The sequence below is a fragment of the Gossypium hirsutum genome, chromosome A01 (genome assembly GCF_007990345.1).
Source record: "Gossypium hirsutum isolate 1008001.06 chromosome A01, Gossypium_hirsutum_v2.1, whole genome shotgun sequence".
Classification (NCBI taxonomy): Eukaryota; Viridiplantae; Streptophyta; class Magnoliopsida; order Malvales; family Malvaceae; genus Gossypium; species Gossypium hirsutum.
The window spans coordinates 20,905,934-20,978,022 of NC_053424.1; the positions used below are offsets into that span (position 1 = coordinate 20,905,934).

The 72,089-nt window shown below is 37.7% G+C and overlaps 2 non-coding genes across 2 annotated transcripts; both read right to left on the bottom strand.

Annotated features, from left to right (window-relative positions):
• Window positions 1–40,102: 40,102 nt before the first annotated feature.
• LOC121208403 (small nucleolar RNA R71) lies at window positions 40,103–40,209 on the bottom strand. Its single transcript, XR_005903423.1, has one exon. It is a non-coding gene; the product is annotated as a small nucleolar RNA R71 (small nucleolar RNA).
• An 11,228-nt stretch (window positions 40,210–51,437) lies between these two features.
• Window positions 51,438–51,544, bottom strand: LOC121207543 (small nucleolar RNA R71). The gene has a single exon (XR_005902618.1). It is a non-coding gene; the product is annotated as a small nucleolar RNA R71 (small nucleolar RNA).
• Between the last annotated feature and the right edge of the window lie 20,545 nt (window positions 51,545–72,089).

Here is a 72,089-nt window from a genome sequence, read left to right on the forward strand (position 1 = left end):
ATAGCTTACCTCTCTAGTGAATGGTCAGGATGGTTCGAGGAGTTTATACTCCTCATTCCTGGTATCAATCTCATCAAAATAGGGTTTTAATTGGGTGTTGTTTACCTTAAAAGTGCCGAACTTGGAGTGACTCACCTCCACCGTACCGAATGGAAAAATACTGAGTACTGTAAGAGGGATTTCCTCATTCGGTATGGTAGTGACAATGTGAGGATATATCGCCAACCTTAAGTTGATTTGGAGAGGTATTGGCCTTGTTTTGGCGTAGTTTCGATTTATCATGTGTTCTCAGTTTATGTGCTCACCATTCGTCTAGCTCCTCTATCCATAGCCTTCGTTCTTCATGAATGCGTCCTCTATCATTTATAGAACATGGCTCGTAACTTCTTTGAAGCTCAATTTCTGCAAAGTCATATTGTCAGTTTTAGTAGATTGGTGTGGACTATTACCTTCAATGTTTGATGTGATGCCAGAATTATGAGCTTGAAGGGTGATCGTGTTGTCTCCTACGTGAAGTATGAGCTCACCTGTGCCAACATCAATAATTGTTTTAGCAGTTGCTAAAAAGGGCCTCCCTAAAATCAAAGGGGTGTTATTATCCTCCTTTATGTCTAGAACAATGAAATCAACGGGGAATATGAACTTATCTACTTTTATTAGTACATCTTCAATAATACCCCTAGGAAATTTTATAGTTTTATCTGCCAATTGAATGCTCATCTTAGTTTGTTTAGGTTTCCCAAGACCTAGTTGCTTAAACATTTTGTAAGGCATGACATTAATACTAGCCCCTAAATCAGCTAATGCATGACTTATATCTAAACTACCAATTAAGTAAGGAATTGTAAAACTCCCTGGATCTTTCAATTTGTGGGGTAGCTTATTCTGTAGAATAGCTGAGCAGACTGCGTTTAGCTCCACATGCGACGCTTCGTCCAACTTCCTCTTATTTACTAAAAGCTCTTTTAAAAATTTCATTGCATTCGGCATTTGCGACAAAGCTTCAATAAACTGTAAGTTAATATGTAATTTTTTCAAAACTTTAAGGAATTTACCGAATTGTTCGTCTGAACGGTCTTTCCTTGTCGCGTTAGGATATGGGATACGAGGTTTATATTCTTCATTCACTGTTTTGTTATGACTTACCTCACTTTTACCTTTGCTCACCACAGTTTCTTGCGTCAATTCTGGCTCAAGCACAATGAATCCTTCCTTATCTTGAGTACTAATTCCGTTAAGGTGTTCCGTTGGGTTAGGTTCCGTATTACTTGGTAAGCTACCTTGTGGTCATTCGGAGATTAGTTTGGATAGTTGGCCTATCTGAGTTTCGAGCCCTTGGATTGATGTTTGTTGATTTTTAAGTGCTATCTCGGTATTTTGGAAATGGGTTTCTAACATTGATATAAATTTTGAGAGCATCTCCTCAAGGTTCGGTTTCTTTTCTTGTTGATATGGTGACTGTTGAAAACCCTGAGGATTTTGTGGCTTTTGATTCCCTTGACCACCCCAGGAGAAATTTGGGTGGTTCCTCCAACCTGCATTATAAGTATTACTGTATGGGTTATTTTGAAATCTAAAGTTATTGTTACCCATATAGTTGACTTGTTCCTCTTCGATTGTAGGATTGAAGGATTGATATTCTATATGCACACCTCCTCCACTTGAGTCACACCTCATTATTGGATGTACCTATGTAGAAACAAGTAAACCATCAATATTTTTATTGAGAAGTTCTACCTGATTTGACAGTATAGTAACTGAGTCGACGTTATAAACGCCGATCGTTTTTGTTGGCTTAGTCCTCATGACTTGCCACTGATAATTACTCAGTGACATTTCTTCAATGAATTCATAAGCCTCTTCAGGTGTTTTGTTGTTGATGGTTCCTCTAGCAGCTGCGTCAACCATTTGCCGAGTCGAGGGATTCAGACCATTGTGGAATGTTTGTACTTGAAGCCAAAGCGGTAACCCATGGTAAGGGCACCTTCGCAATAGATCCTTGTATCTCTCTCATGCATCGTAAAGTGTTTCTAAGTCCATCTACACAAAAGAAGAGATATCATTACGTAATTTAGCCTGCAAAAAATATTTTAGTAAGAATTTTTCGGTCATTTGTTCCCAAGTAGTGATAGACCCTAGTGGTAACGAGTTCAACCACTGTTTAGCTTTGTTTCTCAGTGAAAAAGGAAATAACCGAGACGAATGGCATCATCAGAAACGCCATTGATTTTAAATGTATCGCAAAATTCTAGAAAGTTTCCTAAGTGAGCGTTGGGATCTTCATCCTGCAAACCATCAAACTAAACACTTTAAGTAGTGTAAACTAAAAACTGTAGTGAGCTTGTTACTCGGGATAACTGACTCTGAAACTTTGATACTATTATACATAAAATATCTGTTAATAATTATCGAAACTGTAAAATGATGTGCATAAAACTTCTAAATACAGATTAATTTGATAGTTATGATGAACACACGTGGTACTCGTGGACGGGGTACTAGAGGCTGAGGTAGGTGCTGTAGAGGGATTCGAGCTGAGTCCTTCGCATCTGATACGATCCCTAATCTGGACACTAACGAGACGCTGGTGTCACCTATTACGAAAGCTAGTGCTGAGTCTCAGGACCATGCAACTGGGGATGACGCACTATCCTAGGCTATACTGCAGATTCTAGAGAGGGTCGCTAGGGCTAATACTGGATCTGGAGGCCGTGGGTCTATTTTGGAACGACTCTGGTCCAATGGGGCTAAGGTATTTAGGGGCATCGCTGGAGTTGCTTCTAATGTGGCCGAGTACTGGATGGAGGCCACGGAGCATATTATGGATGATCTGGATTTCACTGCCGAGCAGAAGCTCAATGGGGCTGTTTTATTGCTTCATGATGAAGCATATCAGTTGTGGCTGACGGTTAGGGATGACACGCAGCATGACAGTCTGACGTGAGATTTGTTTAAGATGGCTTTCCAGGGCAAGTATGTGAGAGCCAACTAAATCAACGCTAGGAGGCATGAGTTCCTAAATCTTACTTAGGGAGATCGTTGAGTGGCCAAGTATGAGGCCGAATTTCTGAGACTAAGCCGTTATGCGCGATGCATGGTGGCGACTGAGTATGAGCGCTGTGTCTGTTTTGAAGACGATTTTAGGGAGAACTTGAGGGTCCTGATAGCTCCGAAAGGGAGTGTAAGTTTGCTGTGTTGGTCGAGAAAGCCAAGATTACAGAGAAGGTTAAACGCGTTGAGCACCAGAACCATGATAGAGGGAAGACCAAGAGGCACACAGAGCCTTCGAATGCTGGGATAAGGCCTAGAAAAATGGCCAGATCTGATAGGGCCGTGAGAGTTGGACCTACTGTTGCACCTGCTGGGGTGGCGATGTGCCAGCTTTGGAATAGACGCCATCCGGGTGAGTGTCGGAGGTCTACTGGAGCTTGTTTTAGATATTGGTCTTCTGAGCATCGTGTTAAGGACTGTCTATTAAGGACTAACCAGATGCAAGCTCTAGCTACTGAGACTACACAGCCGCTGAGGGTTGTTTAGTAGCCACTTAGGGGTCGAGGTCAGGCTAGGGGTGGTAACGGCATGGGCCGAGGACAGAGAGCACTAGGCAAAGGTGCTGGACTGACTAAGGTGAGGCAGCCTGTACTTGTCTATGCTATACATCATCGTGAGGATGGAGATGCTCTAGACGTCATCGCGGGTACGTTTTTAGTTCATGATGTACCTTATGTTGCACTATAGACATAGGCTCTACGCATTCCTATGTTGCATGTTCAGTGTTAGAGACCTTGAGAATTCCGCATGAGAGCACTTTTAGTGAGATCTCAGTAGTGAGTCCATTGGGGCAGTGCATTAGGGTTAATAAATTGTTCCAAGACGTTCCATTGGAGGTCCAAAGGACGGTATTTCTAGTTGATCTGATGGAATTTTCATTTGGCGAGTTTGACTTATTCTGGGTATTAATCGCGTGATTCGTAACAAGTAATAAATATTTATAATGAAGATCAAACCTAGACTAACAATTATCACGACGAAAGGCAAGCGCACCTATCGAACAATAGTATAGTAATGGCAAGACTGGGATATCGTACCCAAGGGAACCAAAAGTACTAGTAATAACTATCTTTTTATTATCTAGCTTAAGAATAAAAGGGTTTGTTTTAATTAACTAATTATTTAAACTAAGAACGCACAGAGAAAAGAATTGGGGAATTGCTTTTGGGAGAATCGATTGACTTGAGATAATACCTAAGGAAAAATCCACCTAGACTTTACTTGTTATTCTGGCTCTGAATCGGACGATTTATTCATTCAACTTGTTCCGTAGAGATCCCTAAGTTATGTTATTATCCCTATTCAAGACTAATAACGTCTAATTCCTAGATTGAATAATCGAGACTTTTCTCTAATTAACACTCTAGGGTTGCATTCTCGATCTATGAATCCCCTTATTAGGTTTCACCCTAATCCGGTAAAATCTTGTCACCCTATTTCTAGGCACGCAATCAACTCCGCTTAATTATGACAAATGTACTCTTAGACAGGGTCTATTCCTCTCTGATTAATAGCGTGTCTTGAATCAGTATCCTGGGATATCAAAACAAGAATTAAGAATACGTAATTAAGAACAAGTTAAATATTTATCATACGATTCAGAAAATAATAACAAGATTCGTCTTAGGTTTCATTCCCCTTAGGTATTTACTGGTTTAGTTCATAACTAAATAAGAAAACATCTCTGAAGAATAAAGAATACAAAACATAAAGAAAACCCAAAACTCCTGAAGGGAAATTGAGGAGAAATCTTCAGTCTTGATTATGAATCCGGCTTCTGAGATGGATCAATCGGCTTCCTTGGGGTAATTCCTTACCCCCTTCTCTGTCTCTCTTTTTCTCCTCTTCTAGGGTGTATTTATAGGCTTTGGAATGCCTAAAAACCCTCAAAATTGGCCTTTTCTGAATTGGACTCAACTTGGGCTCAGTAGGGACACGCCCGTGGCACATGCCCGTGTTCGATTACTTTAGGCTGTGTTTGAGCCTGCCAAATTGACACGGTCGTGTGGTCTGCCCGTGTGAGGAGGTCCAGGCTGCGTTGATTTCGTACTTTGGCCTATTTTCTCCGTTTTTGGCCCGTTTCTCGTTCCTTTTGCTCTCCTATGCTCTCCTAAGTATAAAACATGAAATTAAAGCATTAAGAGTATCGAATTCACTAATTCTAATGAGAAATCATCCATAAAATGCATTAAACATGGGGTAAAAATATGTATAATTTACGATTTATCAAATACCCCCACACTTAAGCATTTGCTTGTCCTCAAGCAAAATCCTCAACTCATAATCAAAATAAATTCTCCTCAACTTATAATTCTTATCGATAATATCTCAAAATAATCCATAGGTAATCATACATTGAGAATTCAACTAAAAGAACATAAAAGTTTCAAACATTCCAAGTTGAGTATTTAATCAAGCAAAATAGGTGTCTTTTCAAACATTCCAAGTTGAGTATTTAATCATGCAAACATAGGTGTCTCTCCGCATCTAAGTAATTACCTTTGATTCAGAATATCACAGAGTTTTACATCCTCACTAAAGATTCACTCAAATCACTCAAGGTGTCTAAGGACAATAAATTAAGCACTCAATAGTCAATAATGAAAAGTCATTACCATAGGCTTGCATGAAAATCAAATCTCCACCACTATAATTTAAGATGATACATCAATCAAAAGGTCTTTAGAGGGTTGTAATGAGGCTTGGTTAGGGGGTGTGGTCACAAACTGAAAGAAAAGGTTAAAATCGAGATTGAATTGAAAAGTTGCCTAACTAGAAAAAGAGTTAATCTTCACTTGCGTACAATAGAGCTTCTTCTCAGAATATGGAATTACTAATAAATATACATAGTTTTTTTTAAGAACAAGTTAAATAAAATAGACTAACTATTAAGAACAAAACATAGCTAAGCAATCCGTTCAACTCAAATCTCGACAAAAATAGGGATTAATTTAGGGGATTTCAATAATAATGGGTTAAGGGTTAATATTGAGGTTAATACAAGGAATGGCTTGTTAGGCTCAATGGGGTTTACTAGGGATTAATCATGGAGGTAGGCTTTTCATGGCATGAGTGGGTTAATCCTACGTGCCTTAATCATTTTGATATATCAAATCAAATGGTGTGGTCTCGACATGCATAATCAAGCAAGTTCTAGAATAATAGTTCAATACTGACGCACTCAAAGCAATAATAAAAGTGAGAATGAAAGGATGAATAGATGCTCAAAAGGCACAAAAATCTCACAAAAATTATGGCTTTTTGATGTTTAGGCTCGTGAATTCCAATTCGAAGTAATACCTAGACTTGGGGAAAGCAACCTATAATTTTAAATTCTTAAAAATCAACTTATCATGCTTGATTCTCTAATGTCTTAAAGTTTAAACAATCAATGCATAAATCCTTATGTTTTAATTCAAGATATATCAATCAAAATCATAAATCAATTAAAATTTATCCTAAATATGATATGAGAGCTTTTCAAGAGAACAAGGCAATCATTAATAAATACCCCCCACACTTAAGATGTACATTGCCCTCAATGTACAAAGATAGATTTTAAAGTATAAAAATAAGATAGGGGGAGGAGTGAAACTTCCTGTATTGAGAACGGATGATATCCTTGGATTGGTGAGCTCGAGTATTGGAGATAACTTTGGATGGCAAGCTTGACTCTGAAGGTAAGCCATTTTTTTTAAGAAGGAAAACAAATGAATCTTAAAAACTTAATAAAAGAAAAATAAAATAAGATAATTATTCTAATTCTTTAAGTGGCACAGCTGTAGCACACACCCGTGTGGGCCGTGGCTCGGCCGTGTTTGTCTCGAATTAAGATGTCACCACACAGTCTTATCGCACGCCCGTGTGTTTAGGCCGTGTTGCTGCGTGATCGTATCGCACGGCCATTTGTTATGGTACCACGCCCGTGTATTGTTGTCCACGGCTTAACGGCATGAGCATGTATCACGCCCGTGTCGAAGAAACAGAATCGAGCCTTGCCCCTAACACACCCGTGTTTTTCTATTCCCACGCTCGTGTTCACCTATCAAATTCACCCATGGCGATGTCGCACGGCCATGAGGATTTATCGCATCCTGTGTTTTGGGGAAATCATGTCCTGTTTCCACATGGCCATATTACACGGCTGTGTCTCTTCCCCTGTTTGGCCACGGCTTTAAGCACGCCCGTGTGCCTGGTCGTGTGTGCTGAAAAGCTTTGTAATTCAAAGATAAAGTTAAATATTTAACGTGTTAGAAATTAAAAATAAAGAAATCAAAATATGTTAGTGCTCGGGTTGCCTCCTGAGAAGTGCTTATTAATAGCTTACCTCTCTAGTGAATGGTCAGGATGGTTTGAGGAGTTTATACTCCTCATTCCTGGTATCAATCTCATCAAAATAGGGTTTTAATTGGGTGTTGTTTACCTTAAAAGTGCCGAACTTGGAGTGACTCACCTCCACCGTACCGAATGGAAAAATACTGAGTACTGTAAGAGGGATTTCCTCATTCGGTATGGTAGTGACAATGTGAGGATATATCGCCAACCTTAAGTTGATTTGGAGAGGTATTGGCCTTGTTTTGGCGTAGTTTCGATTTATCATGTGTTCTCAGTTTATGTGCTCACCATTCGTCTAGCTCCTCTATCCATAGCCTTCGTTCTTCATGAATGCGTCCTCTATCATTTATAGAACATGGCTCGTAACTTCTTTGAAGCTCAATTTCTGCAAAGTCATATTGTCAGTTTTAGTAGATTGGTGTGGACTATTACCTTCAATGTTTGATGTGATGCCAGAATTATGAGCTTGAAGGGTGATCGTGTTGTCTCCTACGTGAAGTATGAGCTCACCTGTGCCAACATCAATAATTGTTTTAGCAGTTGCTAAAAAGGGCCTCCCTAAAATCAAAGGGGTGTTATTATCCTCCTTTATGTCTAGAACAATGAAATCAATGGGGAATATGAACTTATCTACTTTTATTAGTACATCTTCAATAATACCCCTAGGAAATTTTATAGTTTTATCTGCCAATTGAATGCTCATCTTAGTTTGTTTAGGTTTCCCAAGACCTAGTTGCTTAAACATTTTGTAAGGCATGACATTAATACTAGCCCCTAAATCAGCTAATGCATGACTTATATCTAAACTACCAATTAAGTAAGGAATTGTAAAACTCCCTGGATCTTTCAATTTGTGGGGTAGCTTATTCTGTAGAATAGCTGAGCAGACTGCGTTTAGCTCCACATGCGACGCTTCGTCCAACTTCCTCTTATTTACTAAAAGCTCTTTTAAAAATTTCATTGCATTCGGCATTTGCGACAAAGCTTCAATAAACTGTAAGTTAATATGTAATTTTTTCAAAACTTTAAGGAATTTACCGAATTGTTCGTCTGAACGGTCTTTCCTTGTCGCGTTAGGATATGGGATACGAGGTTTATATTCTTCATTCACTGTTTTGTTATGACTTACCTCACTTTTACCTTTGCTCACCACAGTTTCTTGCGTCAATTCTGGCTCAAGCACAATGAATCCTTCCTTATCTTGAGTACTAATTCCGTTAAGGTGTTCCGTTGGGTTAGGTTCCGTATTACTTGGTAAGCTACCTTGTGGTCATTCGGAGATTAGTTTGGATAGTTGGCCTATCTGAGTTTCGAGCCCTTGGATTGATGTTTGTTGATTTTTAAGTGCTATCTCGGTATTTTGGAAATGGGTTTCTAACATTGATATAAATTTTGAGAGCATCTCCTCAAGGTTCGGTTTCTTTTCTTGTTGATATGGTGACTGTTGAAAACCCTGAGGATTTTGTGGCTTTTGATTCCCTTGACCACCCCAGGAGAAATTTGGGTGGTTCCTCCAACCTGCATTATAAGTATTACTGTATGGGTTATTTTGAAATCTAAAGTTATTGTTACCCATATAGTTGACTTGTTCCTCTTCGATTGTAGGATTGAAGGATTGATATTCTATATGCACACCTCCTCCACTTGAGTCACACCTCATTATTGGATGTACCTATGTAGAAACAAGTAAACCATCAATATTTTTATTGAGAAGTTCTACCTGATTTGACAGTATAGTAACTGAGTCGACGTTATAAACGCCGATCGTTTTTGTTGGCTTAGTCCTCATGACTTGCCACTGATAATTACTCAGTGACATTTCTTCAATGAATTCATAAGCCTCTTCAGGTGTTTTGTTGTTGATGGTTCCTCTAGCAGCTGCGTCAACCATTTGCCGAGTCGAGGGATTCAGACCATTGTGGAATGTTTGTACTTGAAGCCAAAGCGGTAACCCATGGTAAGGGCACCTTCGCAATAGATCCTTGTATCTCTCTCATGCATCGTAAAGTGTTTCTAAGTCCATCTACACAAAAGAAGAGATATCATTACGTAATTTAGCCTGCAAAAAATATTTTAGTAAGAATTTTTCGGTCATTTGTTCCCAAGTAGTGATAGACCCTAGTGGTAACGAGTTCAACCACTGTTTAGCTTTGTTTCTCAGTGAAAAAGGAAATAACCGAGACGAATGGCATCATCAGAAACGCCATTGATTTTAAATGTATCGCAAAATTCCAGAAAGTTTCCTAAGTGAGCGTTGGGATCTTCATCCTGCAAACCATCAAACTAAACAAACTGCTGTATCATTTCAATTGTGTTAGGTTTCAGTTCAAAAGTATTTGCAGCTACATTCGGTCTAATTATGCTAGATTCAGTTCCTGTTAGAGAAGGTTTAGCATAATCATACATAGTACATGGAGCAGGATTTTGATTAGCCGCAATTGCAGGAGGTAGCTGATTGCCTTGGTTTTCAACCATCTCATCGGTTGGATGTTGAGTATCGTCTTTTTGCTCGTTCTCTGTGTATTTTAAGCTGCGCCTTATTTCTCTTTGGTTTCTACGAGCTGTGCGATCGATTTCTTCGTCAAAAAGTAATGGTCCCGACGGGTTTCTTCTAGTCATAAACTATAAAAACCTACCAAGAGAAGGAAAAAGTAAATTAATAAATAATAATAAAATTAAATTAAATTGCAAGAAAAATAAATGGCTAAAGTAATAAAAATTGAGCGTTCCTAATATCTTTGTTCCCCGGCAATGGCGCCAAAAACTTGATCGCGTGATTCGTAACAAGTAATAAATATTTATAATGAAGATCAAACCTAGACTAACTATTATCACGATGAAAAGGCAAGCACATCTATCGAAAATAGTATAGTAATGGCAAGATCGGGATATCGTACCCAAGGGAACCAAAAGTACTAGTAATAACTATCTTTTTATTATCTAGCCTAAGAATAAAAGGGTTTATTTTAATTAACTAATTATTCAAACTAAGAACGCACAAAGAAAAGAATTGGGGAATTGCTTTTGGGAGAACCGATTGACTTGAGACAATATTTAAGGAAAAATCCATCTAGACTTTACTTGTTATTCTGGCTCCGAATCGGACGATTTATTCATTCAACTTGTTTCGTAGAGATCCCTAAGTTATGTTATTATCCCTATTCAAGACTAATAACGTCTAACCCTAGATTGAATAACCGAGACTTTTCTCTAATTAACACTCTAGGGTTGCATTAACTCGATCTATGGATCCCCTTATTAGGTTTCACCCTAATCTGGCAAAATCTTGTTACCCTATTTCTAGGCGCGCAATCAACTTCGCTTAATTATGACAAATGTACTCTTAGACAGGGTCTATTCCTCCTCTGAATAAGAGCGTGTCTTGAATTAGTATCCTGGGTTATTAAAATAAGAATTAAGAATACGTAATTAAGAACAAGTTAAATATTTATCATACGATTTAGAAAATAATAACAAGATTCCTCTTAGGTTTCATTCCCTTTAGGTATTTAGGGGTTTAGTTCATAACTAAATAAGAAAACATCTCCGAAGAATAAATAATACAAAACATAAAGAAAACCCAAAACTCCTGAAGGGATATTGAGGAGAGATCATTAGTTTTGATGATGAATCCGGCTTCTGAGATGGATCAATCGGCTTCCTTGGGGTAATTCTTAACCCCCCTTCTCCGTCTCCCTTTTTCTCCTCCTCTAGGGTGTATTTAGAGGCTTTGGAATGCCTAAAAACCCTAAAAATTAGCCTTTTTCGAATTGGACTCAACTTGGGCTCAGTAGGGACACGCCCGTGGCACATGCCCGTGTTCAATTACTTTAGGCCGTGTTCGAGCCTGCCAAATTGACACGGCCGTGTGGTCTGCTCGTGTGAGGAGGTCCAGGCCGTGTTGATTTCGTACTTTGGCCTATTTTCTCCGTTTTTGGCCTGTTTCTCGTTCCTTTCTCTCTCTTATGCTCTCTTAAGTATAAAACATGAAATTAAAGCATTAGGGGCATCGAATTCACTAATTCTAATGAGAAATCATCCATAAAATGCATTAAATGTGGGGTAAAAATATGTATAATTTATGTTTTATCAGGTATGGATTGGTTGGTGAAGCATCGTGTAAGTCTAGATTGTGCTAAAAAGAGGGTTGTTCTGAGGACCGATGAGGATAACGAGATAGTCGTGTTTGGTGAACAACAAAATTATTTGTCTAATGTGATATCTGCGTTAGTGGTAGAAAAGCTGGTGAGGAAAGGATGTGAGGCATTTATGGCCTACATCAGTATGTCTGATTCTGTGGACTCCTCAATTAAAGACATCCGTACTGTGAGGGACTTTCCAGACATTTTTTCAAAGGAACTACCAGGATTGCCTCCGAGTCGTGAGGTAGAATTTGGGATTGAGTTGATTCCTGATACAGCTCCGGTGTCTATCGCTCCTTATCGAATGGAACCGAATGAGCTGGTTGAACTTAAGACTCAAATTCAGGAGCTGTTAGATCGTGGGTTTATTCGTCCTAGTGTGTTATGGGGAGCGCCGGTTCTATTCGTAAAGAAGAAAAACGGTACGATAAGGATGTGTATCGATTATCGTCAGTTGAATAAGTTGACGATTAAGAATAAATACTCATTCCTGAGAATTGACGACTTGTTCAACCAGTTTAGAGGGGCGTCAATGTTCTCAAAGATCAATCTACGATATGGTTATCATCAGTTAAGGGTCAAGGAGGCTGATGTGCATAAGACGGCATTTAGGACTCGTTATGAACATTACGAGTTCCTAGTTATGCCCATTGGGTTGACAAATACACCAGTAGTGTTCATGGACTTGATGAACTGTGTATTCTAGCCCTACTTGGATCAGTTCGTAGTGGTATTCATTGACGACATCTTGGTGTATTCTAAGGCAGAGGATCAGCACGACGAGCATTTAAGAATGGTTTTACAGATTCTTCGGGAGAAACAGTTGTATGCGAAGTCCAGCAAGTGTGAGTTTTGGCTTCAAGAAGTGACATTTTTGGGACGTGTAGTTTCTGCTGAAGGGATTCGTGTGGATCCTTGTAACATTGAGGCTGTGTTGGATTGGAAGCAGCCGAAGAATATGTCTGAGATCTGTAGTTTTCTAGAACTAGCAAGATATTATCGTCGATTCGTAGAGGGGTTCTCTTTGATTGCTGCTCCAATGACTAAGTTACTATGTAAGGGAGTCTCTTTCGTGTGGATTGATGCACAGCAGGAGAGCTTTGAGAAGCTCAAGATTGTACTAACTGAGGCACTTGTCCTGATTTAGCCTGAATTGGGTACGGACTTCGTGGTTTACAATGATGCGTCCCATGTGGGTCTAGGTTGTGTGCTGATACAGGACGGTAGGTAGTTACTTGTACATCGCGTCAGTTCAAGACTCACGAGGCGAATTATCCGACGTGCAATTTGGAACTGGCTGCAGTGGTCTTTGCTCTTAAGATCTGGAGGCATTATCTGTATGGAGAGAAGTTTACCATCTACACTGATCACAAGAGCCTTAAGTATCTCCTCACTTAGAAGGAGTTAAATCTTAGGCAGCGTCAATGGGTTGAGCTGCTTAAGGATTACGACTGTAGTATAGAGTATCACCCTAGAAAGGCCAATGTGGTGGCCGATGCATTAAGCCATAGGGCTGTGGCTAATTTAAGAGCGTTGTTCGCTCGACTGAGTCTTTATGATGATGGGATTCTTCTGGTGGAGCTTCAAGTGAAGCCGACATGGATTGAGCAGATTAGAGCTAAGCAGTTAGAGGATACGACTCTCGAGTTGCGATTTCATCAGGTTGAGATTGGGATTACTACAGATTTTGGGCTGAATAGTGATAGGGTTTTGTGCTTCCGAGGTAGGATTTATGTACCTAATGATAAGGATTTGAGGCTGTCGATATTGAGGGAAGCGCATAGTAGTCTGTGCGCTATGTATCCCAGTGGAAAAAAGATGTATAAGGATTTATGAGAATTGTACTGGTGGCCAGGGTTGAAATGTGAGGTGACAGATTATGTTGCTCGTTGTTTGACTTGTCAGCAGGTTAAGGCTGAGCACCAGTTACCTTCGGGTTGGCTACAGCCAGTAAAGATACCGATGTTGGAAATGGGAACGAGTAACGATGGATTTCGTTAGTGGGTCGCCTTTGACACCCACTAAGAATGATTCTGCTTGGGTTGTCCTGGATCGATTGACCAAGTCGGCACATTTCATCCCGGTTAGGATGGACTTCTCTCTGTAAAAACTAGCTAAGTTGTACATTTCCAAGATAGTGAGGTTGCATGGGGTTCTTGTTTCGATCATCTCTGATAGGGATCCTCGTTTTACGTCTCGATTTTGGTAGAAACTTCATGAGGCTTTGGGTTCTCGTCTGGATTTCAGTACTGCATTTCATCCTCAGATAGATGGTCAGTCGGAGAGGGTAATTCAGATACTGGAAGATATGTTAAGGGGATGTGTTATGGATTTCTGAGGTAGTTGGGAGGAGTACTTGCCCTTGGTAGAGTTCGCTTACAACAACAGTTATCAGTCTAGTATACAGATGGCACCGTGTGAGGCACTTTATGGTCATAAGTGTTGCACTCCTTTGTGCTGAACTGCGTTGGGTGAGCGACGTGTTCTGGGTTCAGAGTTGATTTCAGATACTGAGGATGAGGTCCATTTGATTCGTGAGCGACTGAAAGCGACTTCTGATAGACAGAAATCTTATGCTGATTTGAAGAGAAAAGATATTGAGTTTTCAGTGGGGGATTTGGTCTTTCTTAAAGTTTCGCCATGGAAAAAGGTTCTGAGGTTCGTGCGCAAGGGTAGGCTGAGTCCTCGATTCATTGAGCCGTACCGGATTCTAAAATAAGTGGGGCTAGTCGTATACCAGTTAGAGCAACCTCCAGAGTTGGATCGTGTACATGACGTGTTCCACGTCTCGATGTTGAGATGTTATCGCTCTGATCCCACACACATTGTGCTGGTGAAGGAGATTGAGGTTAGACCAGATCTGACGTTCGAGGAGGAGCCATTTCAGATTTTAGATCGCGACATCAAGGTTCTGCGTAGGAAAACTATACCTTTGGTAAAGGTGCTATGGAGGAATCATATCACTAAGGAGGCCATGTGGGAGCCAGAGGATTCAATGCGACAGTAATATCCTCACCTTTTCTGATCAGGTAAAAATTCGAAGACAAATTTTCTTTAAGGGGGTAGAGTTGTAACGCCCCAAATTTCTGTAAATTCAGCTTTTGTGATTGTTGAGTATGAAAATATCAGGACATTTGTTTTGTGTACTCTGGAGTGTGTGTGGGAAGTCCCAAGTTCAAGCTTTAACTTGGGCCAAATTTTGGTTTTATTTGAATAAAGCCTGACTTTTTGTTAGTGGGCTTATAAGAATTTATTGGTAGGAACTTAATAAAATGGGTCTGCTGGTTTAGTGGTTAAGTTGCGAGGTATTATGCCTAAGATTCTGAGTTCGAGTTCGAGTCGTAGGTGTGGCATTAATTTTATTGACAAGCCGTGTGGACGTTTGAGTTGGATTAAAGTACTAAAGTAGGGGTAGGGTTTATCAAGTGTTGCCTAACCTATTTCTTTTCTTTTTGCTCTCTGCCGTCTTTTTTTTCCCAAATCCCCTGCTGTCGAGATTTACTTTTTTTACCTTCTCCTCCATTTTTCTTTCTTTCAATTAGCTTGGCGTACTGCTAGTAGGTTCCATCAGCTTGGTAAGTATGGTTTTGATAAATTATGGGGTTTCTTTGTGGAGATTGTTTAAGAAGGATTTGATTTTCTGTTTAGGGGAGAATCAAGGTTCTGTGGATCATTAATCGACTTTCTAAACAGCAAGGAATCGCCGTTTATCATATAAGGTAACGTTGTCGATAACTTTTGGGATTTGCCTGTTTTTTAGTAACTCAGATTAAGTGATTAAAAAGGTGAAATACTATTCAATAATAGGTTCTGAAGTGTTCAGGATTGCGTTAGGCTTCAACCGGAACCAGGTGTGTACTCCAATCGATCTGAAATCGCATTTCGGTGAAAGCCGAAAACGTTATTGTTGACACCACATGGGCGTGTGGACTGCCCGTGTGGAGGCCGTGTAAGACACGATCGTGTGGTCGACGAAGTAGGCCGTGTGCGTACCACACGGGCACGATGAACACGGGTGTGTGGGGCTGGCTAGCCCGTGTGTGAGGTACAGCCTAGACCAATTAGGCCGTGTGGGCCACAAGGGCGTGTGGTACCACACAGGTGAACCACACGGGCGTGTGAAAATCAGGGCCAGGCCTGTGAACTACATGGGCAAGGCCAATTTGGGATGAGTAAACCACACGGACGTGTGGGACCACACGAGCAAGGCATTCGGGTGTGTGAGCCTCTTTAATCTGAAGTGTTCTGTAAGGTTGCACGAGTCGCCCAAGTCGATTGTGACCGGTTGTAGGGTCGGTAAGCCGTATCTGGACTCTTAATTTTATGATGTATGAGTTAGCATGTTATACCTGGCATGATTATCTGATCTGTTCTGAAAATATATGTATGTATCGCTTGTCTGCATTGTAGCATGCCATATTTATATGATGCATTGCATCGGGGTCGATTTGATGAAGTGAAGGAAGTATTGAAGGGCTTTAAAAGCCCGTTATCTGGCAGCTAAGCTGCATACTTATGATAGGTGCTGCTATGCCGTACCTTATGGTGTGTAGGGATGGATTGGTCAATTTTATTCCCCATATTCGGTGTGTAGGGATGGGTAGGTCGATTTTATCCCCACATGGTGTGATGGGTTGGACGGAGTTGGTGTGCAGAGCTGGTGGGCTTATTCTGTTAATCTGATCTACTATGCATGCTATATCTGATAATTATTCTGTAAGGGCCCAGGCCCAAATTATGATTGTATTCTATTGTCCGTTTGTATGCATGCCACTCTGTGGGGGATGTACACACTGAGTTGCGAAAACTCGCCCCTTTATTTATTTGTCTGTTCAGGTAATTCCCAGCAGTAGATGGATCGGTGCGACGGAGAGCTCGACGGTGACCACTGCTTCATATATATGGTTTTATGGTTTAATGCTTTTATTATTTTAACTGCGACAGTAGGGGGTATTTATGTAATTTCTGGCTCAGATTGCTTGGTTTAAATTCGGGATTAGAACTACCGTTTATGGATTTTGAAACCGCAACATATCACGATATCTCTAGCTGTTTTCTTTTACCTTCCGCGTATAAAGAATTGTTTTCAAGGAACAATTTGAATAGTGATTTTCCAACTTAAGTAAAGACAATGAACAGAATGATTTAAAACTTGTTAAGGTTTTCTAAAAGCACTCTCATGTGACGCCGCTAGATTCGGCCATCACGTCTAGGCCGAGTCTGGGGTGTTACAACTTCTATCGCACCTTGTGTACCACCAGCTGACAACAGCAGCAGTCCTTCGTAGCATCATTTAGCGACCCGCGACTAATTCTCTCAACGTTTGACAGTCCTTATTTGCCGCCCCTTTCTTTTTGCTTGAGTAAGTGCCATTTTCTTTCATTTTTCTTGATGGATCTTTCAATTAAATACCTAATTTTTCATATCTTGAATTGGTTTTTTTTAAAGATTTAATTGGTATTTTTCCAGTCCGAAATCTGAAATTTTGGACCTCCAAGAATGATTCCTTTTGTTTCCAAGAAGAGCCATTGCCGCCCCTTTCACCTAGCTTGTTTAAGTTCTTTTTTTTTTAATTTCTTGATGGATCTTGTTGGTTGAGTATCAAAATTTCCAGATTTTGAATGACGGTGATTTTTAAGGATTTAAAGATTATTTTTTCCAACCTTCCAAGTGATTTTAAATGTGATTTCAAATTAGCCTTAAATTGGCCACCGTTGGTGGTGGTGTGTACGCCTAAAGGCTAGGAAAGAGGGCTGTTATTTCTTTAATTTTTCCCATCCTTTTTTAGCAATATATTGAGTTCTTGGACCCTTCCTAATCAACCTTTGATCATGTGTAACTTAGGAAAAGTCAATCTTGATCAATCGGCGACTCAGATCTGACAATTCGGGAAGCATAAGTGTGGTTGATTATGGGCTAGTGTGTGGTTTCGATTTTGATGTGAGTGAAATTGTTAATTGATTAAATTAAGGATTTTAAATATGGAATAGCTACTAATATTCCAGTATTTAAATTTGTTAGGTGACGAATTAAACGCTGTAATGACCCAAAATTCACGAGCATCAGAAAAGTACATTATCGGGCCTCTTTCTTAGTGAAACGAGTTCGTAAATAATTATTAGGAATAATTATAAGTCTAGTAGTGTGTTTAATTGGGTCTTAATTAAGTGAATTTGGTTTAATTTAGAGTAATTAAAAAAAAAGACTAGATTGAATAAAGGGTAAAAGTTTAATTATAGATTGATAGAAAATAAAAAGGACCAAAAGGGCAATTAAGCCAAATTTGGAATTTGAGGCGGCATAAAGGAAATAAAATCTAAGATTTTTGTTTTAATTATATATATTATATTATGAAATAAGTAAATAAACCAAAACAAGCCAATTGTATGGTTATAATTAAATACATGTGTAAAATACAAGAAAATACACTTGTAATATATTTTTATATTTTCTTAAATAATAAGTAAAATATATTTATTGATTATTATTTAATTGATATTATATTAGTGAATAAATTAATAAGTTGACAAATGTAGGATAATGAGATGATACATGTGTAATAATATGTATAATACAATTGTAAGACAAGTATTATTTATCAAGTAGATATTTATTATTTATTATTAATAAGTAAAAGATATTTATTAGATAAATAATTAAAATTATAAGATTTTTAGTATGAAAAATAAATTAGATAATGACATTTGTAATAATATGAATATATACATTTGTATTATAATTATGTATTTACTTAAATATTACGTTAAAGATATTTATTAATTATAAGATTTTTATTTGTTAAATAAATAAAAGAAAGACAAATGGATGATAATGATAGTGTACAAATATACAAAAATACATGTATACAAATGTATTAATTATATTGTTATTAAATAGATATTTTATAATTATTAAATTAACTTAAATATAAAATAAAGTAAACAAAATAAAAAGGCACGAAAACATAAAATAAATAAAGAAACAAAATAAAAGAAACAGAAAAGAAACAGAGAGCAATTCGAATAGGGAGAAAGAAAGAAGGAAAGAAAAATAAAAGGAAAAAGTAAGGTTTAGGAGCTTTAAGCTTTAATAAGTAAGTCAATCAAGTCATTTTTCTTTTAATTTTGATGTTTTAGAAGTCTTAAAACAAGATTTTGATAGAATTAAGTTGATAGTTTGGAAGTTCATAAATATTTAAGTATAGTTTATGTTGAACAAAAAGATGAATTAGAGATTTAATTGAATGAATTCTAAGTTAGAATTAGTAAAAGGATTAAATTGTAAAGTAAGCTATAAGTTTTGTGTTAGAAGGACTAAATTGAAAGAAATTTTAAATTAGGGTTTTGTTATGAATATTAGATAATTAAGTTGAATATGGAAGGAATTTGAATAGAAACAGAGTATGAATTGAGTTAAGAAAATAAGTAAGTTTAGTTAGAATTAAATTGAAAATAGGATATAAATTGAATAGAATTTAATTATTTATTTTAAACTAGTGTTGTAATTAATAGTGTAAATTATTTTAATTTTTGGTAGCTAATAAAGAATTCGAGACGTCAACGTAAAAGGGGAAGGAAAAGATAGTCGAGGAGTAGCTCGAGAAAATTTACTGTTTGTATTACTATAACTGAAACTATTATTTATTAAATGTTATATTTAAATTTATATGTAAGGTAAGTACATTATAAGGTAAGTATTAATATTTGAAATGAAGTATGGATAAGTATGAGTATTGAATTACATGTGGATTGAGGTTGGAAGTATATTGAATTGATTGCATATTGAAATGGAATTGAAATTGATATGTAAATGAAATTGAAATAAAAAAAAAGTTAAAGAATACCCTATTTACTAGTCGGACCGTGTCAGATATAATTGGCATGTCATAGGATTTTGAGAAGAGATTTTGAGATGTGATTTGGAGATGCTGATGTTTATATCCTTCGGATTTATTCGAAGAGGCACTCTGTGTTATTCTGGTGTGTTTTGGATGGATTATATTATTCTGGTGTGTTTGGGAGGATTACATTATACTGGTGTGTTTTGGTTGGACATTTTTGGTGTGTTTGGATGGAATCCGTGTATCTGTCAAAGTTTGATTTATGTTAATAGGGTGACAAATGAAATGAGTAAATTGAATGAATTTGATTATTTGAATGATTGAAAATATGAGAAGGAGGTATAAGTTGATTTATGAATCATTGTGATATATGTGATATGATAATATGTAATTAAAGCTTATGAATTGATGGAAGAACAGATTGTAAAAATGTTATATTGCTGATTTATAATGTTTATGATAAATACAATTTAAATTATTTGAATTATATAATTTGAGTTATGGTAATACCACTGAGTATAAAATACTCAGCGTACGGTTGTTTCCGTGCGCAGGTCAATAGAAGTCCAGAGTCCCGGTTTAGCATCCAAAAGGTCCCGACTTTTACGTAAAATTTTTTGTGATGTTTTCTTCCTTAAATGAAAGTGGCATGATTTTGGTATGTTATATAATTATGTTGTAAATAAAAGTACTTGGTGTTTTGATGCTTTAAACTAGTGAAATGGTAGACAATTGTTTATGGTATTAGTATGAATTAAAATGGTTTGAATGATTTTATGAATTAATTAGAAATGGTGACTAAGTTATCAAGTCAATATGTTAAGTATAATTTAGGTATATTTGAATATGTAAATGCATTGGTTGAATTACTGGAATTGGTATTAGTTGCTGTTTGAAAATTTGTAGGGAAGGTTAGATATTTATAAAGGGATATATTGAGTTTTTTTTTAAAAACAATTACGGAAAAATTTTGGAGTACTTGAAGAAGTCCCGTTCCATTTTTACTATGCTATTTGGGCCTCAAGGGTCCATTAAAGGGACTTTATGATTTAATTTTAATATGTTTGTTATTTATTTATGAATTGTACATAAATTGATCGATATGTTCAGTAATGCCTCGTAACCCTGTTCCGACGACAGTTTGGGGTTAAAGGGTGTTACACCCCAAATCAACAGTGAAGCCGAAACACGTTCGCGCCTGTGATTTTTTCCATTCAGTATAAAAAATTTAATTAGTTTGGGGGCTGGTTAAGAGGTATATTGATTGAGTTTAATACTAATTTTTAATTTAAGTTAATTTTAAAGCTTATTAGAGAAACCGCAAGATTTACAAGTGTGCCGCGAAAGAGCGTAAAAGTGGGTCCTAACTCAAAAACTTGAATGTTAATAATGATTTTAATGATATAATTGATGATTTAGTTTGCTAATCAAGATTGGCTAAATAGCTAAGTAATTAAAATTGTAAGAGGCTGACCTAGGTACGTTTCAAGCCCTAACTGTTTGGCATGTTAGTAGAGTTGCTAAATTGATTGAATGATTAAATATTGATATTGTTGTGAATGGGTAGATAATATGATGTATGATTGGTTGTTTGTATAACACTATTTTTAATTAAAATAAGGCATATGAATGAGAGATTGGTATGAGTAATTTGCTATGCAATGTTTGAAAGACTGCTATACATGCACATAAAAAAGTTTGTAAGAACACATGAAATTGTGATTTGTTAAATGATACCACCTTGATGGTAAATTGAAAGTTAGACTAATGATCCTATAGATTGGAAGTATTTGATAATATGAGGGTGTGTTGATCATGCCAAAGAAAGGTGAAAGAATTGAGTCCATGACTATGTATGAGATTGTATGACATCCTACATGTGCATTGGAGTGGGATTGTTATTGTGGTTGACGGAGGAGTTCTGTGGAGATTTAGCAGCATATTAAGCCCGCATTTATTCGTAGTCAATGCACTGCACTGGAGATTTGAGGGGATTTGGCGATTTTATTGCACTTATTCATTATTTGGCGGTTTTATCACATTTAGTCATTTTTTGGCATAATTTCTACAATTATATTTATTCAGTGGTTTTACCACATCGAGCTTTACTCGCATTCATTGAAGTTTGGTAGATGGGTTCTAGGAACTTATGGTGTCTAGCAGATGGTTGGGGTAGGAACGTTTTTGCATTGCATCATGTTCACGACATACTCGAATGTTATTGATTTATGCCATGTATTGTATTGTGTTGTATTGAATGGTATTGAAATTAATGATTGTTACTTGAATGAATGATGGCCATGCTCAAACACCGTTTGACATTGATTTGATAATGGTTGTGTAGTGATATGAAATTCCAATGATGGTTCTGTGTTCTTTTGTTAATGCTAATATGTTTCACCATATTTGATAGTTATGTTTGTTTAAATAACTATTTGACTCAGACTGAGCTTTCATAAGCTCACTCCCTTTAGTGTTTAGCTTTTCAGGTAAACCTCGAAACTATGACCAGACCCAGCATAAAAAAAATCACCTTGGACCTTGGACTATTTTTAATAAGTATTATTAATAAGTCTTTATTGGTTTTGGTTTGTAATTTTTAATTATTTCTGGTATATTGCTTGGTAATTTTTCATTTGGGGATTTTTAATGATATCTGGCTTATGAAAAATTTAACATTGTACTATAATTTCTGCTGCATTGCAAATAAACTATTTTTTAAAAAACAAGGCAACTAGATTTCCAAAATGACTAAAATAATGGTATTTTTCACTACGTTAGCTAACATCAAGTTTTTACAAAGTAAAACGATGAACAAGCGGTTTTTCTAAAGCAACATTGTCAACAATAAAATGAATCTTAAGGGCAGAAAACCTAATAAATGAATTTTTTAAACTAACTCAAAGTAAAACTACAGTTTTTTTAAATAAGTTTACTTAAGGTCTTCAAAAGTTTCGTAAGTTAGCTTAGTCATTTCAATGGCTAATGTAGCCTTCTCAATCTAGCCATAATGTCTAAGCTGGGCTAAAGAGGTTACACATGATCTTTTATCAGAATTTTCATACCAAAATTCATGTTTACTATCCCAACGGACTTCATCAAATACCACCACGGTATCAAAACTCATATACCATAATTTCACAACACACCATTAAACCCTCATTTCTCCAACATTTTCAATCATGCATCATACTTCTAACTCAAGTACACATTCATGTAAGCTATACTTATTTCCTAACTAAATAATACTTTTTACATGCTTCACCCACATCAACATGATCATGCATCACAATATATGTTCCATGTACACATATACAGTTGCTTTACAGAATCACATGCACCTATACATGCAACACCTCATACAACTAATTCACATGGATCCTATAAAAAGATCACATATACACGTTCAGTAGTCACTCAAGAACTCATACATCATTACAAGAACATCAACCATATAAAAAACTTTCTGGAACAATTATAAGAGTCAAGACTAGAACTCACTTGATACTCACTTATATTATAGCTTGAAGTTCCAATCTCAAACATCCTTCTCAAACCAGCAGCAACAACTACTTAAAGAACATAGAACCAACATTAAAATCCTTTTGTAGAAAAATGACTAACATCTCAATTACAGACAAACCCCATGCAAGGTCTATTATTCACAACTCACTGTTCATATGCATATTAACAACCTTATTATTTCAAAAACGTAACATGCAAAGCAATCAAACTTGCCAAGATATGGAATATCCACTAATTTATTCAAAAACCTTAGCTTCCAAATAAATAAATGAGAGGAAAACATATAATTTTAATAAGAAAAAAACTAGATATTAGTATTAGAAGAAGAAAAACCCTCAAGACAAACCCTTGTCTCCATATATATGTATCCAGTTCCCTTTAGTGGAACTTGTCAAGTGCAGATTGTATCTAGAATTTGTCATAATAAATGACCTGCAAAATCTGGGAGAAATATAAATGAGAATCATGTAAAAATATTATTTGACCAATCAATCCAGTTAACTCCTAACCAGATCACGTTACAAAATCGAATTAGCACAGTGCTTAAGCAAACTAGGCGTACTAAACTTTTGGCGATAACTCTCAACAGGCTTACTCTTTGCTTGTCACACTCTCTTCTTAAATAGAAGAATAATCTAAGATAAAATCTTCAATTACTTATACGGTGGGTACTTTATGCCAACTCTTATTTTCCAAAAGACTGCAAATGGGCATACTACACTGTGCCAAACAGATAACTTCACATATACACATCTTTTAATCAGGTCCGCTAGATTTGGGGTGTGACATGGTGGGCATAGGCCTTTTCTATTAAATGGAGAACCCAAAGGACTCTCTGTTGGATTTGGTTCCCTAAGTGTAGTATTTTCCTCTAATTACACTTGTAATTTTTTCTATTACATTGATTAATAAAATTATCCATGAATTAAATTAATATGCTTTGTATTATTGTCCTCAAATGGTTTTTGCATGAAAAGTAAAATAGAAGCAAGTGTTGTTCATTGGTTGTCTAAATGTTTAACTAATATTAAACGGTATTACATGGTTGGATCATAGTACAGAAAGATAGCTTGTATTAGTAGACAAACCTATACAAGTCCTTAGTTTAATCTAAAATGAGAAAACCAATTGAAAGGCTAATATGTCGTCTATCAACAACAATCGGAAAGATGCCTTATCTTGGGCATTGGAACGGATGACTCCCAGAAGATAGATGTAACATCTCGAATTAGGGCCTAGTCGAAATAGTGTTTTAGGACCACAAATCCGACGTTAAAATAATTATTTTATGATCATTATATGGTCTAGGATATGAGAATAGGAATGTGTTAAATTTTCATGAAGAAATTCTATGTGCAAGGTGTCTAATTGGAAATTAGGGACCAATTTGAATAAATTGCAAAATTTGGGTTCTAGAAGCAATTTGTATGAAATTGCTCTGGAATATTAATTAGAGGTCCTTAAAGAGTAATTTACCCAATTTTTAAGTTTTTGGACAAAAATGGGCAAGCATGGAAAATTTTGGAAGTTCAGTAAGGAAGGGCATTTTGGTCATTTGGTAATAAACTAAATAAAAAGGAAAAAATCAAGCTAAAATCAGCTCATTTTCTTCTCCATGCTGCCTAAATTCTAAGGGTCTCCATAGCTAGGGTTTTCCAACATTTCAAGCTTGATAGTAAGTCAATCCTATCCCCGTTTTTAATGTTCTTCGTATTTTTAAGATCCTCGTAACATGCTCTCTCTATTTCTACCAATATTTCAAGCTAGAGTTCATGTTTAGAAAATTAACCATGCATGAGATGTTTGTGTTTTGATGATTTATGAAGGAATATGAGAGTTTAAAGGATGGTAAACAACTTTTACTAAGTGGTTTTTCATGGAAATAGTTTAAAGGACTAAATTGTAAATATTGTGAAAGGTTAGGGGCAAAATGGTCATTTTTCCTAGGGGTGAGTTTTAGGCCTAAATCAAATAATGTGATGTATTAATAATCAAAATTTATTAATATAGACCCCGAGGAACCAATTCCGGAGGTTGACCGTGGAAAACGAAAGGTTTCAGAATAACCAAGACATGAATCCGAAACGACTACCAGGTAAGTTCGTATAACCCAAAGTAAAATCTTAATATACTTATAATGCATGTTATTGAATGTATGAAAATTTAGATATTCATTGCATGATAATCCATGGAATGTGTTAGTGTAAATAAAAAGATGATAAATGTCCCGGTTGAAATAAAAAGGGAAATCCGATGGACAAATTATGGCTTATATGACATAAGATCCTGCATGTGTTACAGAAAAGGATTTAGCCTGGACAGGTAATTCGATAATCTCAAAATAGAAAGTATCTTGCCCGGACGGGTATTCCTTGAGTGATTGAGCCTCCTAAAGAATATGGGTGCATTAAGGATTTAGCCCGGATGAGTAATCCGATTGAGGGCTGAATTTAGCCTGGACTGGCAATTCAGATCTGAGCTTATGGGAGCAATTGTCGTTAAAAGGGATTTAGCCTGGATTGGTAATCCCAACATTGCTCTATGAGTTATTATTACGGGGGATTTAGCCTGGACTGGTAATCCCGCCGTAAGATGTAAGGTTCGCGGGAGTGCGTACTTGAGATGATCACTTGTATGACTTGACGATAATTGAGCTATCCATCGAGATTTTCAAGAAATTCAACGGGATTAAGATGAGAAATAGAGATGGAAATATTAAATTGAGGAGCTCATCTATGATTAATGATATGATGCATTGTTATGAGACTAACTTGATGATTGAGTGCATGAGATAGGGAAATTATTTCATGCTTGTTGAAATCATTGCCTAATATGGTTGTATGCTAATTAACCGATAATTTTACTTTCTAGTGATCCAGACTTACTAAGCATATAAATGCTTACCCCCTTCTCTTTTCCCTGTCTTACAAAGCTCGTGGACTCGTGAAGATTGGACGACGGTTGGAGAATCAACACACTATCAACTTGTTCTGGTTTGGTATATAGATAGTTTTATTTTGTTTAATGGCATGTATAGGGTTTTTGGTTATTTTATTATATTTGTCATTTGGCTAGCCAATGTAAGGGCTTAAATGGTATACTTATTCTTTTGTATATGGCCATGAGATATGGCTCATATTGATGTAGGTTGTAAACCTACTAATGATGCATGTTTCTGTTTAAATGTTTCATGAGATATGATAATGTGGTTTATCATGGATGGATGCATGAAATGGGACCTAATAACTTGAGAGTGGATGTAGCATATATTTGTATATGGTTCTAATATGGCCTAAGTGTAAAGTGTAAAACGTGCTATGTTAATCCCTAATACGAAAAGGATAATTTAGCATGTACTAAACCGATGAGATGAGGTTAACACGCAATGAGTTGTGCTAAGGCTATTTAAGAGTATAATTAGGCCATGTTAAATACCATTATATTCTATAGTGTGTATGGTTGTCAGAGGGTGACCACAGGCTTGGAAAATAGCCCTAAAAAGGTATGTGTCTAGGCCGTGTGTGATACACAGTCAGCCCTCATGGGCGTGTTGCCTGGCCGTGTGTCCCCTACACCTAAAATATTAGGTCAGTTTGCATGGATGTAAACACACGGGTAGAGACACGGCCGTGTGTCTCAACCGTGTGGGGGGCACGGCCTAGCACACGAGCGTGTACCTTGGTCGTGTGCCTAAAAATAAATAATGACATCATAAATAGAATGTCCAAGTTTTAGGACACGGGCTATGACACTGGCGTTCTAGGCCGTGTGAGGGACACGAGCTAGAGACACGGGAGTGTGCTTGGACATGTGAAAACCCCTGTAGGTTCGAAATGGAAAATAAATCCAATAACTCAACATAGGTGAGGGGCACGGGCATGTCCCCAAGCACATGGGCGTGTGAGGCATAACCCTAGAAATTTTATTAGAATTTTCTATAGTCCTCGGTTTAGTCTCGAACCGCTAATAATGTATGATTTGGACCCCGTAGGTCCATAATAGGGACAATATGATTTTGTTTAATTGATTTTAAATTGGAAACGAAATTTTAAAACCTATTTTTCCGGAATAATCTTGTTTGCGAGCGGTAACGCCTTATACCTAATCCCGGTCTTGAAAATGGGTAAGGTGTGTTACATTTAGTGGTAATAGAGCTATGGTTTAGTCGATTCTTAGACTAACGTAGCATGTCTCGGGTCTAGCTATACATGCCATTATACAAGTTATGATAGTGTGGCATCTCCTAACCTTTTTAATTGTATTTGAATATAGTTAATGTCTTCCAATTAAGCCCAAGATGAGTCCGAGGGAGCTGAGAGCCATGCTCCAGCTTTTGTATAGCGAGATGCTTCTTCTAGAAGTAGAAGGCCTATGTTTGAAGGCCGGGAAGAGGCAAGAGGAGCCTTTTTTGATATGATGGATGAGTGGTTCAGGGAATACCTGAGAAATGCCTTGAAATACCACGTCTACATCCACCTGCTAATCGACCTGATAAAGTACCAAGGGTTGTTGAGCCAACGAGAATTGGTAAGGCCCTAGTAGATAAACTTAGGAAATATGAGGCTGAAGAGTTTAGGGCTAAGGTCGAGGATGATGCTGAACGAGCTAAGTTTTGGCTCGAGAATACTGTGCGAGTTTTGGATGAATTGCCATGTACACCCGAGGAATGCTTGAAGTGTGCTGTATCTCTTCTGAAAGATATTGCATACCACTGGTGGAAGACGGTATCCTCAGTGGTACCAAAGGAAGACATTACATGGGAGTTCTTCCAAGCTGAGTTTAAAAGAAATAAATTAGTTAAAGGTTTTTAGACTCGAAGCGAAAGGAGTTCCTGGAACTCAAACAAGGAAATAAGACCGTATCAGAATATGAAAGAGAATTCGTAAGGCTGAGTCAGTATGCAATAGAATAGGTCCAATCTGAGGCAGAAATGTGTAAGCGCTTCGAGGAAGGCCTAAATGAGGAAATTAAGTTGCTAATTGGGATCCTGGAACTACAAGAATTTACCATATTAGCTGATCAGGCCAAGAAGGCTGAAGAACTAAATAATGAAAGAAAGCAAGCCAAGAGAGAAGCTCGAGTTTCGAGTAAAAGGTCTAGCAGCAGAGCACACTCCTTCCCCACAAAGAAATCGAGAAGTCATTAAGAAAGCTCCACTTATTGGTAGGATATTCGGGTAGAGAATGACATAAACCGAAGTCTTCTTCCCCTATGGTAACTAGTGTGGGAAGTAGATGAACAAAAGCCAAAGGGTAAAAGCTGTAACAAATTTCACTTCAGAGAGTGCCGAATGAAGAGTAGAGCATGTTTTAGATGTGGGTCTCTTGACCACTTTCTTAGAGACTGTCTGGAGTGAGCTAATAAAGATGTTGAATTAGCCCTGCAGCCGAATGCTCCTATTTCTTGAGGTAGACCCTTGAGTCATCCCCAAAGTGCAAGTGGCAGTCGAACTGTTGCAAAAGATGCTACTACAAAATCAGAGGCTCGAGCCCTGGCAAGAACTTATGCAATTCGCGCTCGAGAGGAAGCCTCTGCTCTCGATGTCATCAAGGGTACATTTTCTATCTATAATACTCATGTCATTGCCTTAATTGATCCAGGGTCAACCCATTCGTACATTTGCATGAACTTGGTGTCTAACATGGATATGTCTGTAGAACCTATGGAATTTGTGATTAAGTTGTCAAACCTCTAGGCAAGTTAGTCCTAGTTGAAAAAGTTTGTAAGAATTGTACTTTGACGATTCAAGGCCATAATTTTCAGTCTAACCTTATGTTATTGTCATTTGATGAGTTTGATGTAATACTTGGCATGGATTGGTTGGTTGTGCATGATGTGATTGTAAATTGTGGTAGCAAGTATATTGAATTTAAATGTTCAGATGGTGAGATTGTCTAGATTGATTCAAATGAGTTGGATACTCTACCGGTTCTGATTACCTCAATGATGGCTTAAAGACATATGAGAAAAGGATATGAAGCCTACCTTTCTTTCGTGTGGAATACTAGAGAATCTGAGTTGAAGTTGGAATCGGTACCGATAGTATAGAGTATTCGAATGTGTTTCTGAAATAGCTACCCGGATTACCTCATGTTAGAGAAGTAGAGTTTCGTATTAAGCTGGTGCCTAGGACAGCTCCTATCTCTTTTGCTCTGTATAGGATGGCACCAACCGAACTGAAAGATTTAAAAGCACAGTTGCAAGAACTGACGGATAAAGGTTCTGCAGGACCGAGCTTTTTGCCTTGGGGTGCTCCAGTATTATTTGTAAAGAAGAAAGATGGTTCGATGAGGCTATGTATAGACTACTGGCAACTTAACAAGGTAACTATCATAAACAAGTATCCGTTGCGGAGGATTGATGATCTGTTTGATCAATTAAAAGGAGCCACTGTATTTTCAAAATTAGATCTGAAATCTGGTTACTACCAATTGCGAGCTAAAGAGTCGGACGTGCCTAAGATCTCTTTCAAGATGAGGTATGGTCATTTCGAGTTCTTGGTCATGCCTTTTGGTCTAACGAACGCCTCAGCTGCATTTATGGACTTAATGAATCATGTTTTTCGACCATACTTGGACAAGTTTTTTGTGGTATTCATTGACGATATTTTGATCTATTCTCATAATGAGTCCGAGCATGCTGAACATCTGAGGACTATTTTATGGACCTTGCGAGACAAGAAATTGTATGCTAAGTTCAGCAAAAGCGATTTCTGGCTTCAAGAGATAGGATTTTTGGGTCACATTGTTTCGGGTGATGGCATCTGAGTTGATCCGAATAAGATATCTACTATTGTCGAGTGGAAGCCGCCGAAGAACGTAATCGAGGTTAAAAGCTTTTTGGGCTTGGCTGGCTACTACCGATGCTTTGTAAAAGGATTTTCAATGATTGCAACTCTTTTGACGAGGTTGCTACAAAAAGACGTTAAGTTTGAATGGTCAGAGAAGTGTTAGCAAAGTTTCGAGAGATTGAAGTCATTGCTGACCGAAGCTCCAGTACTAGTACAATCTTAGCCGGGAAAAGAATTTTTGGTTTATAGTGATGCGTCCTTGAATGGACTGGGCTGCATATTGATGCAAGAAGGTAAAGTGATAGCTTATGCTTTGAGGCAATTGACACCACACAAGAAAAATTATCCAACACATGACTTGGAGCTAGCAGCCATTGTATTTGCCCTGAAGATTTGGAGACACCATTTGTATAGCGAGACATGCCGTGTATTCACTGATCACAAGAGTTTGAAGTACTTGATAACTCAAAAGGAATTGAATCTGAGATAGCGAAGATGGCTAGAGTTGATTAAAGATTACAAGATGATCAATGATTACCACCTAGGAAAGGCGAATGTGGTTGCCGATGCACTGAGCAGAAAATCCTTGTTTGCTTTGAGAGCTCTGAGCACGCAATTGAATTTGTTGGATGATAGTTTGGTTTTGGCAGAATTAAGAGCCAGATCGACATTTTTACAAGAAATTTGCGATGCGCAGATCAATGATAGTGACTTGTAAGCCAAGAGAGCTTAATGCGAGTCAGGCACTGAATATTTTCGTATTGGTTCTGACGGTTTCTTGATGTTCAGAGATAGGATCTGTGTACTGAGAGACGACGAGCTTATTCGGAAAATTTTGCAAGAGGCACATGATAGCCATTTTTCTATTCATCCGGGAAGTACGAAGATGTACAACGATTTGAAGAAAATGTACTGGTGGAATGGCATGGAAAGAGACATTTCTGAATTTGTATCGAAATGCTTGATATGTCAGCAAGTCAAAGCTGAACACCAAGTACCTTAAAGTTTGTTACAGCCTGTGATGGTCCCTGAGTGGAAGTGGGATAGAATTACTATGGATTTTGTGACGGGATTACCGTTGACCCTAAAAAAGAAAGATGCTGTTTGGGTTGTGGTTGATAGGCTAACAAATTCGGCTCACTTTATTCTAGTACGAACTGACTACTCACTTGACAAGTTGGCCGACTTGTATGTATCTGAGATTGTGAGATTACACGGTGATAAACCGTAATTTATACATATTTTTATCCCATTCTTAGCACATTTATGGATGATTTCTCCTTAGATTTGGTGAATTCGATGCTCCTAATTCTTTAATTTCATGTTTTATACTTAGGTGAGCCTAGGAGAGTAAAAAAAGTGAGAAACGGGCCAAAAATAGAGAAAATAGACCCACACGGGAAATCAACACGGCCTGGACTTCCCAACACGGCCTGGACTTCCTCACACGGGCGTGTCACACGGCCATGTCCATTTGGGAGGATCGAAGCACGACTTACATGGGTAGACTACACGCTCGTACCTATTTAACAGCCTTGACCACAGGGTGGAGCAATTGCATACGAGAATGTTACACGGACGTGTCCCTATCGAGCCCAAGTATAATCCTATTCGGAAAAGACCACTTTTGAGGGCTCTTAGGCATTCAAAAGCCTATTTAAACACCCGAGGAGACACTTAGAAGAGACACACGGAGTAGGAGGCAAGGAACTACTCAAGGGAAGCCGATTGATGCATCTCAGAAGCCGGATTCATCGTCAAGACTAAAGATCTCCCTTCAATTTCCATTCAAGGGTTTTGGGTTTTCTTTATGTTTTGTTATCTTTATTTTTTCGAGATGTTTTCTTTCATAAGTATGAATTAAACCCCCTAAATACCTAAGGGGAATGAAACCTAAGACAGATCTTGTTATTATTTTCTGAATTGTATGATAAATATTTGACTTGTTCTTAATTATGTGTTCTTAATTCTTGTTTTAATATTCCAGGATATTGATTCAAGTTAATGCTCTTATTCAGAGGAGTCGTAATTAAGCGGAGTTGATTGCACGCCTAGAGATAGGGTGATAAGATTTTGCCGGATTAGGGTGAAACCTAATAAGGGGATCCATAGATCGATTTAATGCAACACTAAGGTATTAATTAGAAAGAGATTTCAATTAATCAACCTAGGGTTAGACGTTATTAGTCTCGAGAGAGATAATAGTATAACTTAGGGATTTCTACGGATAAAGTCAAATGAATAAATCGTCTGATTCAGAGTCAAATAACAAGTGAAGTCTAGGTGGATTTTTCCTTGGGTATTGTCTTAATAACTCGAAATTTCCCAAAAGTTTTTCCTCAATTTCTCTTTGTGCATCCTTAGTTTAGTTAATTAATTTAGATAAACAAACCTCTTAATTTTTAGGCTAGATAATAAAAAGGAAGTAATTACTAGTAATCTTGGCTCTTTTGGGTTCGACAATCCCGTCTTGCTAAAGCTATACTACTGTTTGATAGGTACGCTTTCCTTCATCGTGATAATAGTTAGTTCCAAGAACGATTAATTATAAATCTTTAAAATGTGTCGCAAATATCACGTATCAAGTTTTTGGCGCTGTTGCCGGGGAACTAAGATATTAGAACACTCGATTTTTATTACTTTAGCAATGTTACTTTATTTGCAATTTAAATTTTTATTTTATTTTCTAATTTTTTTTTCTTTTATTCGCTCCTGGAAGGTTTCTATAGTGTATGACTAGAAGAAACCAATCAGGACCATTATTGTTTGATAGTGAGATTGATCGCATAGTTCGCAGAAACCGAAGAGAAATAAGGCGAAGCTTAAGATACAGAGAGGAAGAGCCAGAGGACGATATTTCAACCACAACTGAGGAGATGGTTGAAAACCAAGAAAATCCACTACCTCCTGCGATTACTGCTAACCAGAATCCTGCTCTGTGCACTATGTATGATTATGCTAAACCTTCTTTAACAGGAAATGAGTCGAGCATTGTAACATCCCGAAATAGGGCCTAGTCGGAATAGTGGTTTTGGGACCACAAATCTGACATCAAAATATTTATTTTATGGTTATTATGAGGCCTAGAATATGAATATATGCATGTGTTAAAATTTCACGAAGAAATTCTAAGTATAAGATGTCCAATTTGAAATTAAGGACTAAATTGAATAAATTGCAAAACTTGGATTCAAGAAGCAATTTGTATGAAATTGCTATAGATTTTGAATTAGAAGGTCTTGGAGATCAATTTGCCCAAGTTCTAAATTTTTTGACAAAAATGGGCTTGCATGGATGAAATTTTAAAGAAAAGGCATGAGGGCATTTTGGTCATTAGGCATTTTAATGAAATAAAAAGGGAAAAATAAAGCAAAAATATGCTCATCTTCTTCCCATAGCTGCCGAAATTTGGAGGACACCATATCTAGGGTTTCTTCAATTTTCAAGCTCAATAGTAAGTGCTCCCAAGCCCCGTTTTTCATGTTCTTTGTATTTTTGAAATCCCGGTAGTTTACTCTTTCCATTTCTACCCATATTTCATGCTAGGGTTCATGTTCAAAAATTTACCCATGCATGAGTTATTGGTATTTTGATGGATTATGGAAGAATATGAAAGATGAATGTGTATTTAACATCTTTTCCTAGTTGATTTTCATGAGAAAGCCTTATAGGGACCATTTTGCAAAAGATGTAAATGTGTGGTAGAAATGAGAAAAATAATGGATAATGTGGGCTACCATAAGAGAGGAAAATGTTTGGTTAGGCTTGGGTAAGATAGAAATTGCATGTGTTTCATTATATGAGCCTAGGGACTAAATCGTAAAGATGTGAAAGGTTAGGGACAAAACGGTCATTTAGACCGGGGGTAGATATTAAACTTGGAATGTACAATGTGGGGTATTAATGAGTTAATTTTGCTATTATAGACCCCGAGGAGCAAATTCCGGAGGTCAACCGTGGTAAACGCAAGGTTTCGAAATAACCAAACACAATCCCGAAAAGAATACCAGGTAAGTTCGGATAACTTAAAGTAAACTCCTAATATACATAATTGTATGATTTATGAATACATAATATTTTCACTTATCGATGGTATGAAAATGCATGAGATGGTCCTTTGGTAATGACTTGTTGATAACTGTCTTGGTTGAGGTTAAAAAAGGGAATTCGATGGATAAACCATGTTTTACATGTGAATTGAGATCCTGCATGTGTTGCAGTAAGGATTTAGCCTGGACGGGTAAACCGTAATCTCAAATATGGAAAGGAATCTAGCCCGGACGGGTGTTCTTTAAATGATCGAGCCTCTCGAAGAATATAGGTGCACCGGATTTAGCCCGGATGGGTAATCTGAATTGGGTCTGAATTTAGCCTGGACTGGTAATTCAGATTCGAGCTTACTAAGGGTGTTTGTCATTATAAGGGATTTAGCCTGGACTGGTAATCCCGACATCACCTTAAGAGTTCATATAATAGGGGATTTAGCCTGGATTGATAATCCCGCCATATGATGTGAGGTTCGCAGGAGTGCATATATGTGAAATGATCATTCGTAAGAATTGACAGATAATGGGTATTCCATCGAGATTTCCTAGAAACTCAACGAGATTAACATGAGATATATATATGTGAATGAAATTTTGAATGATGAGCTCATCTAGTTAAATTACATGATTATGTGACTAACTTATTGATTGAGTGCATGTGATAGGAAATCATTTCATAAAAGATGATTTCATGGATTAAGTATGGATGTATGCTAATTACTTGGTAAGTTTACTTTCCGGTTATTCGAGCTTACTAAGCATGAAAATGCTTACCCCTCTCTTTTTCCTTGTCTCACAGAGCTCAAAGACTTGTAAGGATTGGAAGACAATTGGGGAGTGAACACACTATCAACTAAACAAGCTTTGGTATAAAGACTCAGTTTATTTTGTTCAATGGCATGTATAGTATTTTTGAGTATTTTGTTATATGTGTCATTTGATTTGCCTATTAAAGACATGTAAAAATATGTTTATCTCTTTGTATATGGCCATGAAAATTGGCTTAACTTAAGTAGGCTATGACCTACGATTTTATGCGTGGTTTTAAATACGAAGGATGGGTTGCTATCAATTGGCAATGGATCACATGAATGAGCCAATTTCAGATGGATTAAAGTAATATGGGAACCCATGACACTAAATAGGAAATAACCATTTATGTATTAAACCAATGATATGAGGTTTCCATACAACTATTTTCATTAAGATTATTTACAAGTATATAATCATGCTTATTCTCAAACTTGGTAACCATTAGGCACAAGTAGTATAAAGAGGTGACTAAAGGCTTGGAAAATAGCCTAATAAAGTCCACATGGTTGGACACACGGGCATGTGTCTAGGCTGTGTGTGACACAAGGTTCCCTTCCATGGGCGTGTGCCATGGCCGTGTGTCCCCTGCACTTAAAATTTTAGCTCAAAGTTGTGCACGGGTAGGCCACACGGGCGTGCGCCATGGCCATGTTAAAATGACAGTTTCATCCACGGGTAGTAGCACGGGCGTGTTCCATGGCCGTGTTGATAAGTCAATGTTGCCCACGGTTGAAAGGCATGGGCGTGCCTTAGGATACACGGGCGTGTGCCCTTTTTAGTTAAGGAAAATTTTCTGAGGAGCCCAAGGCTAATGGAACGTGCCCGTATTTGTCCCGCATTGCCTTCCAATATGTTATAGGTCTCGAAGGCCTATACAAGGGACGAGATGTTCATTATTGAAAAGATTTAAATTCAAATGAAATTTTGTGACCTGAGTTAGTATACTGAAAGTGTAAAGTTTCGGTAATGCCTCGATCCCTGTCCCGGTGTTGGATACGGGTTAGGGGTGTTACATTTATTGGTATCAGAGCTACGGTTTAGTCGGTTCTAGAACTATCGTAGAGGATGTTAAGGTTCGCTATACATGCCATTATTTGAATGTTGATAGTGTGACGTCTCCTAATTGTTTAAATTGTTTTGAATATAGTAAATGTCTTCTAATCAAGCACAAGATGAGTCCGAGGGAGCCGAAAGCCATGCTCCAGCTTCCGTACAACGAGCTGTATCTAGTAGTAGTAGTAGAAGGCTGATGTCAGAAGGCCGAGAAGAAGCCCGAGCTGCCTTCTTTGATATGATGGATGAATGGTTTGGGGATTATCTAAGAAATCGCCCCAATATACCAAGACCACCCCCACCCCCTAACCAATCTGAAGAGGATGTGCCACGAGGTATGGCACCGATAAGAATTGGTAAAGCCCTGGTAGATAAGCTTAGAAAGTATGGAGCTGAGGAATTTAGAGCGAAAGTTGATGATGACACTGAAAGAGCTGAGTTCTGGCTTGAGAACACTACGCAGGTGTTAGATGATTTGTCATGCACACCCGAGGAATGTTTGAAGTGTGCTGTGTCCCTTTTGAAGGACACTGCATACAATTGGTGGAAGACCATATCCTTAGTAGTGCCAAAAGAAAATATTACTTGGGATTTCTTCCAAGCAGAGTTTAGGAAGAAATACATTACCCAATGGTTTTTGCACTTGAAGCGAAAGAAGTTCCTGGAACTCAAACAAGGTAACAAGATTGTAGTAGAATACGAGAGAGAGTTCGTACGACTAAGTCAGTACGCAACTGAATGCGTCCAAACGGAATCGAAAATGTGTAAATGTTTCGAGGGAGGTCTGAATGAGGACATCAAGTTGTTGATTGGGATTTTGGAAATACGGGAGTTTGCCGCATTGGCCGGTCGAGCCAAGAAGGCCGAGGAACTTAATAATGAAAGAAAACAAGCTAAGAGAGAGGCTCGAGTTGCGAACAAGAGGTTTAGTAGTAAAACACTCTCGTTCTCCACGAAGAAAGCCAGGAGCCTGCATGAACGCTCCACTTCGTCAGTGGGATATTCAGGTAGATCAAGAAGCTCTAAGCGATGAGGTCAAAAGTCTTCCTCCCCGATGGTGACTAGTGTGGGGAGTGTAGATGATCAAAAATCGAAGTGTAAGAGCTGCAAAAAATTTCACTTCGGAGAGTGCTGAATGAAAAGCGACGCATGTTTCAGATGTGGTTCTCTTGATCATTTTCTCAAAGACTACCCAGAACGAGCTGAAAAAGATGAGGAATTAGCTCCGAAGTCAAGTGCTCCCATTTCACGAGGTAGGCCTTCGAGATACCCTGGGAATGCTAGTGGCAGTCGAGTTGTGACGAAAGACACTACATAATCAGAGGTTCAAGCCTCGGCAAGAGCGTACTCGATACGTGCTTGAGAGGAAGCCTCTGCTCATGATGTTATTACGGGTACTTTCTTTCTTTTTAATATAAGTGTTGTTGCTTTAATTGACCTGGGGTCAACGCATCCATATATCTGCATGAGATTGGCGTCTAATGTGAACATACCTGTGGAACCTACAGAATTCATCATTAGAGTGTCGAACCCACTAGGCAAATCAGTCCTAGTTGATAAAGTCTGTAAGAATTGTCCTTTGACGATTCAAGGTCATTGTTTTTCGGCTAAACTTATGTTGTTACCATTTGATGAAGTTGATGTAATACTTGGTATGAATTGGTTAGCCCTTCATGATGTAATTGTGAATTGTGGTAGTAAGTATATTAAGTTGAAATGCCAGGATGGTAAGACTCTACGGGTCGAATCAAGAGAATTGGGTTCGCTGCCAATTGTAATCTGGACAATGGTTGCCAAGAGATATATGAGGAAAGGATATGAAGCCTACCTTGCACTTGTACTGAATACTAAGGAAACAGAGCTGAAGATTGAGTCCGTGTCGATAGTATGTGAGTACCCAAATGTGTTTTCGAATGAGTTACCCGGATTACCTCTTGAAAGGGAGATAGAGTTTGGTATTGAATTGGTGCCAGGGACGACTCCCATTTCCATTGCCCCGTACAGAATGGCACCTACTGATCTGAAGGAGTTAAAATCACAGTTGCAAGAGTTGATAGCTAAAGGATTTGCTAGGCCAAGTTTTTCACCTTAGGGTGCCCCCGTGTTGTTCGTGAAAAAGAAATATGGGTCGATGAGGTTATGTATCAATTATCGGTAACTGAACAAGGTGACTATCAAGAATAAGTATCCTTTGCCAAGGATCGATGATTTGTTTGACCAATTGAAAGGAGCCACCGTATTCTCCAAGATAGACTTGAAGTCTAGCTATTATCAACTGTGAGTTAAAGACTCGGATGTACCCAAGACAACTTTCAGAATGAGGTATGGCCATTATGAATTTCTTGTCATGCCATTTGGGCTGACGAATGCACCAACTGTGTTTATAGATCTAATGAACAGGATCTTTCCGCCATATTTGGATAAGTTTATCGTTGTGTTTATTGACGACATTTTGATCTACTCTAGAGATGAGACAGAGCATGCGAAGCATCTGAAACTTGTGTTGCAGACCTTATGGGAAAAGCAACTGCATGTTAAGTTTAGTAAGAGTGAATTTTGGCTCCAGGAAGTTGGATTTTTGGGTCATATAGTTTTGGGTAAAGGCATCCGAGTTGATCCAAGTAAGATTTCTGCAATTGTTGAATGGAAATCGCCTAAGAATATAACCGAGGTTAGAAGCTTTTTGGGCTTAGCCGGTTACTATCGAAGATTTGTAAAAGGATTTTCCATGATAGCGACTCTGATGACAAAGCTGTTATAGAAAGATGTTAAGTTTAAATGGACAGAGAAATGTCAGCAAAGTTTTGAGAAGTTAAAGACATTGTTGACCAAAGCTCCTATTTTAGTGCTACCTGAATCGGGAAAAGAATCTGTGGTCTATAGTGATGCATCCTTAAATGGATTGGGTTTTGTGCTTATGCAAGATGGCAAGGTGATAGCTTATGCTTCACGGTAATTAAATCCCCACGAGAAGAATTATCCAACCCACGACCTAGAACTAGCCGCTATTGTTTTTGCCTTAAAAATTTGGAGGCATTATTTGTATGGCGAAACTTCCCGTATTTTCACGGACCACAAGAGTTTGAAATATTTGATGACTCAGAAAGAATTAAATTTAAGATAGCGGAGATAGTTAGAACTAATTAAAGATTATGATCTAATTATCAACTATCACCCGGGAAAGGCAAATGTGAATGAAATTTTGAATGATGAGCTCATCTAGTTAAATTACATGATTATGTGACTAACTTATTGATTGAGTGAATGTGATAGGAAATCAATTCATAATGGATGATTTCATGGATTAAGTATGGATGTATGCTAATTACTTGGTAAGTTTACTTTTTGGTTATTCAAGCTTACTAAGCATGAAAATGCTTACCCTTCTCTTTTTCCCTGTCTCACAGAGCTCAAGGACTCATAAGGATTGGAAGACAATCGGGGAGTGAACACACTATCAACTAAACAAGCTTTGGTATAAAGACTCAATTTATTTTGTTCAATGGCATGTATAGTATTTTTTAGTATTTTGTTATATATGTCATTTGATTTGCCTAGTAAAGGCATGTAAAAATATGTTTATCTCTTTGTATATGGCCATGAAAATTGGCTTAATTTAAGTAGGCTATGACCTACGATTTTATGCATGGTTTTAATTACAAAGGATGGGTTGCTATCAATTGGCAATGAATCACATGAATGAGCCAATTTCAGATGGATTAAAGTAATATGGGAACCCATGACACTAAATAGGGAATAACCATTTATGTATGAAACCAATGATATGAGGTTTCCATACAACTATTTTCATTAAGATTATTTACAAGTATATAATCATGCTTATTCTCAAACTTGGTAACCATTAGGCACAAGTAGTATAAAGGGGTGACTAAAGGCTTGGAAAATAGCCTAATAAAGTCCACATGGTTGGACACACAAGCGTGTGTCTAGGCCGTAAGGAAAATTTTCTGAGGAGCCCAAAGCTAATCGAACGTGCCCGTATTTTTCCCGCATTGCCTTCCGATATGTTATAGGTCTCGAAGGCCTATACAAGGGACGAGATGTTCATGATTGAAAAGACTTAAATTCAAATGAAATTTTGTGACCCGAGTTAGTATACTAAAAGTGTAAAGTTCCGGTAATGCCTCTAGCCCTATCCCAGTGTTGGATACGGGTTAGGGGTGTTACAAGCATAGTTAGGCCTGCTATTGCTGCAAATAATTTTGAACTGAAACCTAACACAATTCAAATGATACAACAATTTGTTCAGTTTGATGGTTTGCAGGATAAGGATCCCAACGCTCACTTGGCGAACTTTTTGAAACTTTGTGATACATTTAAAATAAATGGCGTTTCTGATGATGCCATCCACCTTCGGTTATTCCTTTTTTCATTGAGGAACAAAGCTAAACAGTGGTTGAACTCGTTACCATGAGGGTCAATCACTACTTGGGAACAAATGACCGAAAAGTTTTTATTAAAATATTTTTCGCCAGCTAAAACGGCTAAATTACGTAATGATATCTCTTCTTTTGTGCAGATGGATTTAGAAACACTCTATGATGCATGGGGGAGATTCAAAGACCTTTTGCGAAGATGCCCTCACGATGGGTTACCACTCTGGCTACAGGTTCAAACGTTTCACAATGGCCTGAATCCTTCGACTAGACAGATGATTGACGCAGCTGCTGGAGGAACTATCAATAATAAGACACATGAGGATGCTTATGAATTCATAGAAGAGATGCCACTGAATAATTATTAGTGGCAAGTCATGAGGACAAAGCCGATGAAAGCAGCCAGCATTTTTAACGTTGATTCGGTCACCATGCTCTCTAATCAGGTAAAACTTTTGAATAGAAAAATTGACGATTTTCTTAGTTCTTCACATGTTCACCCAGTAATGCAATGCGAAGCAAATGGGGGTGGATCAAGCAATTCAGAATATCCACCCTATGGCCACAACATGGAGTACGAGCAGTTAAATTACATGGGTAATAATCCCCAATCTCAAAATAAACCTTATAGTAATACTTACAATGCAGGATGGAGGAACCACTCAAATTTCTCATGGGGAGGCCAAGGGAATCAGAGACCACCACCACCTTCAGGCTTCCAACAACCACCTTACCAGCAAGAGAAAAAGCCAAACCTTGAGGAGATGCTAACAAAATTTATCTCGGTGTCAGAAACTCATTTCCAGAATACCGAGACAACACTTAAAAATCAACAAGCGTCCATCTAAGGGCTCAAAACTCAGATAGGTCAGGTCGCTAAATTGATATCTGAACGACCACAAGGTAGCCTGCCGAGTAACACTGAATCTAACCCAAGGGAGAAACTCAATGCAATTACCATTCAAGATGAGGAAGGGTTAGTTGCACCTGAACTAGAACCGAGGCAAGAAACTGTGGTAAGTAAAGGTAAAGGTGAGGTGGACCACAATGACCATAAACTGGTAAGTAAAGAGTACAAACCTCGTGTACCATACCCCAACGCGATAAGGAATGACCACACAGAAGAACAATTTGGTAAATTTCTTAAATTATTAAAGAAGTTACATATTAAATTGTCATTTATTAAAGCTTTTTCGCAGATGCCAAACCCAGTCAAATTCTTAAAGGAGCTTTTAACAAATAAGCGGAAGTTGGATGAGGTGTCGTATGTGGAGCTAAATGCGGTTTGCTCAGCCATACTACAGAATAAGCTAGCCAACAAATTAAAAGATCCAGGGAGTTTTACGAACCCCTATTTAATTGGTAGCCTAGATGTTAATAATGCTTTGGCTAATTTAGGGCCTAGTATCAATGTCATACCTTACAAAATTTTTAAGAAACTAGGTCTTAGGAAACCCAAACAAACTAGGATGAGTATTCAATTAGCTAATAAAACAATCAGATTTCCTAAGGGTATTGTTGAAGATGTACTCATTAAAATTAACAAATTTATGTTCCCAGTTGATTTCGTTGTTTTAGACATAGAAGAGGATAGTAACGTTCCTTTAATTTTAGGGAGGCCCTTTTTAGCAACTGCTAGAACAATAATTGATGTTGGCCCAGGTGAACTCACACTTCATGTGGGAGACGAAACAATCACCCTTCAAGCTCGTAATTCGAGTAACACATCAAAAATTGAAGGTGGTGGTATAAATTATCCTACTAAAACTAACCATGTGGTGCAATCTACTTTGCAGGAAATAGGTTTGAAGAACATACACGAGCCATGTTCAAGCAACAACAAAGGACCTATCTATGAAGAACGAAGGCTAGAAATTGAGGAACTAGATGAATTGCAGACACATAAACCGAAGACACACGATACACCAAAACCACGCCATGACAAGCTAAATTTTTCCCCAAATCAACTTAAGGTTGGAGACAAAGTACTACTAGATGTAGCAAACCCTCGTATTGCCACTTCTAAACCTAACGGAGCAATCCCTCTTACGATACTCAGTATTTTCCCATATGGTACAGTCGAGGTAATTAATCCCAAATTCGACACTTTTAAGGTAAACAGTACTCTTCTTAAACCTTATGTTGATAAAATTTATAGCAGGGATGAGGAGTGTAAACTCCTCCCACCACCATGACCATGCACCAGAAAGGTAAGTAGAGCTTAGACTATAAATAAGCGCTTCTCGGGAGGCAACCCGAGCACTAACGATGTTTCTGTTAGTATTACTCTCGTAGTCTTTTTCATAGTAATGACGTAATTTATCTGATTGGGTTTATTTTTTTTAGCATAGTTGTTCTTTCGTACTTGACTTCTAGGAAATATCTCTATTAGTTTTACCATGCATATTGTTCCGTGCTATTGTTGGGGAGTTATTTTATTTTTATTCCGACTTGCCATTGCAGGTATAATATGTCAACCTCACATGGCAAGAAGACCGCTATCCTTGCTTCAAAGAAAAGGAAAGGAGCAACGTCCTCCTCGGGTCCTACCGTTGAGATCAGTTACCCTTTCTTCCAGTTCCCCTTGGGACCTTAGGAGGAACTATTTCAGATATTACGGGCCTGACCCCTAGGTGTGGGCCACTGCATTGACTGGGCTGCACTTGAACAAATTCAGATGGCTGACGCAGTCCAAGTCCTCTTGATGACTGAACCGTGGGGGCTCTTCTTTAAGATCATCGAGCTGACATACCTTAAGCTCAAGATGGAACTTTACTCAACCTTCCATCTTCAAGTCGTCATGACAAACTTCGACGATTCTGGAACGGTCCAATTTCGCCTTGGTGGTCTAGTGCTCTAATTGAGCATACCGGAGTTTGGAATTACACTAGGGCTATACACGGAGGAGTTCATGGACCACAACGAACTCTACACCCTCTATTTCTATATTCACTACTCTCTCTCAAAGTGCTGGAAGGACCTTGTCCTTGCCTCGGCCACCTATGATCTTAGACGCTCTAAGGCGTCGACCCTCGCCCCATCCCTGCAATACCTACACGCCATCTTGGCCCACACTCTGACTGGATGGCGAGAGAGCACCGGTGTCATCAACACTCACGACGCCTATTTCTTATGGAGCATGGCGAACGGGCACATCTTCAACCTTGCCTACATCATTACCCTCGCCATCCGCCATCAGACGGAGCGACATAGGAGAGGAATAATCTCTATCGGGCCCTATGTGACTCGATTGGCTCGATACTTCGGGCTCCTCAACACAGTGGCATAATCATCCTCCCTCACTCTCATCGGCCAGATGTCCCCACAGGGTATCTTGAGCATGCTACATATGAGGATGATCGAGAAACGACGTGGCACCTACCCTACTCAATGCCACCTCGTTCTGTCCACCGAGGAGGAAGACCCAGAGGACATTACTGATTGTGTCCCTCCACATCATGAGGACCCACCGTCTCAGCCACCACCCGTCCATCGTCCAGTTCATGCGGCAGTGTTTTGAGCAGCAGTGTTTTCAGCGTTTTGATCACATTGATGCTACTCTTCATCAGATTTGTCAGCACTTTCACATCTCATTGCCACCACCACCTCGTGAACTATTTGATGATGACGATGTTTAAAAACTTTTTATTTATTATTTTTATTTTCACTTTTATCTTTATTTATCTTCTTTAAGTATTTTTTATTTTATTTTCCTTTAATATTATTTTAATTTTAGTTTTTATAATTTTTATTGAATAATTTATAGTTTCAGCTATTTCATTATGAGTAATTATGCTTCCTTATATTTCCTAAAGAGTTCTTGATTTTATCACAATTATAAAGAGCTCTAAAGCTCATCATCAAATAGGAACTAAAAACTCCACTAGCAAAGGTTCTCCACGACTGCCATGACCTGCTCGACCATGACCATAGCTACTACCAGATATAATATTCTTTTGGCGCAAGACTTATCGACTAATGAACCTCTACCACCACCGGAGTATCCTCCTCCACTCTCATCATTGCCTTTACTGATTATTCTCCATAACTCTAATTCAAGGAGTTCATTCATCATTCAGGAAGTTTCACTTCTCTCCCTATCTTATGATTATATATCTATATTTTTCAATATATCTATCTTTGTACATTGAGGGCAATGTACATCTTAAGTGTGGCTGGGTCTTTTATATCATCATTAGAAATCCTTGAATTTTGTCTTATTTTCACGTGAATCACTCATATCACTATTAGAATGAATTTTAATTAATTTATGATTTTTATTGATACATCTTGAATTAAAACATAGGCATTTATGCATTGATTGTTTAAACTTTAAGACATTAGGGAATCAAGCATGATAAGTTGATTTTTGAAGAAATAAAAAAACTTTTAGGTTGTTTCCCTAAGTTTAGGTATTATCTTGAGTTGAAATTCACAAGTTTAAACATCAAAAAGCCATAATTTTTGTGAGATCTGGAGCCTTTAGAGCATATTTTAATTCTTTCATGCTCACTTTTATTATGTGTGCATCAATATTGATTTGTTATTCTAGAACTTACTTGATTATGCATGTCAAGACCACACCATTTGATTTGATATGTCGAGATGATAAAGGCACTTAGGTTTAACCCACTCACTCCACAAAAGCCTACCTTTATAATTGACCCTTGTGAACCCCTTTGAGCCTAACAAGCCATCAATTGATTTACCCCCAATATTAACCCATAACCTATTATTGTTGAAATTCCCTAATTTGATCCCTATTTTTGTCGAGATTTGATTTGAATTTATTCTTATTCTTTGTTGCAATAATTAAGTTCTATGTTATTTGACTTGTTCTAAAAAAAAACTTATATTTGTCGTTTTTGAGCTTAAAGTATTAAGTCCATATTCTCAGAAGAAGCTCGCTTGTATTCAACTGATGACTAGTTATATTTCTAGATAGGTAATTTTTCAATTCAATCTCGATTCTAACATTTTGTTTCAACTTGTGACCACATCTCCTAACCAAAGCCACATTACAACCCTCTAAAAACCTTTTTGATTGATGTATCATCTCAATATATAGTGGTGGAGATTTGATTTTTAAGCAAGCCTATGGTAATAACTTTTCATATTGACTAATGAGTGTTTTATTTGATGTCCTTAAACACCTTGAGTAATTTGAGTGAATCTTTAGTGAGGATGTTAAACTCTGTGATATTTTGATCAAAGGTAATCACTTAGATAAGGGGAGACACCTATGTTTTCGTGATAAAATGCTCAACTTGGAATGTTTGAAACTTTGGTGTACTTTTAGTTGAATTTTCAATGTATGAATACTTATGGATTATTTTGAGATATTATTGATAGGGATTATAAATTGAGAAGAATTTATTTTGATTGTGAGTTGAGTATTTTTCTTGAGGACAAGCAAACGCTTAAGTGTGGGGGTATTTGATAAACCGTAATTTATACATATTTTTATCTTATGCTTAGCACATTTATGGATGATTTCCCCTTATATTTGGTGAATTCGATGCTTCTAATTCTTTAATTTCATGTTTTATACTTAGGTGAGCATAGGAGAGTAATAAGAATGAGAAACGAGTCGAAAACAGAGAAAATGGACCCACATGGGAAATCAACATGGCCTGGACTTCCTTACACAGGCGTGTCACATAGTCGTGTCAATTTGGCAGGATCGAAGCATGACTTACATGGGTAGACTAAATGCCCGTGCCTATTTAACAGCCTTGACCACGGGTTGGAGCAATCGGACACGGGTGTGTCCTTGCCAAGCCCAAGTATAATCCTATTCGGAAAGGCCACTTTTGATGGCTCTTAGGCATTCAAAAGCCTATTTCAATACCTAAGGAGGCAATTAGAAGAGACACACGGAGTAGGAGGTAAGGAATTACTCAAGGAAAGCCGATTAATCCATCTCAGAAGCTGGATTCATCGTCAAGAATGGAGATCTCCCTTCAATTTCCATTCAGGGGTTTTGGGTTTTCTTTATATTTTGTTATCTTTATTCTTTCGATATGTTTTCTTTCATAAGTACGAACTAAACCCCCTAAATACCTAAGAGGAATGAAACCTAAGACAGATCTTGTTATTATTATTTGAATTGTATTATAAATATTTGACTTGTTCTTAATTATGTGTTCTTAATTCTTGTTTTAATATTCCAGGATATTGATTCAAGTTAATGCTCTTGTTCATAGGAGGAAAAGACCCTGTCTAACAGTAAATTTGTTGTACTTAAGCGGAGTTGATTGCACGCCTAGAGATAGAGTTATAAGATTTTGCCGGATTAGGGTGAAACCTAATAAGGGGATCCATAGATCAAGTTAATGCAACACTAGGGCGTTAATTAGAAAGAGATTTCAATTAGTCAACCTAGGGTTAGACGTTATTAGTCTCGAGAGAGATAATAGTATAACTTAGGGATTTCTACGGATCAAGTCAAATGAATAAATCGTCTGATTCAGAGTTAAATAACAAGTGAAGTCTAGGTGGATTTTTCCTTGGGTATTGTCTTAATAACTCGAATTTTCCCAAAAAATTTTCCCCAATTTCTCCTTGTGCATCCTTAGTTTAGTTAATTAATTTAGATAAACAAACCCCTTAATATTTAGGCTAGATAATAAAAAGGAAGTAATTACTAGTACTCTTGGTTCCTTTGGGTTCGACAATCCAGTCTTGCTAAAGCTATACTATTGTTCGATAGGTACACTTGGCTTCATCGTGATAATAGTTAGTTCCAAGAACGATTAATTATAAATCTTTAAATCCTGTCACGAATATCACATATCACACGGGGTACCATTATCGATTATTTCAGATAGGGACCTGAGATTCACTTCGAGATTTTGGAAGAAGCTGCAAGAAGCCTTGGGTACAAACTTGAATTTTAGTATGGGTTTTCCCTCGCAGACTGATAGTCAGTCTGAGCGGACGATTTAGATTCTTGAGGACATGTTACGGTGTTGCGTTCTCGAATTTCAAGGTAGTTGGGAAAAAGACTTACCATTGGTGGAATTCACCTACAAAAATAGTTTCCAGACGAGTTTGAAAATGGCACCCTATGAGGCTTTGTATGGCCGAAAGTTCCGAACTCCATTGTATTGGACAGAACTCAAAGAAAACCAGATTCGCGAAGTTGACTACTGAGGAAAAGGTTAAAGTGATACGGGATTGCTTGAAAACGACATCGGAGAGGCAGAAGTCGTATGCTGATTTGAAAATAAAAGAGATCGAGTCAAGTCGGAGATAAAGTACTTTTGAATTTGTCTCCATGGAAAAAGGTATTGAGATTTGGCCGGAAAGGCAAACTGAGTCCGCGATTTATCGGACCATATGAGATTACTGAAAGACTTGGACCATTAGCCTACCGTTTAGCATTGCCACCCGAATTGGAAAAGATTCATAATGTATTCCATGTATCCATGTTATATCGGTATCGATCAGACCCCTCCCATGTGATTTCACCTATGGAAGTCGAAATTAGATCGGACATGACTTATGGTGAAGAACCGGTTAAGATTTTGGCTCGAGAAGTTAAACAGTTGAGGAATAAGAATATAGCCTTGGTGAAACTTTTAATGGCATCGCCACAGAGTGGAATAGGCTACATGGGAGCCCAAAGAAACCATGAGAAGTCAATATTCGAACATGTTTACTGGTAAGACTTTCGAGGATGAAAGTCTCTAATGGGGGAGAAATGTAACATCGCGAATGTCAGAATAGTGGTTTTAGAACCACAAATCTGATGTTAAAATAATTATTTTATGATCATTATTAGGTCTAGGATATGAGAATAAGCATGTTTTAAAGTTTCATGAAGAAATTCTATGTGCAAGATGTCCAATTGGAAATTAGGGACCAATTTGAATAAATTGAAAAACTTGGGCTCTAGAAGCAATTTGTATGAAATTTCTTTGGAATATTAATTAGAGGTCCTTAAAGAGTAATTTACCCAATTTCTAAGTTTTTGGACAAAAATGAGCATGTATGGAAAATTTTGGAAGTTTAGTAAGGAAGGGTATTTTGGTCATTTGGTAATAAACTAAATAAAAAAGGAAAAAATCAAGCTAAATTCAGCTCATTTTCTTCTCCATGCTGCCGAAATTCTAAGGGTCTCCATAGCTAGGGTTTTCCAACATTTCAAGCTTGATAGTAAGTCAATCCTAGCCCCGTTTTTAATGTTCTTCGTATTTTTGAGATCTTGTAACATGCTCTCTCTATTTCTACCCATATTTCAAGCTAGGGTTCATGTTTAGAAAATTAAACATGCATGATATGTTTTTTTTATGTTTTATGAAGGAATATGAGAGTTTAAAGAATGATAAACAACTTTTACTAAGTGGTTTTTCATGGAAATGGCTTAAAGGACTAAATTGTAAAAGTTGTGAAATTGGGTAGAAAAATATGGAATGAAGGAAAAATATGGGCTGCTATAAGTGTGAAAAACATTCATCTAGGCTTGGGTAGCCAAGGAATTACATGCATTTCATTATACGAGACTTAGGACTAAATTGTAAATATTATGAAAGGTTAGGGGCAAAATGGTCATTTTTCTCGAGGTAAGTTTTAGGCCTAAATCAAATAATGTGATGTATTACTAATCAAATTTTATTAATATAAACCCCAAGGAACCAATTCAGGAGGTCGACCGTGGAAAATGAAAGGTTTCAGAATAACCGAGACACGAATCTGAAATGACTACCAGGTAAGTTCGTATAACCTGAAGTAAACTCTTAATATACTTATAATGCATGTTCTTAAATGTATGAAAATTTAGATATTCATTGCATGATAATCCATGAAATGTGCTAGTGTAAATAAAAAGATGATAAATGTCCCGGTTGAAATAAAAAGGGAAATCCGATGGATAAATTATGACTTACATGACATGAGATCCTGCATGTGTTGTAGAAAAGGATTTATCTTGGACGGGTAATCCGATGATCTCAAAATAGAAAGGATCTAGCCCGGACAGATGTTCCTTGAGTGATCGATCCTCCCAAAGAATATGGGTGCATTAAGGATTTAGCCCAAACGAGTAATCCGATTGTGGACTGAATTTAGCCTGGACTGGTAATCTCGACATTGCTGTATGAGTTATTACTACGAGGGATTTAGCCTGGACTGGTAATCCTGCCGTAAGATGTAAGGTTCACGAGAGTGCGTACTTAAGATGATCACTTGTATGACTTGATAGTAATTGAGCTATCCATTGAGCTTTCTGACAAATTCAATGGGATTAACATGAGAAATAGAGATGGAAATATTAAATTGAGGAGCTCATCTAAGACTAAGGATATGATGATTTGTTATGAGACTAACTTGATGATTGAGTGCATGAGTGATAAACCGTAATTTATATATATTTTTACCCCATGCCTAACACATTTATGGATGGTTTCTCCTTAGATTTGGTGAATTCGATGCTCCTAATCCTTTAATTTCATGTTTTATACTTAAGAGAGCATAGGAGAGTAAAAAGAGCGAGAAACGGCCTGAAAACGGAGAAAATAGACCTACATGGGAAAACAACACGGCCTGGACTTCCTCACACAGGCGTGTCACACGACCGTGTCAATTTGGCAGGATCGAAGCACGACTTACACAAATGGATCACACGCCCGTGTCCATTTAACAGCCTTGACCACGGCCTTTACTAATCACACACGGGTGTGTCCCTGCCAAACCCAAGTTTAGTCCAATTCGGAAAAGGCCAATTTTGAGAGCTCTTAGGCATTTCAAAGCCCATTAAACACTTGAGGAGGCACTTAGGAAAGGGGAGGCAGAGTAGGAAGCAAGAAATTACTCAAGGAAAGCTGATTGATCCATCTCAAGATCCAGATTCATCATCAAGACTGGAAATCTCCCTTCAAGTTCCTTCGGGAGTTTTGGGTTTTCTTATGTTTTGTTATCTTTATGCTTTTGAGATGTTTTCTTTCATAAGTATGAACTAAACTCCTAAATACCTAAGGGGAATGAAACCTAAGACAGATCTTGTTATTATTATCTAAATTGTATGATAAATATTTGACTTTTTCTTAATTATGTGTTCTTAATTCTTGTTTTGATATTCGAGGATATTGATTCAAGTTAAGCTCTTATTCAGAGGAGGAAATAGACCCTGTCTAAGAGTAAATTTGTCATAATTAAGCAGAGTTGATTGCGCTCCTAGAGATAGGGTGACAAGATTTTGCCAGATTAGGGTGAAACCTAATAAGCGAATCCATAGATTGAGTTAATGCAATTTTAGGGTGTTAATTAGAAAGAGATTCTCTTTCAATTATTCTTCACTTATTCAACCTAGGGTTAGACATTATTGGTCTCACGAGAGATAATAATATAACTTAGGGATTTCTACAGATCAAGTCAAATGAATAAATCATCTGATTCAGAGTCAAATAACAAGTGAAGTCTAGGTAGATTTGTCCTTAGGTATTGTCTCAATCAATCGAATTTTCCCAAAAGTATTTTCCCAAGTTTTTCTTTCTGTGCATTCTTAGTTAGTAATTAGTTTAGACAACCAAACCTTTTAAATTTTAGGCTAGATAATAAAAAGGACGTAAATACTAGTACTCGTAGTTCCTTTGGGTTCGACAATCCGGTCTTGCTGAACTATAATACTGTTCGATAGGTACACTTGCCTTAATCGTGAAAATAAGTTAGTCTCAAGAACGTTTCATTTATAAATCTTTAAAACCTGTTACGAATATCACGCATCAAGTTTTTGGCGCCGTTGTCAGGGAACTAGGATATTAGGAAAACTCGATTTTTATTACTTTAGCCACTTTACTTTTATTACAATTTAAATTTTTATTTTCTTTTCTAATTTTTCTCTTATTTTCTTCTGACAGGTTTTTCTAGTTTATAACCAGAAGAAACCCATCAGGACCACTACTTTTTGACGGTGAGATCGACCGCACAGTTCACAGAATCCGGAAAGAAATAAGGCGAAGCCTAAGATACACAGAGGACGAGCAAGAGAACGATACTTCAACCACATTCGAGGAGATGGCTGAAAACCAAAAAAATCCGCTACCTCCTGCGATTACTGTTAATCAGAATCCTACTCCGCGTACTATGTATGATTATGCTAAACCTTCTTTAACAGGAACTGAATCGAGCATAATTAGACTGGCTGTAGCCGCAAATACTTTTGAATTGAAACCTAACACAATTCAAATGATACAACAGTTTGTTCAATTTGATGGTTGGCAGGACGAGGACCCTAACGCTCACTTGGCAAACTTTTTGGAACTATGTGATACATTTAAAATTAATGGCATTTCTGATGACGTCATTCGTCTTTGGTTATTCCCTTTTTCATTGAGAAACAAAGCTAAACAGTGGTTGAACTCGTTGCCACGGAGGTCAATCACTACTTGGGAACAAATGACCGAAAAGTTTTTATTAAAATATTTTCCGTTGGATAAAACAGCTAAATTATGTAATGATATTTCTTCCTTTGTGCAGATGGATTGAGAAACACTCTACGATGCATGGGAGAGATACAAGGACCTCTTGAGAAGATGCCCTCACCACCGCTTTGGCTACAGGTTCAAACCTTTCATAATGGACTGAATCCTTCGACTCGACAAATGGTTGACGCAGCTGCTGGCAAAACCATCAATAATAAGACACCTGAAGATGCATATGAATTTATAGAGTAGATGTCACTGAATAACTATCAGTGGCAAGTCATGAGGACAAAGCCAACAAAAACAGTCGACGTTTATAACGTCAATTCGGTCACCATGCTCTCTAATCAGGTAGAACTCTTGAATATGAAAATTGATGGTTTCCTTAGTTCTTCACAGGTTCACCCAGTAATGCAATGCGAAGCAAGTGGAGGCGGATCAAGTAGTTCAGAATACCCACCTTATGGCCACAACATGGAGAACGAACAGTTAAATTACATGGGTAACAATCCTTGATCTCAAAACAATCCCTATAGCAATACTTACAATGCAGGTTGGAGGAACCACCCTAATTTTTCATGGGGAGGCCAAGGGTATCAGATACTACCACCTCCAGGCTTCCAACAACCACCCTACCAACTAGAGAAAAAACTGAACCTTGAGGAGATGCTAACAAAACTCATCTCAGTGTCAAAAACTCGTTTTTAGAATACCGAGACCACACTCAAAAATCAACAAGCATCAATCCAAGGGCTCAAAACTCAGATTGGATAGCTCGCCAAGTTGATTTCTGAATGACCACACGGTAGCCTTCCAAGCAACACTAAATCTAACCCAATGGAGCAACTCAACGCGATTTCCATTCAAGATGAGGAAGGGCTAGTTGCAGAACCAAGGCCAGAAATGGAGGTAAGCATAGGTAAGGTTGAGGTCGGCCACAGTGAGCCAAAGCCGGTGATTATAGAATATAAACCTCGCGTGCCATACCCCAATGTGACAAGGAAAGACCACTCAGACGAACAATTTGGTAAATTCCTTAAACTTCTAAAGAAACTACATATTAACTTACCGTTTATTGAAGCCCTCTCGCAGATGCCAAACGCAGTCAAGTTTTTAAATGAGCTTCTGGCAAATAAACGGAAGTTAGATGAAACATCGCATATGGAGCTGAACGCGATCTGCTCATCCATTCTACAGAATAAGTTGCCTAACAAACTAAAAGATCCAGAGAGTTTTACAATTCCTTGTTTAATTGGTAGTTTAAATTTTAATAATGCGTTGGCTGATTTAGGGGCTAGTATCAATGTTATGCCTTACAAATTGTTTAAGCAACTAGGTCTGGGGAAACCCAAACAAACTAGGATGAGCATTCAATTAGCAGATAAAACTATCAATTTCCTAGGGGTATTATTGAAGATGTACTCATTAAAATCGACAAATTTGTATTCCTAGTTGATTTCGTTGTTCTAGACATAGAGGAGGATAGCAACGTCCCCTTAATTTTAGGAAGGCCCTTTTTAGCAACCGCCAGAACAATTATTAACGTTGGCACTGGTGAACTCACACTTCATGTGGGAGACGAAACAATCACCCTTCAAGCCTGTAATTTGAATAACACATCAAAAATCGAAGGTGACTGTACAAATCATTTGGCTAAAACTAACCATATAGTGCAACCTTCTCTGCAGAAAACAGGTTCAAAGAACATACATAAGCCAAGCAACAACAAATAACCTATCCATGAAGAACAAAGGTTACAAATCGAGAAGCTAGATGAATGGCAAACACATAAACTGAGAAAACACAATAAACCAAAACCACGCCATGAGGAGCTTAATTCCTCCAAAAATCAACTTAAAGTTGGAGACAATGTACTACTCGATGCAACAGATCCTCGAATCGCCACTTCTAAACCAAATGAAGAAACCCCTCTTACGGTAATTAGTATTTTTTCATACGGTATGGTCGAGGTAAACCACTCCAAATTTGGCACGTTCAAGGTAAATGGTACTCGTCTTAAACCTTATGTTGATAAAATTGATAGCAGGGATGAAGAGTGTAAACTCCTCGATTCACCATGATCACACACCAGAGAAGTAAGTCGAGCTTAGACTATAAATAAGCGCTTCTCGGCAGACAACCCGAGCACTAACAGTATTAATTTCTTTAAATTTGAGTTTTTAACATCTTATGTACTAACTGAATCATGGTACACAGACTCTTTAAATACCACACGGCTAGGCACACGGGCGTGCCTTAGGCTGTGCGAAAATAGGGCAAAATTTTTCAACAGAGGAAATGATAAAGTCGCCACGGCCGTGCGACATGGCCGTGGGCAAACCTGCCAAAACAACACGTGCGTTCGACAGGCCCATGCCTCGAAACCGTGGGCGAACCTGTCAAACTAGCACGGGCGTGCGACACGCCCTTGCCCATCATCCGTGGGCGAACCTGTCAAGTTAACACGGGCATGACCCTATGTACACGGGTGTGAGAGAAGCGAACGAAGTGAGACACGACCGTGTGCACTCACACGCCTGAGCAACATGGGCGTGGGCCGAATGTCAAACGCACCCAAATTCAAAATTCGCGAAACACATGGGCAAAAATTAGGGCACACGGGCGTGTCCCATGGGTGTGTGCCCCAAAATCTATAAAAACCCCTCACTATTAATCTCCCTCCCCAAAAATCCCTAACCCTAGCCGCTGCAACTCCACATGCCCTACCCCCCACGCCTATGTGCCGCCTACAACACAAATTTCGACGCCTCAAGTTCCTTCTTTTTGCGTTTGTTTACTCTTTTCTCTCTATCTCCTTTGAATATTTTGTTTATTTCATGATTTTTCTCCTCTATTTGCCTATTTTAAATGAATTCTCGTAGTTAGAACAATAGAATACTTTTTCTTGTTTATAAGAATTTTGTCATTTTAGTTACTCCATTATGCTCTACTTTTTCATTTTTCCTAGTTTCATGAAATTTATGCTTCCCATATACATTCATTCATATTCCTGTTACAATATTCCAATAATATTATAACTTGATACATTTAGTAGTTTTGTTTACTTCATCCTCTACGTAAGTCTCATGAAATCTTCATATTTAGTTTTGTGCTTCTGTGCTATTTTTGGAACGTATTGGTTAAGTTTTGATTTTTCAACGCAGGTACAATGTCATCATCATGTGGTAAGAAAACTGTTGTTCCCGTCTCGAAGAAGCGAAATGGAGCAGCGTCATCCTCGGGTCCCATCTCAGAAAATCGACACCCCTTCCTCCAGTTTCCACCAGGAAATCAGGAGGACCTTTTTCAGATACTTCGGACCTGATCTTTGGGTGTGGGTCACTGCATTGACTAGATCACGCCTGAACAAGTTCAGTTGGCTGACGATGTCCAAGCCTTCTTGACAACCGATCCATGAGAACTCTTTTTTGCGGTCATCAAGCCGACGTACCTTGAGCTTACACTTGATCTTTGCTCGACCTTCCATGATTAATATGTCATGACCAACTTCGATGACCCTAGAACGGTCCAGTTCCGTCTCGGCAATTTAGTCCGCCAGTTAAGTGTGCCCGAGTTCGGTATCGCTTTGGGCCTTTATACGGAGGAGTTCATGGAAGACAACGAGCTCAACACCCTCCATCACCACATCTACTGCTCCCCTTCGAAGTGTTGGGATACTTTGGTCCCCAGCTCGGCTTCCTACAATCCCAGCCACTCCAAGGCATTGGCTCTCTCTCCCTCCTTGAGGTACCTATATGCCATCTTGGCACACACTTTGACAGGCTGGCGAGAGGGGTCATCTCCATTAGAAATCCCTGAATTGTGTCTTATTCTCATGTGATCTTCTCATGCCATGATTAGAATGAATTTTGATTAATTTATGATTTTTATTGATATGTCTTGAATTAAAACTTAGACATTCATGCATTGATTGTTTAAACTTTAAGATATTAAAGAATCAAGCATGATAAGTTGACTTTTGAATTTAAAATTTTATAGGTTGTTTCTCCCAAGTTTAGGTATTATCTTGAGTTGAAATTCACAGGTTTAAACATCAAAAAGCCGTAAATTTTGTGAGATTTTGAACCTTTAGAGCACCTACTATTTCTTTCATGCTCACTTTTATTGATGCTTTGAGTGCGTCAGTATTGAATTGTTATTCTAAAACTTGCTTGACTATGCATGTCAAGACCATACCATTTGATTTGATATGTCAAAATGATAAAGGCACTTAGGTTTAACCCACTCACTCCACAAAAGCCTACCTTTATAATTAACCCTTAGTAAACCCCTTTGAGCCTAACAAGCCATTAATTGATTTACCCTCAATATTAACCCATAAACCATTATTGTTGAAATCCCCTAATTTGATCCTTATTTTTGTCGAGATTTGATTTAAACTAATTGCTTAGCTATGCTTTGCTCTTCTATACATTTGACTTGCTCTTAAAAAAAAATCATACTTACATATTAGTAGTAATTCAGTATTGTTGAGCCGTAGTATCTAAAATCCATCTTCTAAGAAAAAGCTCACTTGTACTCAATTGATGTTTAATTACTTTTTCTAGTTAGGAAATTTTCCAATTCAATCTCGATTCTAACCTTTTCTTTCAGCTTGTGACCACATCCTCTAACCAAAGCCACGTTACAAGCCTTTAAAGACCTTTTGATTGATGTTCATTTCAATATATAGTGGTGGAGATTTGATTTTCATGCAAGCCTATGGTAATGACTTTTCATTATTGACTATTGAGTGCTTCATGTATTGTCCTTAAACACCTCGAGTGATTTGAGTGAATCTTTAGTGAGGATGTGAAACTCTGTGATATTTTGAGTAGAAGGTAATTACTTAGATGAGGGGAGACACCTATGCTTTCATGATAAAATACTCAACTTGGAATGTTTTGGAACTTTGATATTCTTTCAGTCAAATTCTTAATGTATGATTAGTTATGGATTATTTTGAGATATTATTAATAGGAATTATAAGTTAAGAAGAATTTATTTTGATTGTGAGTTGAGGGTTTTGCTTGAGGACAAGCAAATGCTTAAGTGTGGGGGTATTTGATAAATCGTAATTTAAACATATTTTTACCCCATGCCTAACGCATTTATGGATGGTTTCTCCTTAGATTTGGTGAATTCGATGCTCCTAATCCTTTAATTTCATGTTTTATACTTAGGAGAGCATAGGAGAGTAAAAACAGCGAGAAACGGGCCAAAAATGGAGAAAATGGACTCATATGGGAAAACAACACGGCCTAGACTTCCTCACACGGGAGTGTCACACGGCCGTGTCAATTTGGCAGGATCAAAGCACGACTTACACAGGTGGATCACACGCCCGTGCCCATTTAACGGCCTTAAGCACGGCCTTCAATAATTGCACACAGGCGTGTCACACGGGTGTGTCCCTGCCGAACCCAAGTTTAGTCCAATTCAGAAAAGGCCCATTTTGAGGGCTCTTAGGCAGTCCAAAGCCTATTTAAACACTTGATGAGGCACTTAAGAAAGGGGAGGCAAAGTAGGAAGCAAGGAATTACTCAAGGAAAGCTAATTGATCCATCTCAAGAGCCAGATTCATCATCAAGACTGAAGATCTCCCTTCAAGTCCATTATGTGTTCTTAATTCTTGTTTTGATAGTCCAGGATATTGATTCAAGTTAAGCTCTTATTCAGACGAAAAATAGACCTTTTCTAAGAGTAAATTTGTCATAATCAAGCGGAGTTGATTGCGCGGCTAGAGATAGGGTGACAAGATTTTGCTGGATTAGGGTGAAACCTAATAAGGGGATCCATAGATCGAGTTAATACAATTCTAGGGTGTTAATTAGAAAGAGATTTCAATTATTCAATCTAGGGTTAGACGTTATTTGTCTCGAGAGAGATAATAATATAACTTAAGGATTTCTACGGATCAGGTCAAATGAATAAATTGTCTGATTTAGAGTCAAATTACAAGTGAAGTCTAGGTGGATTTATCCTTAGGTATTGTTTCAATCAAGCAAATTTTCCTGAAAGTATTTTCTCAAGTTTTTATTTCTGTGCATTCTTAGTTAGTAATTAGTTTAGACAACCAAACCTCTTAAATTTTAGGCTAGATAATAAAAAGGAAGTAAATACTAGTACTCGTAGTTCTTTTGGGTTCGACAATCCGGTCTTGCTGAACTGTACTACTGTTCGATAGGTACACTTGCCTTAATCGTGATAATAAGTTAGTCTCAAGAACGTTTCATTTATAAATATTTAAAACCTGTTACGAATATGACGCATCAATGAGATAGGGAAATTATTTCATGCTTGTTGGAATCATTGCCTAATATGGTTGTATGCTAATTAACTGGTAAGTTTACTTTCCAGTTATACAGACTTACTAAGCATATAAATGCTTACCCCTTTCTCTTTTCTCTATCTTACAGAGCTCGTGGACTCGTGAAGATTGGAAGACGGTTGGAGAATCAACACACTATCGACTTGTTCCGCTTTGGTATATAGATACTTTTATTTTGTTTAATGGCATGTATAGGGTTTGTGGTTATTTTGTTATATGTGTCATTTGGCTAGCCAATGTAAGGGCTTAAATGGTATACTTATTCTTTTGTATATGGCCATGAGATATGACTCATATTGATATAGGTTGTAAACCTACTAATGATGCATGTTTATGTTTAAATGTTTTAGGAGATATGATAATGAGGTTTATCATGGATGGATGCATGAAATGGTACCTAATAACTTGAGAGTGGATATAACATATAATGGTATATGGTTATAATATGGCCTAAGTGTAAAGTGTAAAACGTGCTATGTTAATCCCTAATACGAAAAGGATAATTTAGCATGTACTAAACCGATGAGATGAGGTTAACACGCAATGAGTTGTACCAAGGCTGTTTAAGAGTATAATTAGGCCATGTTAAATACCATTAAAGTCTATAGTGTCTACGGTTGTTAGAGGGTGACCACAGGCTTGGAAAATAGCCCTAAAAAGGTCCACATGGGTAGACACACGGGAATATCTCTAGGCCGTGTGTGACACACGGTCAGCCCCCATAGGCGTGGTTCTTGGCCATGTGTCCCCTACACCTAAAATTTTAGGTTAGTTTGCATGGTAGTAAACACACGGGCAGAGACACGGCGGTGTGTCTCAACCTTGTGGGGGACCGTGTGCCTAAAAATGAATGATGACATCATAAATAGAATGTCTGAGTTTTTGGACACGAGCGATGACACGGGCATGTCTGGGCCGTGTGAGGGACACGGGCCAGGGACACGGGCGTGTGCTTTGCCTTCACACAGGCGTGTGAGGCATAACTCTTGGAATTTTATTAGAATTTTCTATAGTCCTCGGTTTAGTCTTAGACTGCTAATAATGTATGATTTGGGCCCCGTAGGTCCATAATAGGGACAATATGATTTTTTTAATTGGTTTTAAATTGGAAACGAAATTTATAACCCATTTTTCTGGAATGATCTTGTTTGCTAGCGGTAACGCCTCATACCTAATCCTGGTCTTGGGAATGGGTAAAGGGTGTTACAATAGAGACATAGATATGACTAACTGGACTGACAGTACATCAAACATGACCCAATCAGAATAGATCTTAAATCTATTCATGGATTTATTTACTTGTGACATTCATAGTGTGACATTCTCAGATCATATTGGCAGAACAATTATTATCCTGAAGATATCAAGGATATCCTTTGAGGGTAACACACTTATGACATGGTCATTAGACGAGCACTAAGTAGTTGCTTTGATACTGTTATGTCATTGAGGAGAGCTCAGTCACGATACTCTAGCGAAATAACTTCATGACTAAATGAGTTTATAATTAATAGGCGAAAATGTTGAAAAATATGTCCATATTGTAGTAAACATGTAATTGTTTTCTATGTATTTGAACGATGAATAAATAAATTTCACATTTCACTGTTATGTCTTTTGTATTTCTGTCTTTCATATTTTGCATGCATAACAAAATTGTGACAAGAAAATATTAGCTCATTGATTGTCTAAGTTCAAACTAATGATAAGTGCGTTGTAAGAACATTTACATTGTGAAAAAGACAACTTACTTCAGTAGATAATCTAAATGAGTCCGTAATCTTGTAAAAGAATCAAAGTGAACATTTAATTCAACTACTGAGAAGGATTATTATGTTGTCTACAATTCCAATTGAGGAGATGGAAAGTCTTGGTTATCAGAGCAGTTGACTTTATGGGCAGAGACATAGATGTATTTATTGGCAGAATGATATATTGGATAGGACCCAAGATGAATTAATTCTGAATCCGTCTGTGAATTAATTCACTTGTGACAATCATAGTGTGATTTACCTAAATCTTGAGTTAGCCCCTGACCATGCATATGTAACTTATGTGCTTTAATATAAATTGAAACAACATGTTTTCAGTGATGTCGGAAACAGTGGTTTTACGACCACAATTTCGACGACTATATTATTTTTTAATGTTTATTTGACATTTACAAGATCATATTAAGGTCGTGTTAAAATTTTGTTAAGAAATTTTGATGTTTTAATGGTTAATTATGTAAAACAGAATAAATCGTAAAAGGTGCAAAAGTGTGTATCTATTAGATAAAGGGGTCCAATGGCTATAAAATCTTAAACTAAAGGAATTGAATAATAAAGAAATCATTTAAAGAGTTAGTGGATAATTATGGACTAGGTGTTATTGCAAATTTGATAGTTTTTAAAGGGTAAAATGGTAAATTAGTATATTAAACCTAAAATAATCTAAGAAAAAGATATCATCTTTCATTTTCTTCTTGCTTGGCCGAAATCACCATTAAAAGGGGGAGAAGCTTATGATTTTGATTTTATTCATGCATGGTATGTAGTTTTGTCCCATTTTTAATGATTTTTATGTTTTTAAGATCATTTTAGCTTAATCTAGCTAGCCCGAGGGTCAATTTTCATAATTTTTAGAGGTTGAGGGACTGTCCATGAATTTTTCTAAATAGGTTTTTATGTTAGTTGATAGATTATTAGTTTTGGTTGTAAAACAAAAATGTTTTGTTAAGTGATTTTGATGAAAATGGCAATTAGGGATTAAATTGTTAAAAGTGCGAAACTAAGGGTTTTGTTGTGAATTGTTGATAAATAAGAATTTCTTTAAGGTTCCTTGCATCATGAGCTAAGTTGGGTTTAGGTTAAAATGGTTAGATTGTAAGTTATGAGCTTAAGAATTAAATTATGAAAAGTTAAAATGTTAGGAGCAAATTTATAATCTTGCATAAATATGAACTATGGATTAAATTGAATACTATAAGTATTTAATTGATTAAAATTATCTATTTAGATCAAGGTAAACTACAACCAGATCTAAACTAAGGAAAAGCTAAAGTTTGGACTAATTTGACTATACTTCTATGCCCTGGTTATCGATGTAAGTTCGTATGAACGGTGTTCGTTTTAATGTTAGCTAAATTGAATATATGCCATATTGTTGTATTTTAAATGAATTAATATCTATAATTGTATCCATGCTATGATGAATTGACGAATAACGGATCCCTGTTAAACCTTAAAAATTCTTAGGATACAAATTATCTGTCATTAGGGATTTCATGTTTCGATTGCTCGATGGCTGAGGTCCTACATTTGTTGTGGATTCTCCATAGCTCATGTGAGCAGCATCGTGCAACTTACATATCTTCCCACAACTTGTGTAAGCATTGATATAAATGAAAGGTTATGGTTATATGTAAAGGCACACTATGTGTGAGCTTTCCCGAGTCTCTGATGTAATTCTAGATGGTTCAATAGGTAACAAAAGGAAATGAAATGGTAAGTATACAATTGGTATGGATCATGATGTTATAAAAAGATTGATGATTTAAATGATGTACTTATATATGGAAATATACTTATGTTATGGATGAACTTATTTATACCAATGACAAGTGCACTAACTTGTGACTTGATGATATTGTTTAGGCTTATACTAAGCTTTTGGCATTGGTAATGGTTTATGCTGAAGCTGTGAATTGTATAAATAAAATGGTAAGTTATGTTTTAGTTTATACAAGCTTACTAACCACTCGTTGCTTATGTAGTTTCTTTCCTTTGTTTTATACATTATCGGAAGCTCGATCGATTGGAAGTCCGTCAGAGACCTATCGCACTATCCAACAACTAATTTGGTAGAATTTGTGTATTTTGGCCAAGTTTAATAATGGCATGTATAGGTTGTTTTGTAATGGTGATTTGGTATGTTTATGCTTTTAAGTCTGTGGTTGATTTGGTACACTTTAATGCTTTACCAAGTTATATCAAATTGATCACTTTTGAGTACTTGTAAATAAGGTTCTTTTGGTATGTTGATGATGGCTTGAACATGGTCAATTTTTGACATGTTTTGGCACATATTTGAACTAGGTCTTTATGCATGAATTGAGGCAATCTTAACATGTTTAGGTAAATAATGTTTTGATGCTATTGTGGTAACTTTTAATGGCATATTGGTTAAGTGATTTAGGATGATAGAAATGGCAGGTTTATGTATATTGGAATGGTGTTTGAACCCCATGAATGTGTGCCTAAATGCTTTAATGGTTAGGTATGACACGACCGTGTGCCATTGGAGATTTTTAGTGTTTCAAGTTAGTGAGTTACACAGCCTAGCACACGGCTTGACACACGTGTGACAGCCCTAAAGTGACCCTAGTCGGAAAGCGGTTTCGGGACCGCTAAACCGAGTCACCAAATTATTTGAATATGATATTTATTGTCTAAAATATGTGAATATGAATGTGTGAAAGTTTTAAGCTTCGATTTAGTCGATTGCATGTGAATTCAGCTAATAGGACTTATGTGTGACAATTTTGAAATGTGATAGGTTAATCTATAAGGATCTATTAGTGCATGTAATAAAAGGGTGGACTTGCATGTCAATTTCCCCCTTAATTTAGTAGTGGCCGGCCATGAAAAGGAAGGTGGACACAATGTTATGGGCAAAACATGTCATAAACATGTTATGTTAGTGATTTATGTTAGGAAAAATAAAATAAGAAGTATGGGTAATAAAATAATAATGGAAAGGTAAATGATGATGAAAAAGGAAAAGAGAAAGAAAAAAGAAAGAAAAAAGAAAGGCTCTCATGTTGTTCTTGGCCGAATAGAAGAAAGAGAAGAAGGGGAAGAGCTTGAGAAAATCGGCTATGGTGGTTTGCTAGACTAAGGTATGTTTGATGTTGTCCATGAGATTCATGCATGTTTTTAGTTGTTAGTTTGAGTTCTACCTAGCCCATGGTTTAAATCTTTGCTATGAGATGGAGATGATATTTGGCCATGGGTGTTGTCTTCTTGGTTGATGTTTGATGTTGTGGTGATGAGGCATGAAGATGAGTTAAGTTTCGGCTAAGGTGGATTTGTGTTGATGTCATTTGCATGCTAAGTGTGAAGCTTTGTAATGATACATGTGATGGTGATTGATGACTCTTGGATTTTCTTTTTGGCATTTTTGAGTTAGACATTAAGTTCTTTGTGTAACCCATGACCAAAATTGAATGGTATGGTGTCTTGATGCATTCGGCCATGGTAGAAAGTAGATGTGAAATGGTAGTAAGGTGAAGTGCAAAATGTTAGTATTTGATTACTAGTGTATATATGCGTATTAGCCGAGTTTTGAACTTGAAACAAGATGATATATAATCAATACAAGTAACCATACTTGTAGGAAGTATTAAGCATATAATCGGCCTCAACATAGACATGCATATTCGGCCATAGGAAGAAGATTGGTGTTGCATGTATTCGGTTAGAGGCAAGCATATTGATGCTTTTATCTTGGCTTAGACAATCGGCTAAAAGGGAGTGTGGGTTAATATGTTGAGTTGATTCATGATTTCATATGTATGTGACTTTAATGTCTAATGTATATATATATGGGCTAAGTACCTTGAGTTCCTCTTTTCGATGCTCAAATGATTAAATCAATTTATTTGTTAAATTAAGCTCAAGAGCAAAGGGGAACTAAATTCGATAAAGGGAAAGAAAAAGTGGTCGAATAGCCATCGAAATCATTCGACAACATCCGAGGTAAGTTTTCGAGTAACGAGACTTAGTTTACGATTTGATTAAGTCATGACATATGAGCATAACAAATATACGGTGATATGATGATTCTACTTGAATTATATGTTGAGTTAATTAGTCTATACATATGACGGGTAGCCGTATGTGCATAGAGATCGTGTCATAAAGCAAACTAAACCATGTTGTTTGTATGTGGCTAGTGAGCCGAAAATGGGATTGCTTAATACGAGACTTGTGTTTGAACTCTAATTATGAAAATGAAATATAGATGTGTCATGATTTATTGATATGTGCATGAATATTTGGATGATATCCGGGCTAAGTCCCGAAGGCATTTGTGCGAGTTACTATATCCGGGCTAAGTCCTGAAGGCATTTGTGCGAGTTACTATATCTGGGCTAAGTCCCGAAGGCATTGGTGCGAGTTACTATATCCGAGCTATGTCCCAAAGGCATTGAGCGAGTAGCTATATCCGGTTAAATCTCGAAGGTACTTGGCTTGGGAATGAGCGACCTTGCTGTAATAGTTTGAATTAATATGCTCGTAAAATCCCAGCAATGAGGTATGTCTCGTATATGCATTGATTTAGTTGATCCCTTACAATTAGTATTCGCTCAGTCAATAAATGAGCTACCGGCCTTTGGCTAAGTTGATCTTTTGTGTATGAATATAAGGGTTGGTAATGTGAAGTAAGTATGATATTGAGAATTTGTGCATATGAAATTATCTGTTTAGCCATATGAATGCTACACTTTAGTTGTGTCTAATTTTATGGCTCAAACTTACTAAGCATTAAATGCTTACTCCGTTCTTTGAATCTCTGTTTTATAGATTTTGGTTCATCAGCTATCGGACTCGGGATTATTGAAGTCGAAGTCGCCCACACTATCAAGGCCCCCTTTGGTACACTTTTTGTTGAACTTTGAAATGGCATGTATAGGACTACCCGTTTTGTTGTTGGTCATGGACCCTTTGGTTTTGTATAAATTTGGATAGCCATGCGAAAATGGCTTATATACACTTTGAGCTTAGTATTATAATCGTCTTGTATGATGTTCGTTAAGAGGTATGGAAATGTTTGGGAACGATTATCCATTGGAATGGTTAATCATGATCATATTTTGTGCTATATATTTGAATCATGGAAACTATGTAATAGGTAAAGTCTACCTTAAAAATAGATGCTGATAGTAGCAGTGACGTGAATGTGAAAAATCACTAAAAATAGTAGGAATGGAATTAAATAGTGAATAAATTATGTAATCGAACCTTGATGAATCTATTTTCATAGTGAATAAACGGCATCAGTATTGAAGCCCTGTACAGGGAGATATATAAGTCGTAATGCAAGAAGGTCAGAGCAGTCGAACCCTATAACAGGGGAGACTTTAACTAATAAACTGTACTAATTGGCCTGACCAAAAATTCTAGAAAAACATTTGTAGATGGATATATGAGTCTAGTTTCAGGGAAAATTTACGAAACTGATTTTCGAGTTTCGGAACTCAAGATATGATTTTTAAGGTGACAGTGACGCAGTTAGCCAGCTTGTCTGGAAATTTTTAAAATGGACTGTGAATAAGTGAATTAAGTCTGCTAACCCCTCGTGTTCGACTCCGGCATCGGTCTCGGGTACGGGGTGTTACAACATGGGTATGTTGGGCATCTCAGTGAGTTACACGGGTGAGAACACAGGCTGGGACACGATCGTGTGTCCCTTGTTCAAAGTTACATGGCCTGGGGCGATGTCACACGACCTAGCCACATGGCTGTGTGACCCTGATTTCCAATTTTTGCAGCATTTTCTTAAACTTCCTATTTTGTTTCAAATTAGTCCCGAATTGCTTCTAAGTTATTTATAGGGCTTTGAAGGCTCGATTTAGGGACAAAATGCAAGTGAATGAATGATTATGATATGTTTAAGACATTTAATGTTATGAAGGTAAATGTTTTCCATTTGTACGGTAATGCTCTATAACCCTAATTTGGCAACGAAGACGGGTTTGGGGTGTTACATAAATAGAGGCTTATGCTCTAAAGGTGATCGAGTTGATAGTTGATATGATGGGTACATGACTTGTGTATGGCATGGCTTTACTAGAAATAGTGGAATTCGTAACTCAATTAAAGAGTTAACGATATCCTATCATTGGCATTGTATGGGTTGATAAATATGGAACATGGCCACGGGTTGCTCATTCTCGAACAAGCAATTTATCATAGTCATTTGTTGACAGTGATCATATTAATCATTACGAAAACACAATGGTGACAATGAGATAAAATATGATTGTATTGAGTGAATGGATTTAACGCAAAGGAATCAAGGATATCATATGAGGCTAACACACACATGACGAGATCATTGGACAAAAAAGTTTGATTAATTGCTTTTGAAAAGAGTATAAATAAGGAGTTTTCAATCATGGTACTTCCTATGGACTGACTTAATGATGAAGTAATTGCGATTTATCTAAACAATGCTTCTGGACATAATTGCAATTACTAGAGCCTAATTGTATATGTTCAATTGGTCCCTCAGTTAGCTCAACAAAAGCTTGATCGGACTGCATTTGAATTAGAAGAAAATTCTACAACTTTGGAGTTAATTTAATTGAGTCAATTTATTCGATGTGGAATTAAATCGGGTGATTGTAAGAATTTTTAAAGTAGAGAATTTGATTAAAAATTTTCTTGAAAAAATTAATTTGAAAAATCTAAGTGATTTTGGGAAAATTAATTTTGATAAAGTAAAATTAAATTAATCAAATTAATTAAGATTAATATGATATTTTTGGAAATTAATTTTCAAGTCGGAGAATTGGCCCAATAGATAATTGAACTTAAAAATTGGACCTGAGATTTTAAATTGGGCCCGAGAGCCCAAAAATGAGACCAGGACCCAAAAAGTGGTCAAATCGGGTCTAGTATGTCAAATCAGGCCGACCAGTTGGACCGGACTGATCGGACTGTCACTGGACGGGACCAAATTGATAGAAACCTCACCAGCTTAGGCTGCCAGCGGCTGTGACGACGGCATTCTGGTGGCTGGAAAATGGTCGATGACGCTGGGTCTTTGGTGGTCGAGCAATGGAATAATTACACTACTACTGGGACTCTGCCAGATAATTTGATTTTAGATCAACTATGTAGAAGCCTAATTTAGCCCGAGCCCAAATAGAAACTAAAAATGAAAAAAATAACAAAACCTAGTAACAACAGTCCAATGTCCAATTACAAAATTACAAGTCTAATAACAAACCCTAAAGACCACAACATTAAGTTTTTTCAGAAAACTAAAACAAAATACTAGCCCTTTCGAGCCATGCCTTACGTCGGCGTGCCCACCGCCTGAGGTTTGCTTCCCTGACACTCCCCTTACACCAAAATGGCAAGACTCGAGTCCCATGATCGCCGTTGACTTTGCCACCTGCAAGAAAATAGAAAGAAAAAAGGACAGAGACCAAACAGTGCAAGAACAGGCGCAAAACAGTAAAATATAGTATGTAAATTGGCTATAAAAGCCTCAACAATCAATGTAATTTTTTACAGAGAAATACAAAAAAAAAACAAATAGAAATCAAATATAAACTCAAAAAGAAAGGTGATTTTTTTTTATATTTTCATTCTTTATTTTTAACTTTAGAAAACATATATAAAAAAAATAAAAGTGATGTAACACCCCAAACCCGGCCTAGACGTTATGGCCGAATCTGACGATGTCACATTAAAGTGTTTTCGTAAGGTATAATCTCTTTATGTGATGTTAAGATACGTTTATTCATTTTCAAAATGAAAGGTGTTTGTCGAAAAGTTAATCATATTAAAAGGTCATTATTATTAATTTATTGTTAAACGTTATTACTTTTGGAAGCTCTTAAAACAGGTTTCGTATTTGTGGTGTCTTTGAAAAACATTTATTTACTTTTTTAAAACTCGCCTCATTTTCCTACTGTTAGCAGTTATAAATCAAGCAAAAAACAATCCCATATTAAAAATAAAAACCAAAAAGGCCTTATTACAATAAAATTACTTATAATTTAAAATCAATTAAAGAAGTTTGTGCGGTGGTGTGGCCATATTTGAGTCCCTCGCAGTATTGATCCACCTAAGTCTGGGGATTACCTGTAATGATAAATAGATGGGTGAGTTATGAAAACTCAGTGTGTAGTCTCATAACAATTGAACAAATAGTGAGCATACGCAATCTGAGCCTAAGCCCATATCAGTGACAATTCAGTATCAGTTAGGGACTTAGCCCGTTACAGTATCAGAATTAGTTTGGGCCAGAGCCCATCTCAGTGACAGTACAGTACAGATATGCAATCAAGAGATCCTACCTAGCCAGCCTCTACACTCTATCTCCCTCCAATCCTACACTCCATGTGGGGATATAATCAACCCACCCATCCCTACACTCCAAGTCGTACCGGTTGGGGAACTAAACAATATTTAACTGAGCTACCAGTACAGTACACTTCCTCCAATCATAATAAAATCCATCCCTAAGAAACATATCATGCATCATGTCATGTCGTGTCATAATATCATACGTGTATTCAATACGTTTAAATTGGCATGCTCAAACATAATCATATATCTCATAGGGGCATAATAGTCGTTTTATCGATATTGGGTCCAGGTACACTTACTGACCCAACAAGAAGTCCATAATTGTCTCGGGCGACTCGTGCAACCTTAATAGTTAAACAGTGAAAATTGGCCCAAGGCCCACAATGCAGGCTCATGCGGTCTCATGCGGGCCCACATGTTTGCATGGCAATTTAAACGTATTGAATACCGTGAGAGTTACACAGCCTGGCCCAAAATTCACTACACGTTCGTATGGTTTACTCGAGTGGTGCCCACACGGCCCAGTTCGGCCCAATGAGGCCCAAAACAGCCTAAGCCCTTGAAATCACTCATGATGGCCTCTACGATCAACCGCTCATGTTTGGTCACATGGACTACCACATGAGCAAGCGTACGCTTGTGTAGCGTCATCATTCACTTATTCCGGCTTTTGCCGATTTCCATACTTGGAATGGAGATTACACACCTTGCTTGCAAAAGTGTGCACACCCCTTTTAAGCACTTCAATCCTAGATTCAATCATAGCACACCAGTAGTCTCTACACGATAGGGTTAATATGACCCTTCTTATAATATTTATCTAAATGATAGATAACCACTTGCCTTAGTCAACCAATTTAGGCTTGCACCCTATACCCGTAACAAGAGATTGATTACCAGCCCTTTAAAGATTACCTGCATTCCAACTAAACTTATTAACCATTACTGTACACGTACATAGTTTGAACTAAGTGCATAACCACTTACCGAAGGTGTAAAGCCGAGAATAGGAGACAGAAGAAATTGGCCTACACTCAACCTGAGAGCCACAAACACACAGTACGATAGAGGCAAAGGCTTGCACCACCACATTCCTAGTAAATCAACAGTAAAAGAAGATGTTAGATACAAGACTAGCACAGAAGAGAGAGAAAAAGAAAGTGAAAGCAACTGTATACTCAAACTGATTAATCAAATGACAATGGTAAAATCAAAAGAACAGGAGGAGGAGAGGTGTAGTATTCGACCAAATAAAAAAAATAAAGAGAGAAAAAGAATTGGGAGAAAGAGAAGAGGGAAAAGAGAGTATTCGGCCAAAGCCTAAAAGAGAGAAGAGCAGAGAATCGACCAAAACAAAACTGATTGAAGGAGGGGAGAGAATGAAAATTTGGAAAAAGCGAAGAAAACTGAGAGAATGACTGCTAGAGGAGTAGAGGAAGAGGAGAAAATTGATCAGTAAAGGCACTGTAGTCAAGAGCAAAACCAAAATAAACCAACACGAAAAGTACCCAAATGGTTAATAGCAATATTAGGCCACCAAAACAAAGAAGTGAAAATTAGCAAAAAGAAAAAAGTCAGAAACCAAAAATGAGGAGAGAAAACATATCAACCCCTAGCCGAATTCTTGAGTGGCTAGCATACCAATTTGGCACTAACTCTCCCACACTTCAAAATCTAGAATTTTCCTCCCCAAATCACTCAAACCGTCCACCAATCCCTTGATCAACTCCTCAAAACTCTCTTTCAATCTCTCAACCATCTAATTTGAACTCCCCCAACTCCTCAGAGTTTCAGCTAAGCTATGACACTCCCACGACACTAGCAGCAAAATAAAACACCTTTGCGCATAGCAGGACTCAAACTCAAGACCTTCAGTAACAATGCCACACCACTTATCCCTTAGACCAGCAAGCCGTTTCTGACATAAAATACCCACATTTATTTAAGAACCTACTGACCAGAGATAGGGCTTATCCAAAATAAAAACAGAACTTTTGCACAAGCCAAGACTTGAACCCAAGACTTCTTAGACTCTTCCCAGAACATTTAACCACTAAAGCAGATACACACTTGTGTCATAACCATACCAAAAATAAATACGTAGGATTTTGAGGTGTTACAACTCTACCTCCTAAAAGAAAATTTCAGCCTCAAAATTTATCTGATCAGAACAGATGAGGGTATTGTTGTCGCATCGCCTCCTCGGGTTCCCACGTAGCCTCCTCAGAGCTGTGATTACGTCAAAGAACCTTAACCAGTGGAATACATAGCGGTCCAATATCTAAACAGGCTCTTCCCCAAAAGTCAGATCTGGCTTAACCTTAACCTCTTCAGCCGAAATAACATGCGTGGGATCAGAGCGGTAGCACCTTAGCATAGAGACGTGGAACACATTATGAATCTGGTCTAACTTTGGAGGTAACTCTAGCTGATATACAACCGGCCTCACATGTTTTAGTATGCGGTAAGGCTCAATAAACCTAGGGCTCAACTTGTCCTTCCGTCGAAATCTCAGTACCTTCTTCCATGGCGAAACCTTGAGAAAAATGAAGTCCCCTATAGAAAACTCAATCTCCTTACGTTTCAGATCCGCATATGACTTATGTTTGTCTGAAGCTGCCTTCAGTCGATCCTGAATTAGCCTAATTTTATGTTCGGTATCGAAAACTAACTTAGGGCCCAGAACACGCCGCTCGCCCAATTCAGTACAAAACGATGGAGTGTGACACCTACGACCATATAATGCCTCGTAAGGTGCCATCTAAATGCTACACTGATAGCTATTGTTATAAGCAAACTCTGCTAGTGGCAAGTAATCCTCCCAACTGCCCCGAAAATCAATCACACAACTCCTTAACATGTCCTCCAGTATCTGAATCACCCTCTCTGACTGACAATCTGTATGAGGATGGAACGCAGTACTGAAGTCTAACCTTGTACCTAGAGCTTCATGCAACTTCTTCCAAAATCGAGACGTGAAGCGAGGATCCCTATCAGATATTATGGAAACCGGTACCCCATGCAGTCTTAATATCTCAGATACATACAGTTGAGCCAGCTTTTGCAAAGAGTAATCGGTACGAACTGGTATGGAATGAGCAGATTTGGTCAATCGATCCACGATGATCAATACTAAATCCTTCTTAGTAGGCGTTAAAGGCAGCCCACTAACGAAGTTCATAGTCACTCCCTCCCACTTCCAAAGTGGAATTTTAACTGGCTGAAGCAACTCTGAAGGTAACTGATGTTCAGCCTTAACTTGCTGGCAAGTTAGACATTTACTCACAAAGTTGGTAACTTCACGCTTAAGACCCGACCACCAATCACAATACATCTTACTTCTACCGGGATGCATAGCATAAGGGCTACTATGCGCCTCCCTTAGGATAGATTGCCTCAAGTCGGTATCCTTCGGTACACAGATTCTCCCACGGAAACAGGGCACCCCTTTACAATTCAGCCCAAAATCCACAGTATCCCCACTCTCCTCCTGTCAAAAATGAAGACGCAGTGACTCGTCTTCGAACTGTTTACCCTTAATTTGCTTAATCCACGTCGGTTTAACTTGAAGCTCAGCCAACAAGCTACCATCATCAAATAAACTGAGGCGAGCAAACATCGCCCTCAGATCAGTCATAGCTCTACGACTCAGTGCATCCGCCACCACATTAGCCTTCCTAGGGTGGTATTCGATCGTACAGTCATAGTCTTTTAGTAACTCAATCCATCTACGCTACCAAAGATTTAGCTCCTTCTGAGTGAGGAGATACATGAGGCTCTCGTGATCAGTGTAAATGATACACTTCTCACCGTACAGATAATGCCTCCAAATTTTCAGTGTGAATACCATTGCAACCAACTCCAAATCATGCGTCGAGTAATTCGCCTCATGCGTCTTAAGTTGACTAGACGCATATGCAACCACCTTACCCTCTTGCATCAACACACATCCCAATCCAACATGTGATGCATCGCTGTAGATAGTGAACTCTTTCCCAGAATCTAGCTGAATCAAAACAAGGGCCTCAGTCAGTACCTTCTTGAGCTTCTTAAAGATCTCATACTGCACATCAGTCCAATTAAATGACACCCTTTTACGCAACAACTTAGTAAGAGGTGCTACTATCAGTGAAAACCCCTCAACAAAATGTCGATAATAGCCCACCAGTCCTAGAAAACTGCGGATCTTAGATACAGTCTTAGGCGGCTTCCAATCCAGAACAACTTCAATTTTCTGAGGATCAACCCTAAT